Source organism: Pseudorasbora parva, chromosome 7, assembly GCF_024679245.1.
Source record: "Pseudorasbora parva isolate DD20220531a chromosome 7, ASM2467924v1, whole genome shotgun sequence".
NCBI classification, from domain to species: Eukaryota; Metazoa; Chordata; class Actinopteri; order Cypriniformes; family Gobionidae; genus Pseudorasbora; species Pseudorasbora parva.
Window position 1 is genome coordinate 17,085,334 of NC_090178.1, and position 70,146 is coordinate 17,155,479.

The window sequence follows — 70,146 nt, forward strand, 5'->3', positions numbered from 1 at the left end:
TATTTATACTGTGGTTCAGTTTGGAATCTAAAAAGAGATAGAGAAAGGATCTCTGGGGAAAAATATCTTTTTAGGAGAATAACACACCGTCTCTCGTTCTCTGCTCTCCCCACCCCCTCTCTCCCAGCCTGCCTCTCACTCGAGCTGAAGCTTTGCTGCTTGCAAAAGCAGCACAACTCTGCTTTGGTATCTCAGTATGGGGGATGGGCAGAGCAGCGCAGCGCAGCGCACAACCTTAATGCATTGCAGAGCCGCTAGCATTGCTGGGCCAACTCTAGTTGTGTCCTGTGAAGTAGGGAGATCCTCTCTGGCACTTTTTAATAGTATATTGAATCTGGGAAATTTATTTTTAAAGCAAAGAATATGGAAATAAGATGAATCATTTATGGGAAATGCTTCATACATTAGATTTGGAGATCTAAAATCTCTTTTCTAAATAACTTTGAAACCTTTGTCAGTGACAATGATGGCAAGGTTAAGTACATTTTTTTATTCAGTATAATTTAATCTATAAGTGTGTGTGTGTGTGTGTGTGTGTGTGTGTGTGTGTGTGTGTGTGTCAGTACCATCATATTATTTCTATACATTAGCAAATTATTTTCATGTTATAACTTTACCAGATGCTTTTATCAAAGTAAATATTTTAACAATGCATTCAAAGCTGTTATTTTAGTATCACTGATACTTGGGTTCGGACAATGAGACTGAAACACGGAACAATGTTTGGAGCCTATATGGTGGCCAATCTTCATTGATTTTACATTCTATCAATAAGAGCAGAGTGTGGAGGTTGAGTTATAGCAGAGCAATAAAATATTGTTATGCACACAATATAATGAAAGACATAGAGTTCAAAAGACAACAAATTGTTGTTGCACATCTCGCTGACTGATCTGTGAACAGGACAGCGTGTATTTGTGGTGGTGCATCGAGAACTATGATATCCAAGTAATGTTAGCATACCACCACGTAAAATGAACCAGATCCAAACGACATAATCCATACGACATAAAACCACAGCTACTCGCTGCAAAATTAAATGTGCACCTCGACTCTCCTGTTTCCACCAAAACTGTTCGGGAGCTCCACAGACTCAATGTTCATGGTCAGACAGCTATAGCCAAAACTTTGGTCACTCATGCCAATGCTAAACGTTGGTTTCAATGGAGCCAGCAGAGGAAATCTTGTTTTCTTGTTCTCTTATGCTCTCTCATTGTTCCGTCGGAGTAACAGTGTAAAGAAACCCAAAAGAGGCTTAAAACCCAGGCAGTTCCGCGCCTAGAGTGAAGCACGGGGTGGATTAGTGATGTTTGGCCTGCAATGTCATGGCATTCCCTGTGCTTGATGGGTGTGTCACTGCCAAGGACTACTGAACCACATTGGAGGACCATGTGCACCTAATGGTTCAAACATCGTACCCTTAAGGGGGTGCCGTGGACCAGCACGACAATGCACGAATACACACAGCAAGACTTTGACAGAATGCTTTGATGAACATGAAAGTGTAGCTGAACATTTCCCATGGCCTGCACAGTCACCAGATCTAAAAACATGTTGTGTCACTGTGGGGAGTTTTGGAGGAGCAAGTCAGAAAACTTTTTACTCCACCAAATTCAATAGTGACCTGCCCACTGTTCTGGAAGGGGAATGGCTCAAAATCCCTCTGGCCACTGTGAAAGACTTGTATCTGACATTCCCAAGAAAAATTGATGCTGCATTGGCCACAAAAGGCCACTTTAGCCATTTAGTGGCAAATTCTTATGATTTGTCATCTCATGTGTATGTTTTTTTTTTTTTTTTAACGATTTACATTGTACAAATTCATACAAAATCATTGACTTGATGTTACAAACATCAAGGTCTACCAGTTGAGCTACAAAACACACAAATCAGTTTTGAACTTTAATATTTTTTACTGTAAGTAAACATGTTAAAGAGAATTCCACATATTTAGAACATCACAACAAACAATTAAATCCAATAAATTGTGCTAAATAGTGAAATTTAATGGTTGCCGATTTCCCATCTTCCCTCTCTAAATAAACGTCATTTTAAACACGCTGCTCTTTGCCTGAAATGGTTGAGGGTGCATTAAATCTGGAAGATATAATGATTTTGCTGAGATTTGCAAGCGAAAAAGGAAAGCCAAACAAGTACGGCTTTCATCTGCCCTTGTTTGTCAACAGTTTTAATGAGGCGGAGTACAAAGTATGTCACATTTTCTTTGTAAACAAAACCATGTGTACTCGAACCCTTTCATGACCCTCGGTGCGCCAATAAGCCACATGTATACACTGTTGGTAAAGGGAGGAAACTGCTCAGCATAGCTTTTCATTCAATCAGAGTTTCATTCAATCCCTTGTTCTCAGACACACCCCCACATGGGAATCCATAAAGTAGCAAGAGCAGACACAAGGAAGTTGGTCCTCAGCCAGCAGGTTGCTGGGCAGCCGTCACACACACAAAATTACTCTCTGAAGTGTGCTAGGGAAGGAAGTACCACTCCAGAGAGCCATAGGAAACCATAACTGGGGCATAATCGTGTGCTCGGCACACACTCATGACATTCATAACACAACAAAAATATTTATGGGCAGTTGTTCATGGTGTCCTTATTTGCCTGAGAAAAGTAAATAAATAAATAAATTATATATATATATATATATATATATATATATATATATATATATATATATATATATATATATATATATATATATACACACACACACACATACATATATACATACATATATACATGCTTCCAAGGATTTCACTTGATTTGATTTTCAGACCATCAAAATACTTACTTTTTTTTATGTGTAAATTTATTTTGTTAACAGATCTCAAAGATCATGACATAATAGGCCTAAATGTGCAAAATTAAAAATTAAAACTGTTAAATGCATTTCCTATACGGCAAAAAAAATTCTTTCAGTTCAGCCACACAAAAAACTACTTCCAGCCCGACTGAAATATCTAAACTTCTTTTATCACCCTAAATGATGCCTAGAGCAAATACAGTTAAGCTTGAACATACTGAGAACCTGTAAAGCAGAAACAGATTTCACATTGCCAACTCCATTCCCTTTCTGTCTCCTGTTTTTACCCAGCGGATTCGTCTAAAATGTGGACTGGATCATAAACCGACATGGGTAACGCTTTGGCACATGAGATTCTAATGACGTATATATACAGTGTGCAATATAGTCCTGTGTGTGCACTAATTACAAGATTATCATCTGTACATTCTTTTTCAGTTATCTATAACAGTATATCGCAGCATACATATTAACATATATAGATAATACTAAGTTATCTGACTGACACAAGCGTTTTTAGACTGCAATGTTATTTTCAGATTCCATCCCGCGTTTTCCATGTTTCCCTAACCGAGTGCGCTAAGAGGCGAAGCACTTCTTTCTGGTTCCCGGAATACTTCCGTGGCTCGCACAAGTATGTTAAGGTGACTGTTGTGCAGATTTATTCGTGAGTGATGCTGTGGCACTTTCATACATAGGATTAAATTACTAGATCAGATTTTACTAGTATTATCAAGAAAAACCTGACCAAAAGACAAGTTCTACCAATACCGAGCACTATCTAACATAGTTGTCATGTCTCCTTCTCGTGTACAATGCATTCCTGTGTCCTTCCGCGAGTGAGAAGGCCTTTTCAAGGTCCAGACTACACATGATATGAAAGGTGTTCCGGCTCTGCCACAAGTTCGCAAAATACGCGCCCTGTATCATGAGAGCGAGTGAGAAAACCTGCGCAAATTATTAAACGAAACCAAAACCTTTTTATAAATGTTTTACGAGGGTGTAACAATAATCAAAAGCAGCAGCATTCATTGATTACCCAAACAAATTGTCGCTTATTTTACACATTTACGCAAGACACGACAAGTGTCTTAGGTTAATGTGTGCCATCTGAATGACACAGTTTTGAATACGATCACACAGTATTAAAAATAGGGCGCCTGCAGTTTCCTTAAATTCAATAATAAACGAGGAAAAGCTGACTACTATATTGTGTGAACAAGTAGCCGACTATGACCTCTAGTGGTGGTACTTTTCGTGCATTGACACGCTGATTCTAAGCTGCTCATAAAAGGAAGTCCACGAGTCTATTTATGCATCAAATATTTCAAGCCCAAACACTAACCCCCAGTTTCACAAACAAAGCTTAAGCTAGTCCCAGACGAAAATGCATTATTGAGCAGTTTTAACTGAAAGCAATTTGCACTGACATGTTATAAGATATGCAAGTGCCATTGTTTTGTCTCAAGATGCACACCAGACCCAATTGAACTAAGGTCTAATCCTGGCTTAAATCTAAACTCTGTCTAGTATTTACATGTATTTAATATACGCCTTTGTGGAATTCCAATATATCTACAGTGTTTGAATAAGTGAAATAAAACAGGACTGCTAGGTTTTTTTTTCTTCTTCTATTTTTTAATCAATATAAAAAAAGAGGTTACAAATCCATGATTTCATCCTCCACAGTTTTCCCAGCGGGCACCACATATTTCTCCTGTACACCAAGAGTTCTGAGATAGATTGTTAAGGATGATCTTTCAAGTTTGTGAATGCACAAAGAAATGGAAGTGTGTTATAACACCTTTAAAAAATACAGAAAAATAAACAGTATGATAAGGATACGTGCTAAACTGGAAGTCTGCTCCAACAGCAGCAGACATCATGGCCTGCATGTTCCTCTCCTCCAGGTCTCCAAAGCAGTAGCCATTGGCTTTGTCCACAGTTCTCAAAACTTGCATCATGCTTTCTTTGTCCTGTAGTGAAATAACAATAGTCAAAAGACATGCCACAAATTGCTAGATTTACATGCATGTATGAGGAAGGCACTTTTATCCAAAGCGATTAAGGAATGGCAGGTTTGGTTCGATTAAAATAAACTCTGGTGAGATCTGAATACGTGTGAACGCTGCCATCTGAACCTTGATGTGAGACAGAGACACCTTAAAAACGAATTCTATCTAAATGAACCAAAAACAGGACAGGAGATACGACCCTTTGCGGCAAAATGCTCAAGTATACCTTGTTCTTCTTGACATAAGACCCGCCGTCTCCTTGCAGCAGATCTTCGTTTGTGTGCAACAGAGGAATTTCTTTTGCTATTTTGACTCCTTTACATATTTTATAAGCTGTTTGTGAGTTCACAGCTGGTAAAAATAGCATCCTAAGTACACAAATACACTACTGGGCAACAAATACAGGCCAAGCCAAGCCAGATAGTAAAACTAATCCACATGAATTGAGCACTTTAGTCCAAATTTTCTGAAGAAACCCGATCACTGTTTATGACGTTTAGTTCACATACAAACATTGATCAGTGAACATAAGCAGAAGCTCAACTGAAACCGCTTGACAAGTGTGAACAAACCTCATGAGTTCTTGAGGAAGCTCAAACGTGCTATGTAACACACAAGAATTAACCACATTGGTTCTCCCATGTCAAGCAAACATGCTTGAGCTTCCATTTATGATGAAAAAATGGGCTTGGCCCATTGTTTTTTGCCCAGGAGTATACAACATGCATGTTTAGCCCAGCACACACCATTGTTTCTGGTTTTCGGTAAGTTCTGTTACAAAATATAAACCTTAGATCTTTAGGTTTGGTGTTAAAAATGACAGCGTGAATGCCAAGCAAACCAGGACTAAATGTACCATTTTCTTTTTTGGTCTGGATTAAAAAAAAAAAAAAACATAACCAAACAACAAGTGTGAATACATCCTTACAATGCATTCAAGGCACACATTTTATCAGTTCTAGCTTTCCCTAGGTATCGAACCCATGACCTTGGCGTTGCTAGCACCATACTCTACTGTTTGAGCTACAGGATGAAATTATAATTACAAAAATGTGCACTAACCTGGACATTAAGAGGTACAAAAGACACCAAGCTGTAGTCCTGGATCACTTCAGCTAACTTCACATTCAGGTGGTGAAACTTCTTGAAGAAAGGGTCCGAAGCGAGGTGCTCCACCAAATATGTCAGGTCAAGAACCTCAGTGTAGAAGTCCAGATTGAATGCTTGAAAATGAGAGGTTGTATTAAAGGAAAATTTCATCCACAAATGATTATAGACTTTCTGCATTAGTCTGTACTATATTATCTTACCAAGTTTGCCATATTGCTCAATGAGGTCCATTTTTGAGAGCACATTGACATGTGGCAATTCAACATGTAACATGGTGGACAGGGACGTACACAACACCGAGATGAACTTGGCCGGATCAGCACAGTAATGGGAATCCACCAGATGCACTGAGGTTAGCTGCCAATATCAGATGAAATTAGACCGGAAACACATCTTTATAAATAATCAATAAGTTTAGAAAAAGTACCCACCATGTACTTACCCTAAAATTCCACTTCGACAGCTGTGCAAATATATTCTTCACCGAATTATGATGAGTGTAGAGTTCTACCTGACCTGGGCAGTCAAATAGGAAGTAGCTGTCATGGTGGTGCTTCAGCTTGTTCTGTAACCAGTCCAAATTTGCCTCTAAATATTCCATAGAGTAGATGAGGCCGCCATTGGGGCCCAGTTTTAGACTGTCCATCACATCATCCAGAGTGATGAGCTCAGATATGTCCACGGCACATGGATAAGGCAACCCTTCATTGGCAGGATCCAGGTTTACAACAACCACCTTGCGCCCAAGGTGGCTCATGAACTCCTGCATGCCCCGGCAATAAGTGGTTTTACCTGAACCCGGTGGACCAATCACAACCTGGCCGAAATGTAGAGCTGGTTTTGAAGGATGTGATGATGACATGATGAAGACAGATTCCCCACTATGCAAACAAACAAACTAAGCTACATCTAAAAGAGAAAGACAACTTATTAGAAAATAATGCAAATTCTACAAGTTAAAAGATAACTGAATGTATTTACAAAATAAAGTCTCAGTCACCATTTACTTGCGTTGTAAGAAACGTGGCTGTCATTCAGGTTTGGAAACACATGAAGGTAAATAAAAGATGACAGAATATAATTTCCGTAAGAGAAACCGAAGATTTAAAACAAGCTACAACTAAATTCAAATAGACATTTATTTCGAATTACTGGAAATCGTTTGTTATCATTATACTTAACGTTACATGCAAATATTACTGACTGCATATTTGCTAGATCTGTGAATAAGTCTGTACTGGCACCCGTAAACAAAATATTTTAGATAAAACAAAACCAAGATGAAATAGGATTAACGTATATTGGAAATTAAATATGTATGTCGTAAGACAAACACACACAAAACACAAACCTTTGAAAATGTCGCTGCACCATGACGCTATAGACATGCTGTAAACCGGATGTGGATTATTCTAAAATAAAAGTCCCCAAAACTGACGATGCTTTTTCTGAGTTCATTCAGAAACGATACAAACCTTTATAAATGGAACGAAATAAGCTTGAAACAGAATTAGCTCGTCAGTTTATACGCAAAATGTGATCTTTTTACCAGTAAATATATCTGAGCACTGTATATTTTGTGAATGTGTCAGTCAAATAGTAACTTACTTATGTATACTGAACCATTACAATATCACGTTCTATAATCACTGCATATAGAATAATAAAAACATTTTTTTAACTCAATGTACAAAGAATTAATGTTTGTGTGATCAGAGGGACCATCAATTTCAGATTTCCTCATTTGCTCACACGTGTGCAGTCAAACAAAATGCAAACACACATTCATTATTACTCATATTTATTTTACAATACAAAACAGCTAAAAATCAAATATGAATGTACTGTGAGCGATTAGAAAATATCTAACGAAAGATGGCATTTTTTGTATAGCAATATTCAAATTAGTCCCAGTATTTTCAGAATAACCATGAGGATGATTAACTTGCTGACGCTAACTTACCAGAAAACAGTTTCTCTCTAATTACAGACTATAAAATAAAACACATGAAACAAGCACTCACATCAAATACATCCAGTATATTTACAGTAACCAAATCTGGACATTATATTCTATACTTCAAGAGTATCCAAAATATATGTTTTTTTTAAGATAGATTCATTAGTTCTGGCATTGAGCACTTGCTTTGTGGGACAACACTGTACACAGTTTGACGGGATACAAAAGCTATCAACCTGAGAATAGAGTCATACAGACAACTTGGGCAGGCATTATCGTTTCATTGTCCACAAGGAAATTATGAATTAATGAGCAACTCATGCTCGTCCTGTTCCTACAGAGGAAATTCTTTCGAAGAGACCAGCACAAAACAGGTAACTTTGGTAAACGTTGGGGCTAGGACTATTCATCCAGACCTTCATCCTCTTCTTCCTCCTTCTTTGCGTCTACCTCGGCTGTGTCGGAGAACTCATGAAGGAGCACGTACTCTCTGCTGCTAAAGCCAAACTTGAGCACATCCTTTTCTTTGAGTTCGTAGTAACGCTGAGATTCTATACGTTGATTGTTTAGGTAGGTGCCATTACCAGAACCCAGATCGATGATGTACGGCTTTACTCTCCTGCCTGTGGTGCCGTCCGCCCGTGTGAACTCCACTAATCTGAAGATGATAAAAGTCAAAGAGAAAAGGTCAATCATTATGGGAAGATATTACCACATACATTTAGTAATAATAATTATATATATATATATATATATATATATATATATATATATATATATATATATATATATATATATATATATATATATATATATATATATATATATATATATATATATATATATATATATATATATATATAAAATTTAAGTCACATTTAGGCCTGTGACAGTATTACATTTTCAAATAATAATTACACGGTATTGAATTAAGTTACCAAAAAGCGTTGTCCTAAAATATCCAGCTTTTTCATATAAAAAGAACATATAAATCAAATAAAACAATACACAAATGTATAAAGTAAACAATGTTTCAAACAATAGGTAATACATTACAGCGAGGCCCATTAGTTAACGTTAGTTAATCCATTAACTAACATTACCCAACAATGAGCAATATTTACATTTGTTACAGTAGTTATTATTCTTTGTTAATGTTAGTTAATAAAAATACAACTGTTCATTGTTAGTTCAGGTCCATTAAAGCCACTTATTCAAAGCAAAAGCGTAGCTTGATGACGCCTTGATTTCACAGAGCTTTTATTTTGCTGCGGAGTAGTTTTAGTAAATGTTAAAATTAACATTTATTAATCTTAGTTAATTATTTTGACCACTAAATTATCTAAAGAAACCTTATTATAAAGGCTTACCGAACAATACAAAACCAGAACATTTTCAATGAATGCTTAGATTAAAATGCAAAAATGTTTGTTTAAAAATAAATTGTCTATTAAAGGGTTAGTTCACCCAAAAAGGACATTTCTTTCATAATTGACCCTCCCCAATGTCAGAATTGTGTTCTCTTTGTTACTTTGATGATGTTTCCATTACCTTCTGGACGTGGACAGCGAGTGGGCATACACTTACATTCAAAGGACAGAAAGCCCTCGGACTAAATCTAAAATATCTTAAACTGTGTTCCGAGGATGAACGGAGGTCTTACGGGCGTGGAACGACATTGGAGTCATTAATTAAAGTCTTTAAGAATTTAAGTATTTGGTCCTGACTCTGAGATGAACACCACAGCGAATACAATCTGAATGCCTGTGTGAAACTTAAATACGGTTCAGAAACAGAAAGTAGCACAGGCCGATTTGTTTACTGGGTTACGGTCACATTTGGGTTGTCTTCTTCACTTGTTCCTCCATGTGCTTCTCATGCGTGTTGTTGTTTAAATCAGTGCGTGCACAAAATATTCCTAAAATATAAATTTCACTATGAAAAAAATAAAAATCGCTGTTTTTTGAAGTGTCCACACTAACAATATCATGCGTGTTCATTATCATATCTGCAAATGTCTAGTTGCAGTGTTGCGGAAGCAGGAACAGATCTTTTCTTCAGTATTGTGACTGTAAATTGGAGTGAAAGATGAAAAAAGTAAGGCAGGGATTTGGTTCCGTCCATATTGGTTGATTAGATGGAGGCAGATCTGAATGCAATCTCTGCAGTCAATCAGCCTTTTTAACATTTCTGGGGTATTCACATTTCAAGCAGAAGTCGTCATATATGGGTAACAGAAACTACAACATATATATTTTTGCATCCGCATTTCCTCAAATTTGTTCCAATATAAAATCCATAATAGCATTTCTAGATGAGTAAATGCTGTAGAAATATTGTTAGTTCATGTTAACTGGGGTAGTTAACTAACGTTAACAAATTAAGCCTCATTGTAAAGTGTTACCATAATATATTTGTTGCTCTGACCTGTACTGAAAAACAGCATGCTGTTTGGAACAAGAAGGGTGGTCGATAGGAATGTCTGCAATCTTCCTCTGTCGTCCAAGTAGGTACGCACTCTGTCTGTGGATGTACATGACTGGGAGCGGCTCATCGTTCTTAAAGGGGTACAAACGCCATCTTCTTTTGGGGATACGGGCCTCAGGAGGCTCGTTATACTTGATCACCACCCCCCTGAACGTATTGGTATCTTCCACCAAGGCACCTGATAGTTCAAAGTTGGGCTTTTCCTTCTCAGCTGCAGGAGCAGAATCACTATCCTGCTGACCACCAGACTCCTGTTCCCCGTCGTCACCACTGCCACTCTGAGCCTCCTGTCTGAGGCGATTCTCTCGCCGCCGCTCATTATGCTGTTCCCTCTCAGCCTGCTGTTGCTGTTGTATGTGGGCATCCCGTTCTCTTCCCCTATTTCTGTCCTGTTCTCTGTCTCGCTCTCTTTGTCGTGGACGCTCTGCCTCCCTTTTCACTCTGCGGTCATTTGAATCATCCCTTCTGTCACGATACCGATGACTTTCGGATCCTCTGTGATCATCTTGCTCCTGTCATAAAAACAAAATTTCCTTAAAACCTCCACTCAGTATGCCTTTTTGGTTGCTTTCAATAATAAATAAATAAATAAATACAATACAAAATAAATATATTAAAGAACATTTTGGTTTTAAAAAAAGCAAGCTTACAGAACTAAACCTATACAGTCTTGTTTTTTTTTTTTAACTTCTATTAAAGAAGATAATTTACTGCATATAAAAGGTGTCATTCCATTTTTTTCTCAGATGTCTCCACATAATGTTAGGTCTATAGTGCTGTAAAAATTGTAACAATAAAATCTTTTGTAAACAAAAATTACTTAAAATACTACAATAAACACAATGTAACTTATTTAAAACAACAACAACAACATTTTTGAAATTTCCTATTAAATAAAATGCATAGCTCACTATATTATTAAAACCATGTTGGTCTGTAATGCTTTAATATAAGTGTAAATAATAACATACTTTGTAAACAAAGAAAATTGCTCAAAAAACGCTAATGTACAAAAATATACAAAATAAAAAAAATAATTGAAAAATATCCAATAATAGTAATTTGTATGTTAAATTCCTATTTGAGAAAGTAATATAGCCTACAGTATTACAGATATATTAGGTATTTAAAGGCCTGAACGAAACACTATTTGATACTGATATTGTTCAGCAGCACACACCAAAAACAATAACAAAAAAGATAAATATAACAATAACTATATTAGCAGCCATCTGCCGCTTTAAATGTTCAAGAACTTTAAAGCAGAATTGATTGGTTGTCAATGTTTTTATCATTCATTACTGGAAAACAAAATCATGATTCCAATGATATTATCATTTATAATTATGGTTTGGACTCATTTTACATTTACAACAACATTTAGAACTATGTCATTATCGTTATCATTATAGTCACTGTCCTTGGTGTGAACAGGCCATGCTGTAATGTCCCTGTAGATAAAATCTTTTATAAAAAACAATGAATGTCAAAATGTTTGTAAATATTCCAAAATACCTACAATTGAACAAACAAAATGATATGATTATGACTCATTTGATTCTGTAATGTAACTGTAAATAACATTTTTGAATAATGAAAATGGTTTATTAAATATCCCAAAATAATAAAATAGCCACAATTTAACATATATTGATAATGTGTATTTTAAATTCCTATATATTAAAGGGTCAAACCATAATATACATTTTTTCCCCTCAATTCACAATATTACCACCATCAATTGTCAGCATTAAATTTTTTTAATAGCATTTTTATATTATATATATATATATATATATATATATATATATATATATATATATATATATATATATATATATATATATATATATAAAAAATACAGGCCAAAAGTTTGGACACATTTCTATTTGTAATGATTTTGAAATAAGTTTCTTCTGTTCATCAAGCCTGCATTTATTTGATCAAAAATACAGAATTTTTTTTATCACAAGTAATATTGTGATACATTATTACAATTTAAAATAATTGGTTTTCAATTTATTATACTTTAAATTATTATTTATTTCTGTGATGCGCAAAGCTGAATTTTCAGTATCATTCCTCCAGTCTTCAGTGTCACATGATCCTTCAGAAATCATTCTAATATGATGATTCATTTTCAAAGTTGGAAACAGTTCTGCTGCTTAATATTTTTTCGTAACCTGTGATACTTTTTTAATTTTATTTTTATTTCATTTTTATCTTTGATTAATGAATAAAAAAAAAAAAATTAAAAAGAAGCAAATGTTTTTAAAAAAAGAAATATTTTGTAACAACAATGTACACTACTGGTCAGTAATTTGGGGTCAGTATTTTTTTTTCTTTCTTTTTTTGAAATAAATCAATAATTTTATTCAGCAAGGATGTGTTAAATTGATAAAAAAAAATATAGTAAAGGAGACATTTTGAATAAATGCAGTTATTTTGAACCTTTTATTCATCAAATATATTAGGCAGCAGAACTGTTTCCGACACTCATAATAAATCAGAATATTAGAATGATTTCTGAAGGATCATGTGATAGACTGGATGTCACATGTGACACTGAAGACTGGAGTAACGATCCTGAAAACTCAGCTTTGCATCACAAAAATAAATGATAATTTAAAGTATAATAAATTGAAAACCAAATATATTAAATTGTAATAATATCACAATATTTGTTTTTTAAAATCTGTATTTTAATCAAATAAATTCAGGCTTGATGAGCAGAAGAAACTTCTTTCAAAAACTTTACAAATAGTAATGTGTCTTAACTTTTGGCCTGTACTGTATGTATTTATGTATAGTGTGCATGCATGTATGTATGCATATATTATAGACACACACACACACACACACACACACACACACACACACACACACACACACACACAATACAATTCTGAAAATGTCATAATAAATTTTAAAAATCTACAATAACCACAATGTAACATATTCAAAAGCATAACAACAACTTGTAATAGAAATTATTATTTAAGAAAATAATATAGACTGAAATATTATTATCACTATATTGAGTCTGTAATGTTTCTGTAAATAGCATTTTGGGTAAATAACAACAGAAATTGCATATTATATATATTCCAAAATACTAAAATATCTACAATTTAACATTTATGAACAGTGTATTTTAAATTCCTATTAAAGGTAAATAATATAGCCTACTATTTATTAAAGGGTCAAATTAAGTTATATCACATTTTTCCCAGGGAGGTCCCCAAAACCATCGCACCAAAAGCCTCTGTGGCCTTTAACAACTTCAAACGCAGCGTTCTCTTCTGTTCATGACAACTCGTACAGGTGGATCTGTGGCTCGCCCGAACTCACCCGCTTTAACCTGACGTCAGTGCTGCGATGCGGGCTTCTGCTCGTCCGGGGACGAGGTGACCTCTCCTGCTGTCTGCCCGATGAACGGTCTCGTCTCGCTGGCGATCTGTCCTTTCTTCTGACTGGTGATCTATAAACACAATTCAGGAAACATTCTGTATGAAACCACTGGCTACATGATATAAAATCACCTGTTGATCCTTCCCAGAAAATACAATATTTGAATGGAATGCTCTTATATTTGTATTTGGCCAATCTCTTTATTCAGTTTCGCTGTCACCTGCTGTCTCGTCGTCTCAGTGGAGGGCTTTTGCTGCCTCGGCTGGATCCTGAACTGGATCGACGAGCCCGCGGAGGCCGCGAGGGACTCACTTTTTCTTGCTTAATTTTTGTCTTCACAACCCTGGCAGGAGATTCTCGGTGTCGTCTCCTGTTATCCATTATCAAATGAGCTTACCTAATAGCTTCGTAAAAAGTTAAAGTCGTTCATACCAAAAGAGAGCATGAGGAGAGCATGAAAACAGATTCAAACCACACTTACGAAACTTCCATGTACACTTCCGGTTCGATGATTGTACGTTGAAGAAATCTGTCCCTCCTTCTCTGAAAAGCTATTTAGTTCCACTTTCCTCAGGGCATCAATCAATGCAGTTTTTAAAATAGAGATTACCGAGCGAAGAAATTAGAAAAATATTAATAATATACATTAAAAAAATATGTTGCCATTTTAACTTGTTAAATTACGCAAATATTACAATAAGACAACAGAACGTGTCAGAGCGTAATAAAAACAGAATAAAACAAAAACAAGTTAACAACGAGTTAAAGGATGCATATTCACTTATCTATCCGAAATTATATTTGACTGGCTGAAAATATATCACATTTATATCACCTTTTTGTTTTTACGTGGAGTGCCACCCAGTGGCGAGTTCTGTCATGGGCTTATATAGAAAAATAAAATACCACAATATAATTGTGCAATTTATTTTTTAAAGAATTCAAATTCATAAACATTTAATCGGTAATTATAGTAGTATAGTTTGTAAAGAATGTTTACTACTAATGCGGAGTAAAGAAGACCACTCCGAAGGGACAAGCGCGGTTGTTATAGCAACTTAAACGAAACAGCGCTACCGAGGAAATTTGTAGTCTTCCAAAGCTTCATACCAAAACGCAGACTTTTTAACATTACCGTACTCTTTCTTGGCACATTACAAGCATGATTACTCCGTCTGACTGCTTGTTGAAGTATGATTATCCGGTGTTAGTGAGCAAAAATGCAGAAAGGAAGTCTCCATGGGTAAGCAGTTATTGTATGTATTATGTAACTATGTAACGTTATAGGAATAAAAAAACACACTGTAAAATATAACGTTACATTGTTGCTGTAATAATGCTCTAACACTTGATTTTCTTCTCTGTCCTCACGTCACACAGAGTCGCCCTTTGAAAGTGAGTCCCCAACAGATGGCTGAAACCGGCCCGGTCCCACCTCCACCCAAACCCAAGAGTCCCTCATCGGATGCCATCAAACAGCAAACCGAAGAGATCCTTAATGCCATTCTACCACCGAAGTAAAATAGACCTCTTACAATGATTAGTTTTCTTCAACTCGGTGCTGATGCTGCCAAAATAACATCACACACTTTTAAAATGTTGGGTCCAGTCAGCTTTAGAGAAAGAATATTAAATTAATACTTTTACTCAGTAAGACATTACATTGATTAAAAGTGACAGTAAAGACACTTATAATTTTACAAAATATTTATATTTCAAATCAATTATGTTCCTTTGAACTTTCTATTCATCAAATAGTTCTGAAATAAATATACAATAATAAGAATACACTTTTCTTGAGCATCAAATGAACATAGAATGATTTCTGAAGTATCATGTGACAATGAAGACTGGCGGAAAATTCAGCTTTGCCATGACAGGACAAAATAACATTTTAAAATCTAAACTCTAATAATGTTTCAAATGCAGCCTCGGTGATCATAAGATAGGTCTTTGAATAACATTTATTGACCCCAAACTTTTAGATGGAACAGCATAAATCTTACAAATGGTTGTTGCAGGGAATGGATGGAGGACAACCAGTTATGGGTGCAGCCTGTGTCCAGCGCTCCATGCACACGAATGGATGTCATTCATTTGCAAGAACAGCTGGACAAAAGACTGCAGGAGAGGCAGGCCAGAGAGACGGGCATCTGCTCAGTCCGCAGGGAGCTCTACTCTCAGTGCTTCGGTAAAAATCAAATTTTCTAAACAAAGTGACATATTAATAGCACTTGACATTGATTTACAATGTACAATTTTTCAAATCTCTTAAGACGAGTTAATCAGACAAGTCACCATTAACTGTGTCGAGCGGGGCCTTCTACTGCTGCAAGTAAGAGATGAGATTCGCATGACCATCTCTGCCTATCAGACACTGTATGAGAGCAGTGTGGCCTTTGGCATGAGGAAAGCACTTCAGGGGGAGCAGGGAAAGTCTGATGCAGAGAACAAGGTCATTATTAGAATAGGTCAACCGAAATCCAAAACTTGCTTTCTTCTGTGGAACACAAAGGAAGATATTTCAACAGTTTTTGGTCTATAATGGAAGTCAATAGCATCCAAAGCATTTTTTCTTTTTTACTTTTGTGGGGAAAGAAACACGAGACATTTTGCAAAATACGGGTATCTTCTTTTTGTGTTCTGCAGTAGAAAAGTCATCATCTTTAAAGCAAGACCTGACAATTAAAATGTTTCTGTTTGGTGAGATAAAAAACTCTTGGTAGATTTCAGATTTGGAGAGCGAGAAGCGAGATTTGGAGAGGCTACTGAACGAGCAGAAAGCTAAATGCGAAGCCATCGAGAGACGGGAAGCAGAGCGGCGGGAAATTGAGGAAAAGAAGCATGCCGAAGAGGTCCAGTTCCTCAAACGAACCAACCAGCAACTCAAGGTAAAGCAGAGACCATCAGAAGATATTTATGACATTATTTATCAGAATCTAACGTTTCCGTTTATTTTTTAGGCACAACTGGAGGGCATAATTACCTTGAAGAATAAAGCCTAGATACTATTAGAATAATAATACACAAACTATTCAGTTTCAATAAATAAAACTATAAAGGCATCTGTTCGGAGTATTTATTCTTTCCCCCCCCCCCTCCAAACAAAAGAAAAAGAACAGACAGACACGCGGGTACATGATCCACATTTCAACACTGCAGAATCAGTACACTGTCTTAAGTTAAAAACTTTGAAAATGCACAGAGCTGAAATGAATTGTAGTCATAATGTTCATGAGGATGGGTGGTGCACAGTATGAATAAAGTGCATTGGAACGATTGCACCATCAATCAAACCTTCACCTTTACACAAATCACTGTGATTTCACTCCAGATGTTCTTAGCCACCGAGATGACGATGGAAACAGGGATTGATGTGACTGGGTATCTGACTAGGTCTTATCGCTTAGCTCGTTTGGCTTTCTTGCCATCCAAGGGCATTTTTCGGTTTTTATTCTTGTTCTTGACATTGTGCGTCTCATAATAGCGGACCCCCACTTTCTTCACTCTCTGGGCACGCTCCAGTCTTCTTTTCTGTTTGGGTGAAGTATTTCAACACAGAGAAAGAGATTAGTTTGGTCTCAAATTTATTTGAGCTGTCTGTACCAAGGAATTAGGGAGATAGGAGAACAGTGCATACCTCTTTAGATGTGAGTTTGGTAGGCTGTGCAGGCTCCTCGTCTTCCACAGCATTCCTCTTTTTGCCCACTGTAACAGCTACAACACAAAAAGAAGACAAATCTTTTCTAATCCCTGAAACATCTCTGAAAATATTCTGTGTATTCAATTAAACTGTAAAAAAATTAAATAAAAAATATTTAAATATTTACTTAAAAAAGTAAATAAGCTGGTGCCTTAATTTTGAGTGAATTGAAATAAAAAAAAATTGAGTTGATACAATGAAGGAAATTGGTTTAATAAATAGAAACTCAAAATATTATCTGAATAATAAACCACACAAAATTTTTGATAAATCATAAAAATAGCACAACTTGGAATGTTTCACCACATCTTCAAAAATAAAACACAATTAACCCATATTCTTACAAAATCTGTCAATATTTGACTCAAAATTTAACTCAAAATTTTAAGGAAACCATATTTTTTAAATACTTTTTTTACAGTGTAGGTTCGCAAGTCATACCTTGCATTATAGAAATTTTGATATACTGCTTATAGTACTGTCAATATCAATATTTAATAATTAATATTATTGTGAATATTAAAATAATGTTTAGGGTCAGTAATACTTTAACAGGGTATCTGCAGGTTTTACCAAGTCAAATTTAAGACTTTTTAAGACCTTTTTAAGACCATTATGAATAAAATTTAAGACCTATATCACGCAATAAAAAAAACATGCATAGGAAATGCAGAATAACTCAACTACGCTACTTAAACTTATATTATTTAATTTATTTAAATTGAACAAAGTATTAGTAAACTTATTATTCATAGCTCAATCCCACCAGGATTAGAATATATATATATATATATTATATAAATATATATTATAGAATATATATAAAAACTAATTTTGGTCAAATTTATAAATATATATTGTGGTGGTCACTTCCATAGATTTGCAAACATTTTTATTTTTTTTATATAATTAGGATGCAACATTAACCATATTATTATGTTAGATGCACAATAGTCACACATGGCAATAAAACTGACAAAATGCATGAATCTTGTTTGGTATTACAAAAAAAAGGCTGGTTCAGTTGTGTGCTATCTATCTTTAAAAACACGATCGCTTGAAATATGACCAACATCTTAAAAGTAAACCACAGCAATAATTGCTTAATATAAGTCAAAAGTTTTCAAGTAATTACGTAATCAAGTAATCGGTCAGTAATACAATTTATACTTATAAACAAATGACAATAGGACAAATAAATACAACATAAAGATGCATATCTACAAAGAGGAACACCCACCCGTTTTTAGAAATAGGGCTTATTCAACTTCTTTAGACATTTAGATATGTGGGCAAATGCATTTGTCTCAGTGCATGCATTGTTTTAGTGTGGCAGGGTCGCCGCTAGCTTAGCTTAATTAGTTTGCTTTCACTTTGAGAACTTACTAATGAACAGATCCAGTGCTTACTGACATGTCGCAAACTTTTTAACTCAAATCAGGATATAGACATATGCATAATGTGTATATTTGATCGTTCAAGAGTAACGTAAGGCTAATGAGCCTAGAACAGCAAACACACACAGCCTGACATCAGAGTTCGGAGTTTACATCACTGTTATTAACTCTTTTAGTGCAATCGGGTATATAATACTTTTATTCGGTCATTAAGCAAGATGGTGAGAAAGATTCGCCTTTGCGTTCACGATCGCGGAACTGCAAGAACCGTCAGACTCAGCTGAAGAATAAAATCCGTTTTATGCGTCTGTGGGGTACGATCAGAAAGAGGCTTGTGCCAATAACACGAAAACTGATTGGCTGCAATAGAAGTGGCATGCTTGTCTAATTTGTAGTTGTAATAGAGCGAACAATAGTTGGTCTAGCGAAAGAAAGAACTACAAACACCACGGAACAAACACACACACATACACACACATGCTCGCGTGCTGCGGGAGGCGAGAGCGTTTCAATGAGGTAGCGTTACATGGACGTAGGAAAATTAAGACCTGTTTAACATTATTTAAGACCTAGAACGCAATGCTTCCGCGAATTTAAGACTTTTTAAGGCCTTATATTTTGATTTTGAAATTTAATACTTTTAAGACTTTTTAAGACTCCGCGGGGACCCTGTTTTAAAAAAAGACATTTTAATTACTTTTATTCAGCAATAATGCATGAAATTGTCAAAAGTGACAGTAAAGACATTTAAAAAGTTAAAAAAGTTCAAATTGTATTTAAAATAGAAATCTTCTATTCACCAAAGAATCCTTAAAAATATTTTCCCACAAAAATATCCAACTGTTTTCAATGTTGATTAGAAATGTAGCAAGACATTTTTGGGCAGCAAATCAGAATATTTAAATGATTTCTGAAGGATCATGTGACATGCAATGAAATAAATGACATTTTAAAATATATTAAAACAGTAAATGGCTATTTTAAATTGTAATACGATTTCACAACATTACTGTTCTTACAGTATTAGGATTAAATCAAGGCAGCCTTGGTGAGCATTAGAAAATTCTACAAATTAAATTGAAAAAAAATCATACTACTACTAGTGACCATGTCTCTTATCAATACAAATATTTGGCATCAACTTGGGTTACTTGGGTGTACCTTTCCGTTGCAGATTATTTGCAGCATTCTGCTTTGCTATGGTTTCAGTGAACACCTTCTCAGAAAGGCCTTTAGGTATGCTGTAAAAACATCAAGACAACACATTACAATATCACTAGATAGGTGCTAAACATTGAACTAAAAATAAAAGAACCCTCTCATAATCTTATCAATATGAGTGTAAACAAACCGTATGGCTGAAAAGTGCTTTGATTTGGCACGATCAAGGAACTGTTTCAATTTGGCAATCTTCCCATCCATCTCTTTATTTACATCACGTGTGCTCTTTTTCTCTGCTGTGGTCGTGAGGCCGGAAACAGAGGATTCTTCTTCCTGTACTTCTCCACTCTGTTCTTTTTCCTCATCTTCCTCGTCTTCCTCATTTTCCTCATCTTGCTCATCTTCTGACCCTGAGGGTTCCAGTATGTCAGGCATCTCGACAGGCACAAGGTCCTCCTCAGTGAACTCCGGAGCAACGTTTATTTTGCCAAAGTTCTGCTTGACGTTACTGAAGAGTTTCTGCATCTCCTCTTGTTTCTGTCTCAGCAGCTTTTGCTCTTCCTGTTGGCTAGATGAAGCCCCCTCCACATCCTGAGCTTCAAGTCCGTTTTCCAACTCTTCCTTTTCGGTTTCCATCTCAGACATTTCCAGCATTGGTTGTGCTTTGTTCTGAGTGGAAAAATCAAGTGTCAATTTAAGACCATAAATGTTTAAAAGTGCATCAGAGTCTGCCAGTAAAGACTGGCAAAACTCAAGTAATTTTGTTGGCCACAGTGACTTAAAAAGGATTTGTACCAAGTAATTCAATATGCATTAGAGTTACATATAAACAATGTCTTCTGAGAAACACAAAGCTCTAATTTTAGCAAAAAATTGTCTTGGAAGCCATTTTTCAATAGAGCCTGAGATATCGTTTTACTAAAAGAATTGCAACTTTGTGGGAAATTAAGAACAAATGTCCATTTACCTCTTCATCCATCTCGCCCCCAGGGGGCTTCACGAAAAAGGGGATGCGACCTCTCTGCCAATCATTCAAAACCATTTTAGACACAGTAGACAGATCTGGCTCTCCACCCTGTATTGCAAGAACGACACAAAATACCAGATCTTACAGCACAGACACGTACAGTATTTGAACAAAGATAAAGACGTGAACCAACCAGAGTAACCAACCTGTAGGCCAAAACCCTTTTATAAAACTCTGATTTGAGAAAACCTTAGTGGTTTTGGCACGGGAGTATCGCAAATTTGGCCATTCGAACTTTAAATGAAATGTTTTCCAGCAGCTTAAAGTAAGCAAACTGTCACATCTCAATCGGACTCTAAAGGAACGAATAAACAAATGTGCCGCGAGGACCGAGCTGACAGTTCATTTTATCAGATACTCCACAATCAGGCCAGACCTTAAGCAGTTTTCCGGTGCGCGAGGCGAGCTTTTCCAGGAAATCCTCGGCGGAGCTCCAGGATGGAATGCGGTATGTCTTCTGGATGTACTCTGCCTTGGCCCTCTCCAGCACCGCTCCGATGTGATCCTCTGGAGTTCGGATCTTCTCCACTTGGACCTACAAGCAGCAGATATAAAGTAAGTGGATGAAGCCGCTGGGATTGGAAAATCTGAATGGTTAACTTTGAGTCAAGGTCATCGTACCACTCCCTTCAGCACAATGTCAGTTTCGCTGTCGTCGGAGGGGTAGACGACGCCAGGACAGTCGATGAGGAAAATGCGTCTCATTAGTGTGATATACTGCCAGACCTGTCAGACAGAAACAAAACAGTTGGTTGTGGCATAACGCTTGAGCTTGAACCAGTCCATAGATTCATCCATTGCCTCCATTTAAGAAACCACAAGACCTAAAACATTTCAATATAACGAACTGCATTTAAACAAATGCGATTTATAATAACTTGTTATAAGTTAACAAGCAGTCAAATAACTTTTGAGATAATAAAAATGAAACTAAACAGGCCTTAACAGTGATTTCATCATTAGGAATAACTATTTAAAGAGGCACAACAAAAAGTATTATAATAAATCAAACTTCCTATTTATTTCATAATTGAACTAGAAACACTGTTTTTAAAGAAAAGAAAATAGTGAAAAGAAAATGTCTAATAATTGAAGAATCACCCAAATCAGGGCACACAAGGGAAATTCTTAATTATGTAATTCATCATTTAAAACATAAACAGAAGAGCGTGGAAGTCCAGATTTGTTTAGAATTTGATTTCAATCTGGCCTCTTGTCAGTTATGCGTTTTTTTTCCTTCGCCTTGAACTTTCACTCGCTCTCTGAAAACCATTTCTCATTTCCATGTTTGTGAAATGAGAGGAAAATTTTGACTACATAAAAAAAGTAATTTCACACAAAAACAAGAATACACAAACGTAGCAGCCAAAACCAAACTGCTGGAAACTTAAGCCATCCAAAATGTTAACACATGTCAGGAGCTGGCAGGTAGTATTACACTCGCGAGTGGACTACAAATTAAATTCAGGATCGTTTCATGTCACGTATGAGAAGAGTCGCTCAATCGTCTGATCTTCATGATCGGTAGATAACTACAAGTGGATGTTACAGGAACAGCTCACCAAAAATGAAAATTCTTAAATAGAAGGCGACTTGAAAAGCTGAATCGGCGCTGAATGTATAATTGGCTGGTTGATAGCCTTTCCTCTTCATTCATAATTATTGCATGGAAAAAGCAGCTTGAACATTGTGCTAAATTTCTTCTTTTGTCATACAGGTTTGGAATGACAAAGTGAGTGAACTGATCACAGACTTCAAATTTTTTGGTAAATTAAGTCTTTTGGGCAATGTGATCAGCTAACACAAAAAAACCCTCTTCTTTTCCCATACAATATGACTACAACAAACAATTGTAATAATTACCATGATAATATATTATTCAACATATTTTTATTTTATTATTTAAATCCTAAAAATTAGCACAATCAAAGAAATATTTTAATATTGCAAAAACATGGACGGTAAAATATTAATAATCTTATTTTACAGAACAAGTAGTATTTTTTTCCATATTATGCAAGTCAATTGGGCCCATCAAATCTTACCCATATTCTTTCAAAGATCTTCTTTTGTATTCAACAGAAGAAAGAAATAGGTTTGGAACAACTTGGGATGAGTAACGTGATTTTTCATTTTTGGGTGAACTATCACTAACTTATAAACGATTATCATGACACATTTAAGATGGTTGGCGCACTGCATATTCAAACGCATGTTATAATCAACTGAAACTCTCAGCACATGCAGAGATGAAGTTTGTGTGGAGCAGCATTTACTGCAAACCAACCGGGCCACTCCAAGACACTGAAAACTTTGGCTCATGCGCTGCTCGCAAAGGAAAAAAGTATCTTAAAAGTATTTGAAAGTGCCAATGTATTTCCTCAGATTTATACAATGTGGGTCATACTTTTCATGTATAAAATCTGAAATCAGGGGGTGAAAAACATCCCGGAGACAAAAACAAAAAGAGCTTTGCGGTCTTACCTTGGTCTCACCAGCAAGGGGTGCCACATTACAGACTTTTTTGGAGCGCAGGGTATTGATAACAGAGCTCTTTCCAACATTGGGGTAACCAATGAAGCCAACACTGATCTGCTTTTTATCTGAGTGGAGCTGAACAAAAAAAAAACAATGGACATGTTAATAGTAGACAAATGTCATTTTGAAAAACAGCATTTAAATATAAGAAATACACACACACATTTTGTCGAGTGCTCCAATATAATGTCGGTTTCATAGTATTGACGTCAAGAAAACAAGACACTCTTGGATTAAACCTGCTCGCTTAATAAATAAACTGCATCTGGTCTAAAAAGCAGCAGCTAAAGTTCTTACTAGAACCAGGAAGTATGACCATATTAGCCCGGTTCTGTCAGCACCGCACTGGCTCCCTTTTAAACATTGTATACATTTTAAAATCTTGCTAATTACTTACAAAGCACTAAATGGTCTAGCTCCCCAGTACTTGAAAGAGCTCTTAAAACATTATACTCCATTATGTCTATTGTGGTCTGAAAATTCTGGCCAGTTGATAATACCTAGAATATCTGTAGGTGGTCAATCCTTTTGCTATTTAGCACCTAAATTCTGGAACACTCTTCCTAGCATTGTTGGGGAAGCAGGCACACTCTGTCAGTTTAAATCTAGATTAAAAATGCATCTCTTTACTATGGCATACACATTAAACATTTTTCATTTATATTATTCAAATCAGTTGAGCCAGAACCGGGAACACTTCCCATAACACCTGATGTACTTGTTACATCATAAAAATAATGGCATCTATGCTAATGTTAGTCTCTCTTTTTATCTCGAGGTTTATGTTGTCAGCTGGATCCGGGCCGTATCCAGACCAGATAGTGGACCTGCACCTAAACGCAACAAACGCTGCCCTGAAGTGTCAGCAGAAAACGTGTCAACTAGACTCTTCCTGTGATCAACAGAAACAAGCCCATCTCTTGCACGATGACGCCGATCTTCAACCGGATGGAAGTGGACAAATATTCTGATTGTTCGGATCTAATATGACTTCTGATTTGTAATGTTGCCTGAATCGTAATCATACACGGTTTGTTCTTTGGCCAGAGGAGAACTGGCACCCTGACGGAGCCTGGTTTCTCCCAAGTTTTTTTCTCTCCATTGTGTCGCCTGATGGAGTTTGGGTTCCTTGCCACCCTCGCCCTTGTTGCCTTAGGATTTGGCTTGCTCAGTTGGGGACACTAAATATTTAATTATATTACTTTCTATTAAATTGTTGCAATATTTTCCTGTTAACACTGTGAAGCTGCTTTGAAATAAACAATCTTAATTGTAAAAAGTGCTATATAAATAAAGGTGACTTGACTTAAAAAAAAAGAAGATTTGATACACAACCTACAAAAGGCCTCTTAAATGTCATTACACCTGCAGATTTATATTGCATGCATGGTAACCGGGATATTTTTGTGCCAGTGTTTTCCAACTCCTAAAAGAGTGTCTTGTCATATAAATCTCAACAAAATTTATGTTATGTAAGCCCACTCTCTTTTTAAGTATTTCCAAGTTTTTGTTTACAGCTGTGTTCCCAAAAATAGCTCAGAGGCAGATGTGAAGACAGGAAAGGAGCCCAATATTATGGCAGGGTGGGGTGCATCTGGTACCTGACCAAATCACTGCTTTCAACTTCTGTTGCCAGAAAACAGGCTGATCTTGTCCTAAAACTGCGGCTTGAGGAGATAAACAGTGCGGAGCAAAACTGCTGTGCATTTAAAACCTGCTGACCCTGGTAACCAAGGTATGATGATGTGTATGCACATAAAAATATGCTGTAAATGTTCAAGTTCTCACCTTGCCAAATTGTCGAAGGAGCTGGATAAGAGAGCCCTTGCCGAAGGAGTTGGTAAGGCTGGCATGAAAGGCCAAAGTGGGGTGTTCCTGAGAAAGAACTGCAACCCAGCGTTTCTACAACATACACATATGTATAAGCAAAAATCCGTACAATGATCCTAAGTGAACACATGACAATTTATGAACAATTTTTTTCTTCTTTATAAAATTGTAGTTCATCTTAAATTCAAGAGAATATTCATGTATAAAATGTGTATTAATATAATTATACTCGTTTGCTGCCAGCTACACCAGCTATATTAAAAAAGTGAAAGATATAAAAAGTCAAATCAATAAATAGACAAAATAAAAAGGTAAGTAAAATATATATATATATATATATATATATATATATATATATATATATATATATATATATATATATATACATATATATATATATATATATATATATATATATATATATATATATATATATATATATATATATATATATATATATATATATACATATACACATACATACAAATAAAAGGTTTAAACTTCTTAGATAAAAAATAAATAAAAAACATTCTAAAATGAAACCTGGTCCTCTTTCTTTCATATACATGTCCCTCTCAACAACAAAAATAATGTGTTTCCCAATCATTTTCCTGTTAGGTTTACAAAAGACCTCAGTCATAAATCTGAAGGAGGTGGGCAAATGCTTCTTTGGCTTGAATACAAAGGTCTGTGTCTTATAAACAGCTGGTAAAACTCCTTTGTTTCTTGTTGCTGCATTTCTGAATCACCAATAACAATTTTGAAACAACAAGAATTATAGATGTGAAAGACGGAAAAATATCTGTCAGGGCAGGAGCCTTTAACTGGTTAACTATTACAAAAGTTGGGCAAGCCAAGATAAACATGCCTGTCTGTCAATGAAACAAACTGCAGAGACGGGATAATTGAATGTATGACAGGACACATTGCTGACAGTGGGCTTGTTCCAAAAACCCAGTAAGCAGCCTTGCTGTCTACTGCCTATATAGGTGGATAGCTCTACACAGGCAGGTACGTGCTAAATTAACAATAACGATAGGCACACAAATACATAACACATAAATACCTGATAAAAGCGTTTTTTTTAAATTAGATTTAACTATTGTATTCATACATTTTGCTACTAAATGAACAAGTATATTTATCATTAAGACTTCTGACATTTCTACCACCAATTTAAATGGATATAAAAAGAGGCTAGTGTTATGATAATGCTAAGCTAATAGCACTAATACATAGCACACACAAATGATGGATAAAACTATGATATTTTTTTGCCATTGATCGAATAAGTAGATTTAGAATTGACATTTCTGGCATGATTTCTGGCGTTTGTTTTCCCAATTAGCTTACTGAAGTGCACTACACTAGCATTCTATGTTGGGTTTCCCCAAGTGAAGGTTTCTTAAAAAGCATCTGGAACATTATTCCAGCCTACATAGGCAACTTAACAGGTTTTTGGAACTAGTATTGAAGTATAATGCTCTCTTATCTTACCGTAACCCATGTGGGAATTAGGTCACACTTATTGAGCACAAAGATGAGGTGCTTCCAAGGTTTCTCTTTCTTTAGATAGGACTCAATGCTTTTGGAACGAGTGCCCATAGGATCCCGAGCATCCAGCACCTGGATAATGACGTCTGAAGAGTCGATAACCTGTGCAAAAAAAGCTTTAGTTTAAGGTGTGGCATCATTTGGCAGTACTGTGGTTGGCATTAAAACTTTCGATGATCAAGTTGTTGGGAGATGGTATTAGCTACCTTATACAGCTCGCCCCAGATCCTCTTTGACTGACCCTTCTTGAAGATTTCCTCCCGAGCCTCGTCCCTGCAGTGAAGGAGAAATCATGTGGCTTTAAGGAATTTATCCAGTTATATCATGATATATAAACCATACATGCTAGACAAACAGGGCATAGTCCCTGCAGTAGGGATGTACTGAACTTTAGAAGTCACCCCACTTACTTGACTCCGCTGTCCTCAAACACCAAATCACGGTCTTTCTCAGCACTGTAGCTCTGAGTCGAGACTTCTGCCTGTTCAGCAAAGTCCTTCAGCTCTCCCACAGTCAAGTTGGGCCTCTTTCTTTGCGCCTTTGGGCCAAACGTTGTCTCGAATGTTTCTGTGTCCAGAATGTGCACCTTGGAGTTCTACAAGAATCAACAGAAGATAAAATGACAAACAGATTTCATGAGAATTTTAATATCCTCCTACCATGATGTTCATTACTTTTTAAAGAATCTGATCTTACAGCACCTTTGACAGCTATCTGTGCCCCATTCCCAAGAGGAAAGAAGCCCCAATGATTTATGGGGGAGCAGAGTGACCTCAACACATTTCAGAGCTTACAAGAACGTGCACAAAATATTTTTATAGTAAAGATTTAAGCCTCAACACAATGATAAGTGACATAATACACTCAAAAAAAGTACATTTGTGTATTTGGCTTCAGCTCCAGAAAGCATTGCACACTTTATAACAACCCAGAAAAGAACACTTTAAATCCAATCTGACTGTTTAGACATTGCAAAAAAAAGATCAGATTGTAAACTAAATGCAGATGTGGTTTAAATCAGATTTGTAAACACCAGCTTTACATATTTAGAATTTTATATACACTACTGTTCTTAAGTTTTGTGCCAGTTTGTTTGTTTAAAAAAACTAATGCTTTTATTCAAGCAAGGAAGCATTTCATTGATCAAGACACATACATTGTTACAAAAAAAAAAAAAAAAAAAAAAAATCAATTTAACATGAATGCTGTTCTTTTGAACTTTCCATTCACCAAAGTATCCTTAATCTTTAAAGCTACACTGTGTAACTTTTTTAGTTTATTCTTAGGTAAAACACTTAGGTCTTTCAAAAAATATATGTGCTCATTAATGTATATTTACTTCTTTCAAGTAATAAAGTATTCTCGTAAGTTTATAATATGTCATTGAAAATACATACGGGTGAGGGGTTCGAATCATAGACAGTAAAAGAAATGGACTGAGCGATCCCATTGACGTCAACGGCGAAATAATGAAGTCAACCTAGGGGCACTCACTTCCTGATGGCTGAGCGAACTGCGCAGGCTCAGACTGAGCTTGATGACGTAGATGTGACGTGAGCCTCCTGTCTGACAGCTGTAGGTCTTCTAGTAGTTGTGGAAAGTGAAAGCTGAATCACGTTGTTTAAATATTTTCTCCCGTTGCTTTTGGCTCACTATGGGCTTCTCTCCATTCTTCCCCCTTGACTTTATCAGACTTTATGTCTCCACGTCCCCCCGACTGTCTCATAGACAGTAAAAGATTGCCTGCGAGCGTCTCCTCAGGTCTATACGGTAATTTCTCAACTGTGCGACAGAGTCGCGTTGGTTATGACGCAATCGTTAGCCTATTTTTACAAAAACAGCTTCTACGGGGCGATAGTGTAAGATACAAGGTAACGGAGCCTTTTATGCATTGTCGTGTTTCTTTAGAAATAAACAATGGACAAATGGAGTCTTTAAACGTCTCAGATGTAAAGTTATTCACTGTCAAAGTGACTCAAAAATGAATGGGAGTCAATGGGATGCTAAAAGCAGGTGATGGCTTGGTTAGCAATGGCAGCTCCTAGGGGTGGAACGCTTTCTGAGTGCTAGATTACCCCCTTGGTTCGAATGCTGGTCGCCATGTTGCCCCTCCATCTTGAAAGTACATTAGCCAAAGAGGGACATACCCGTAAATTCAAGCTTCGCTTTTCGCGTTTTAACACTCGATGGCACTCATGGAGGAGGTCGAACTGGAAGCCATGTTAATCTTGGACTAAATCGGCCACCGTAGGAGTTGGCCACCGAAATCGGAATTGAGAGGAACAGAAACTAATATTCACTGGATTGTCATATACCTTTACACCGCTAGATGGGGGAAAATATCACACAGTGTAGCTTTAACAAAATATATTAACGTATTTTCAAAATTGTTCAAATGCTTCTTGATCACCAAATCAGCATATTAGAATGATTTCTGAAGGATCATGTGACACTGAAGACTGGAATAATGATGTTAAAAAAATCCATCAAAGGAATTTATTTTTTAAAATATATTAAAATAGAAAACCATTATTTTAAATTGTAATCCCATTTCAGAATATTACTTATTTTACTGCAATTTGATCAAATCTGCAGCCTTGGTGAGCATTAAAGAGTTCTTGTAAAAACATCTTACCGACCCCAAACTTTTGAACGATAATGTTGCTAGAATATAGCTAACATTTGAACAAAAAGGCAGCTAATTTTAGTGTTGATAAAGACAAATATGCCTATATCAAGATCACACAAAATCCTAAGAATAACGAAACATCTTACACGTTGAACTGCACCAGGCCAAATTGCAATCTGTAATGACCTAAAAACAAAAGAAAAGGGAAGCCATACCACTGTTGCAACAGAGGATGGAATAAAACGACAAGCAATTACAGATCTTGTCAAAGCCAGTAACATTTCTCGTAAGAAATTGTACTTCTGGTAAGATTGCATTTCTTCGGAACAATTGACGCAGATGATAAAAAACAACCTGATTTGAGGCTAACCACCACATCACAACATGTTCAAAATATTTCTGAGAAAGAGCAAAAATGTGCGCAAACAATGGGCATTACGGCACATGCTGGAGGAGCTGCTTAAACACCACAAATCAAAAAGAGAGGATGAAAATCAATAACTGAGACACAGTATTGCCGATTCACTGCAACCAAGGTTGAATACAAGCACAAAAACATAGCGAATGTCACAGTTCTGAGAGATAGAACTAAAGTAGAGTGGGATGTTCATTACATGTCCTGAAAGGTTTTGCTCACACATGGAACAGTTTAGATCTTGAAGTAAAACAACAGTTGCAGGAGGAACATGGAAGGACTGAGCGAAACATTACATTTTATTCTGAGCACATGTTTATTGCTGTGTTCTTTACTACTGGCAAATGGGAGGTCCCTTGGTGCCAAAGAGTAAGTTCTTTCACAGGTCCTGACCTGTCAGCCGTGCCCTCACTACACTCCACTCAGACTAACAAAATCACATGTACCGTTAACATGGCACAACTTTTGTTTTTGTTGCGTTCTTGATCTAGTTACTACGTGTTACACAAGGTCAACAAGTTATGAGACGTTTAGCCAAGAGGTGTCCTGAAAAACATAAATATATGACTAAAAGCTAATTGTTTATGAAAATTTGCCAGAAATTGACAATGTGAATTGGCTCCTGGAGTGTACGGCCAGGGACATTGTTACTTTATTTTTTCTAATCTTACCAACACACAATATCATACTTTGATTGCTCTTCAAAATTTGAACCATGTACGTAGGCAGAGACTCTGAGTATTATAAAAACAGCACAAATAATGTCAGTGTTGTAACCTTTAACAAATTAGTATAAATCATGCTCAGTAATTGAAATAAAACTAAAATAAAATATAAATATTAGAGACTTAAATGTAAACGAGAAATTAGATGTTGCCTTGAGAAATACTAAAGTACTAGCCTGGATGCCAGCCGAACTTAGCCCCGCCCACAACATTTTTAGGTCGGGCAGTTCGCTCTGGCCTCAATCCATAGAGGAGTAATTATCTCCGAACAGAAACAGCTTGGACCAATGAAATCATCAGGGCGGGCTTTAGGCAATGATGGACAGATGATCAACAGTAACGTAATCATGCACATCATCAAATGGGCTTGGATTATATTTGTTTGAATCCTAAACGGAGAGCTTGTTTGTATATGCATTCACCTTCACAATTTCCCTCAAAAATGATGATCATGTTGGGTAAGTACTCTGTGTATCATTAAATTCTTTTATTTTTTTACAACACCGGCTAAGATCGTTTATTCCAGCGCGTGCAGACAGGGTTGCCAAGTTTTTACAACAAAACCCGCCAACTACTAGCCCTAAACAATAGCTTCTCAGGTGGGGGTTCTCCAGAAAAAAATGGTGTTAGGGGGGTAAAATGTGTGTTATTTTGGCATGGTTGCCTGCTAAAATTCGCATTCATGGGTCTATGTCACATAATAGTTGCTTCAACCCGCGGACATAAAAAACACGCGGAAAAAAATGCGGACTTGGCAACACAGTGCAGTGGAGATCTGTTGACATTTGACAATGCGTCGCTTTGTTGCTCTGATTGGTTGTAGGTCTGTCCAATTGAGGTCTTTCGGTTGAAACACGCCTCATAATCACAGCCCAATGGAGCAGTTTCAGACTCATATTCTGACTAGAATTGAGTATGACCACGTCAGGCTACTAAAGTACTGAAAGGGCTAAAACTTAAATAAATAGCTAAATAGAATTTCAAAAAATAATAAAAATGACCAGTGAATGGCACATATTACAAATTATAAATGATAATTCACACTATCATCATTATCAGGTCATTTGAAAATATATTAATAAATACTATAATAGTGCCTAAATCAAACTAAATGTAAAGCCCAGAGTTAGATGTTATATAGATACTCTAAAATATGTTAAATTTATTTCTGGTTTTAATTAAGTGAATTATGAATATATTTAGGATTCACAATGAATGATGGGATTGGGTGCTCTGCAAATCTCAAACCTTTTAAAAGGGGTTTGTGCCAACAATTTGCCCACCTGTCTCCTCTCAATAGCTTACATTAGGCCAACAGAATTTCTGCAGCAGATGCATACTCACGTGTGCTTTTATTCGGTCATGCAGCAAGGACATCGGTAGCTTGCTCTGTTTCATCACTACTCGGTACGGATCTTTCTTTATTGCGTTAATTTCTTCTTGGAATTTCTGCAAGGACGACTGCTTGATGACACGTGTATTGGCTGCACAGGGAGCAAACAGGAAAAGCAAAGAAATATTCAGATCCTAATCCTACTTGGAATAGGGGACAATAGTTCTCCTCAATAATACTCATTAAAACTGAAAATGAATCCCTCTTACCGAACCACTTGATGTTGGGCTCAACTCTGGCCACAGTTCCAGGAGCGACTGTGCTCTGGTACTGCAAGGGCTTGATCACCTTACCTCGGCTATTGCTGTGAAAAATATGCATGTCTTATCATAATTATCTTTACTTCTTGCCAAAACCTCATAACTCACTATAACAAGTGTTTGCTAGTAATCTAAATCTTTTATGTGTCACTTTGTAAATGACAGGGCGAACCGTTACCATCTCTGCTTCTGTCTGTACATATTCAATCGTCTGATGGTGGCACGGTCCCTCATGTTGTTCCCTCCAGCTCCCTTGACTCGGTCTGTAGGGTTGGGAATGTTAAAAAGACAAACATTGTTATAAACAGGGCCAGATAGTGCAATGTTTAGTAGATTTGGGTGAACTGCATAACTGTGATAGATTGTTAAATTGGAACAAGGGTCCCGATTAACAGAAGGGCTCCTTGTGTCAGTTCCAAAGTCTAACAACTGCTTTGTCAATGGATCATGCACAATTTCTGTTTTTAAATATTTTATTGCATTAATAATGTGCAAAATATCCCCGCTTACACCTCAATTGCCTTCCGCAATAAATTAATTTCTTTTGAACCTTTTATTCATCAAATATATTAGGCAGCAGAACTGTTTCCAACACTCATAATAAATCAGAATATTAGAATGATATCTGAAGGATCATGTGATAGACTAGATGTCACATATGACACTGAAGACTGGAGTAACGATCCTGAAAACTCAGCTTTGCGTCACAAAAATAAATGATAATTTAAAGTATAATAAATTGAAAAACAAATATTTTAAATTGTAATAATATATCGAAATATTTTTAAAAATCTGTATTTTTGATTAAATAAATGCAGGCTTGATGAGCAGAAGAAACTTCTTTCAAAAAAGTACAAATAGTAATGTGTCCAAACTTTTGGCCTGTACAGTACATATCAACAATGAACGTTCAAAAGTAAGGCTTTGAAAGAAGTCTCTTATGTTCACCATGAACATGTAGCATTTAAAAAAAAAAAAGATACAGTAAAAAAACAGTAATATAGCAAAATATTTGACATTTTAAAATAACTTTCCTACTTTAATATACTCTATAATGCCATTTATTTCTGTGATAGCAAAGCTGAATTTTCAGCATCATTACTCCAGTCTTTAGTGTCACATGATCCTCTAGAAATCATTATAATATATTGATTTGCTTTTCAAGAAACATTACTTATTATTATGAATGTTAAAAACTTTCAACTTTAAAAATAAATTGCTGCTTAATATTTTTGTACTCTATTGTCGATTAGGCCTATTCTTTGATGATAGAACAGCATTTATTTAAAATCAGCATTTTTAAAATTGTGATTGTCCTCACTCCCACTTTTTAAAAATTAATTTAATGCATCTTTGCTATTACATATTATATATATATATTTATGATCTTACAGACCCCAAACTTTTAAACTATAATATATAATTTGAAGAATTTGTCCTTAAACTAATTATTGGTTACATTTAATACCTATTTTATCATGTATACGCTAAATATTTTACACAAAGAAAGATCGCTTTTATTATACTGATTGTTAATTATGAGCAGTAGAATCAGGGTTCAGAGCAAAATGGCTCTGAAAGTAACAAATCTTTTGGATATTTAAAAATATGACAGCCATAATTGTTTAGACTGACAACATTCATTTTAAGCACTTGACACAGATGAATAACATGCAGTGTGTTGCAAAATAACATGCAAAATGTGTCCACAATGGAGTAAAAAATATATATCTGAAAATCAATTCTAGGGGCAAATTTCCCCTAAAAATAAAGATAATTTTTGTCACGGACCCTTGCACATTTTTTGAAAAACATTTAAACAAACGTTGAGCAAACTAGAACGATTTTTATTCAATGTTATAATTGTCATTGTAAAAACCAGGCACGTTTGGTACACTGACAGTCTTCACGATGTGCCAGCAGCATCTGAAGGGAAATTTAAACAGTACATTTACAGAAGTCGTGGTTACACACAATCAACGTTAACCCTGTACGAATAGAAGACCTTTGCTTTACAACATGAGACAATGAAAACATAACTATAGACTACTCGTATACTTCTCAACAAGAGTTGAGTTGGCTAATAGCTTAGCCTTGCTAGTAACGTTAGTTCATATCCATCGAGAGTGGTTCGTTTAATCTTACCGGGATTACTGCTGGAGGTTGAGGGATTTATGGTGCTTTTCCCCTTGAATTTTGGTTTAACCATTGTGATCGATTACTCTAGCACACGTTCAATACTGTAAATAAAGAAATAAAGCTGTATTTCAGTCCACTGTAGATTTCCACGTGTTACAATAAACTACACAACCAGGAAGTACGTCATCAATCAGGCGACAATTTTATTATTTATTTCCCCCTCAGACTCCAAGTTCAGAAAATTCCTACTGTCTATGGAAAATGCTGGAGCTCCTCGGACTGAAATCTAAGTTAGTAATAAATATCTAAAAAGCCTCATTACCCATAGGTATGTAACTGTACACAAACCAATTATTCGGTGTATGGGTCACCTCCATCAAATTGCATTTGAACATAACCTTTTTTATGGTTATGTGCATGCAGTTCTACCCATGGTTCTACCTAATGGCAAATGAGAGGCTACATGGAGTATTCGTATTTTTTTTTTTTTTAAATGCTTGTATAATACTGCAGGACTAATAAGCTAATGTAGAGAAAAATAGGATAAAAAACTTTAAAGAAATGATGTCGCAGAAGTAGCCTGTATAAACGTGTAGCCTACTTTAAATTAAATCTTGATGTTGTTTAAAAAAAATCATGCTCATGTCATGCACCAATTACTTTTTTATGTAAATGTCATGTTTTGTTTTTCCTTTTAGGCTATATTTGAGTCTGAAGCAACACAAAGCTGGTAAACCTGAACTATTTAACAATGTCTTCTTAGACTCACACAGCATCATTACAGTAATTGCTCCCATGCAGTTTAATTCACAGGAAACATAATTAATTCAGAAAACTGTTATTACATTTTAGAAGGACAATTGGTAATGCACGCATTACACTCATGCATGACTCCGTATACCCAGAAGAGGGCATTCCGGGATAGTTATTGCTTCAGTTGCATTATCCTGTTCCATGTCATTGAGTGTCTTTTTGCTACATTTAATTAAGACTTAATCTTCTCATTGAAGAGAGCGGTTTAAACTCCAACATTTAAAGTTTACCTGTTTTATTTCAGCACATGTTCAGCTACAATATTACATTCCACTCAAGGAAAAAAAAAGAAAAAGGAACAATAAACTTTGCATATTGTCAAAATGGTATTATAGGAGCACAGTTTTCAACTTGGCGAAATGATACATTTGTGTTGTGTTGCCAGCCGGTGTATCGTGTAAACTTAAAACCTGCACAGAGCCTGTGTGGAATGCGTGGATAATGGCTTCTGAGGCGGCCCACACAGTCAATGAGAACCAGGCATACCTTGTATAATACTAGTATTCTATATAGACTTAGGGCCAGATTTACTAACAGCTTGCGCCAGCACAAACCCTCTTTTGGCGTCATACTGTCAGAATTTACTAAAGACATGCAGTAAAAAAAAATAATGGTGAAAAGGTGTGAACAGTTCACCATTATCAGACGCAATATTTATGGGAGGAGAGTATTTCAATGAATCACGCATGTAATTTAGTAAGGTTTGTGCTAGTCAATTTACTGGTATTTGTGCCATTATTTAGTGCCCAAAAAGCACGTCTTAAACCAGATGCTAAACTGCGCTGCTCTTGGTAGCTAATTTTCCCTACTTAGTAAATATGGCCATAGCAATATCAGAGAACATCTCTAGCTGTTAGATTTTTCCTCTAAGCTCAAAATATTCCATATACATTTAATTTGTAAATAAAAACATGTTCTTTTATTGTGTTGTATTTTCTTTTATTTCAGCATAAGAAAGTAAACATAATGAGAAATTTCCTATATGTTTTGTTTTAGTTTTGAATATTTTTACACTGTTGTGGAATTAAATTCATTATAACTTTTTGAGTACAGATTTGCATTAATATTCTAGAAACAGTTCAGACCCTGTCATGTTTTTGTTTTGTTTTTTGTCGTGTTTTTCCTTAGTTGTTCGCTTTCGCTCAGTTAAAATCAAATGTGACAACATCAGAAATGCGCTGCATATAGAGGTCGACCAAGAAAGAAAACAAAAACAATGCATAAATTATTTTCAGATTTAATTCTCCCTTTCAAGACCCACATTACTCTGACGTCCAGCTTGTCTTAAACAAAAAGCTGACATCATAAAAGAGAATGAGAGGCAAATCATCATGATTTCCTGAGACATTTTCTCAGAGGACTGTCTCAGAAAGGCTATTAAATTGAATGGAGTTGCGGTTGCGTGAAATTCTATATTTTGTTTCCAGTCCTTTTATGAAAGCTCCAGACTTTTTGCTCATTTCTATGATTGCTTGGTATAAGCCACCATGAAAACAATTCTTTTCAAAATTGGATTGGATTCAGACAGTATATTATTGTCTATGAAAAATCAATCAGTCGGCTAATACTTGAAAATTGTTGATGGCATCTCGTATATACAGCAGTGTGTGATTTGGTTGCACTGAATATTGAAGCACTAACATTTATTTAAAGTATATCTGGAGAAGCATTTGTAAGTTTTTTTATTTTATTCCAGAAACTTTTAGAGCACGTTTGATGTGCAGAAATACAACATTTGCCACCTATTACCATATAAATAGTATGTAACTAAAACTAAATTGCATTGGAATGGTAAATTACTAAAAGTAAAATGAGGACATCATGTTTCATGCTAAGCACGAATAACAGCCCAGGTTAAAGAACTCTTTTCAAATAATAGAAGATATTGAGCAATGCCCTAAAATAAAAGATGTAGCATAGCATGTATTATGTTTTATTGAGCAATTCGACTTCAGTTGCAAACAGGTGTGCTGAAACAACTGATGCCAGAGTGAGAGGTATTTTTAAGATGGCTTGCTGATAGGTCCACTTTATTTTAGTCAGGGAGGGAGATTTTGCTTGTTTGATTTTTCCGTCAAGATTAGGTAAAGTTGCAGGGTCATGATATCGCTATAATTCACTTAATCTGTCCCCGGCACTGCCAGTAAACTGCCCGGCAGCCACGCAGGAGAAAGTAATGATGAATCAAGACCACAGCCTTTGCTGGATTTGAATGCTTTTGGTTCGTGGGAAATGCACTAAGCAGGCTATTTGTTCACGGCCTGCATCACCTTAATCACTCAGGTGAACACTTGACTGTGATCAATAACTCATAATTCTCATAAGAAAAAAATATTTGGGAAAGGGAAAGGAAAAGGGAAAAAACATCATAGCATCACAGCATATATTTGTACAAAGAACAATACTTCTTTGTTACAACCAAATCTGAATATATCCAAGTGGGAGAAGAGATGAAAAAAATCTGCAATATATATTTTTATAAGCATAAAATTTAAAATAATTGTAATGTTACAAAATAGAATATAATTAATTATAAAATTCAAGATTAATATTTACATTATAAAATAAAATATCAACATTTAAAAATAATATGTTAGCTCTTTACAATGTTTCATTTGTTAACATAAGTTAACTAAATTAGTTAACATGAACTATCATTCATTAATATTAATCTCAACATTTACTTATATCAAAAGTTGTATTTATTAACATTATTAACACTGAACTATCATGCATGAACATTTTTATTAAGTAACATTAACATAGGTTAATAAATGCTGTAAAAATATGTTGCTCATTGTTCATGCTAGTTAATGCATTATGGTTACATTTTACAAAAAGGTTTAATAAATTCACATTAGTTGGATTAATCAAAAATACTTAATACATGGATAAAGATTTCAAAATACTACAGCATTTACAGCATAAATACAATCAAGTTATATTTGTTAACATTAATAAAGATGAATATCCTAAATATAACAACTGTTTTGTTGTTAGTTCAACTAATGCTAACAATTGTAAAATGTTACTGACATATTTAGTGATGTCAAATATGTTTAATACATATGTGTAGAGTGTAGGTTGATGTGAAAACAAGTAATTTAGTTTAACATAAGGCAGCAACATAACAAAATGTGAAAATTGTGGGGTTTGAATACTTTGAAAGCTGAAAGATAAAAAGATGAAAGCTGAAGAACAACTACATGTGTCATATAATCATCTGTAGTGCAGAGACGGATCTCTAGCTCCAGAGTTACCTTTCAACAGTCACTCATAGCCTCATCACCCCTTGTGAGTCACTGGTAAATGATACAAGATTAAAGCTTAAAAAAAGAATTGAAAGCAGACAGTTTGTCCTTTTAAAAGACCAAATGTTATCAATTATTCTCATCAGCAAAGGGAAGTTCATGAAGCCATACTTAAAGCAGGATTTAGACTAAACTGGTCATTTAACCACCAAGTTAAATACCCTATTGGCAACACTTGACTACTGGCAAAACAGAGAGGCAAAACACTAACAGACTTAAGACACAAACAGTTGCTCGTTTATGTGAAAGCAAAAGGATAAAGGCACAAGTGCAGACAAACTAACACTCCTTGACCATATACATGTATTATTTTCATTGTATTGCTTTATTTTATTAACCTGCTTTGGGGATGAAAATGTCTGTTTGCACACTTTCGTGACTACATGAAGGCAGAAAAAAAGGTGTTTAAGATTTACAAGTTTTAATCATGTACATCGGTTCCACATGAATCAATTAAGTTAAACTAACATAATTTGTTCACATAACTTCAACATCCTGGAATGAAGTCATTTTTAAGTAACCCAATTGAGTAGTCCATAGATTTTAATAGATTTTAATATGGCTCCCTAACACCAGTGGTGTGCACCGGGGGCTTGAGACCCTGCCCCTTTAATCAAATCACAAGCTTATTTTGTTAGTGGTCATTTGACTGATTTATAAGACTGTACTAACTAGCTTTCATTCTGTTAGTAGCACATAATGAACATGTCAAGTGCTCTGAAATGCTCTTTAATGTCATGTGCTGTCTCAGTCCACAGCCTCAGCAGTAAATGGTTCTAATTATATCGACATAATTAAACATTATACAATATTAAACAACATAAAGATGCCCCCTTATCTAATTTTGCCCAAAAAACATAAAATAACACTTACGTAAGTTCAACAATTTTACTCTTCTCGTTTAGTCCCAAGCAAAGCATGCTGGGAACTACAGTTTTAGCAAAAATCATGTTGGAGTACTCGATTGGTTCACATTCAGCCCAAATAATGTAATTTAGTAGATTGCACATTTTAAAGAATTACATAAATCGAAAGCAAAGAAATCATGTTTAGAAGAGAAACACAAATTTGTTGCGTAGATTCCAAATAAAAAGCTTAAGTAAATTGGACAATGTGTTTTCCTTTTTTTTCAGTGCACTATCCAAAGTTCTCACACCAATGACAGGGCAGTGAATATTTTACATCATTACAAAAGCCAAAATCATTGTTTATTAGGGCCAGAGCACCGATGATGTAAGGAATTATTCGGTCTATTATTCTTCTCCGAAATTAATCGCATTTTTGAGGGCCTACACATGCTCAAAAACTCAAACTTTGCACACGCTTCAGAAGTGGTGAAAAATGTACGTCTGACATGGGTTTCAGAATTAGGCGTGGCAAAATTATTCGATAATGCCTCCTACAAAATGTATTAACTTAATTAATTAAGTGCTGTTTGCGCTACATTACACGTACAAGTATGAAATTCACATGTAACGGCCTAATACTTACAAAAATGCCCCTGGGAGCAAAATCTGAAAACCCAACAGGAAGTCATTTTCTCTGTTAAATGTTTGCAGCTTTTGCCATTTCCAGACTTTAACAAACTCGTCCTAGATTTCATCAGATAAACATCATATTTGGTCAGTCTATTCTAAAACCCTAGAAGTTAAATCTTTTTAGATCTTGAGTTTTATGGACTGACAAAATTCAATGTTTTGCCATGAAACAGTAAGTTGTTGTAACTACAATGTTCGATCTGTCCTAAACTTCACGTTTGATAATAGTCCTTGCCTGAAGACATCTACATGTCAATATTCAGTTATAGTCAAAGCACCGCCTTTTGGCAGCAGGAAGTGTGTCACATCGAAATGACTGCTATTTTTCTCCTATATTTACCCGCTTAAATGCATGCCCACATTCACTGTTTTCCTGAGGCCACTGGGTGGCGGTGGCCCCGGGCGCGAGGGCCATTCATCGTTTTTTCCAGCTTTAATTAAATGTGTTGTTTTACTGGCATTCAAAGACATTCAGCAGTTTGATTGAAACAGCTTTCGAAGGAAAAAGCACAGAGGGTGATTTTTTTGTTGTTGTAGAGTGGTGAATGTTATTGGCAAACATGTGGAAATGCAATATGACCATCATCTGTGTCTCAACAAATGACATCACAATTCATTCCTGACAATCATAGATGGTTTCTAGAGACTTCACGTTACTTGTAACATTGTCGGTTTAACAGAATTAGCCATACTAAACCTTTTAGGCGAGTAGTTATATTAACAGTTCCATTAGAAAACTTTATGTAAAAATGTTTCTGAATGTAAACACTAGGACGCAAACACATAAAAAACATATTGATACGAGACAGAACAGGAAGTGGATTCTTTTCTTCGGGTTATAAATGTAAACATGCTTCTGGTTAAACAAAATGTGTACCAAATTCACTTCGATCTTTTATAAACACCGTTCTTCGGTCAGACCATAATATGCTGTGGCAGAAATCATAAACATTTTTCTTTTTGGACTAAAACATTTGAGCTCCCTCTTTGTCACAAGACAAATTCCAGATACAGAAGATGCTAGTCTAAAAGGTACGTCTCTTTCAAATCGAAACCAAGCCGCTGGATAATCAAAACATGCCTCATGACAGGTATTCCATTACGCTGCGTCTTATGATTTGATATGTGTGTACAATATTTCTGCAGGACACGTTACTCATCTTTATCGGACAGCAATGTACAGCTTGCATGAAGCACTGCAGGCTTCAAATGAAATAAAATACTTTTTATGTTGTCAGCACAGCCATTTTTTAAAACAAATGCTGACCTTTTCCCCAGTTATACAAGAAAAGGAGAAAGGTGCTTGTTAATAAAAGTAAGAAGATATCACGGGCAAAACATGGATTGTAAGCAGTGATCACTGATCAGTCAGATTTTGGAGGAACCCTAAAAACTGTTCTGTGTTTTCTAAATCTAACTAACATTATCCTAACAGTGAGTAGAACAAAGATAATACAAAATAAATGGTTTCCAGATCATATTTAAATATAACGCCAATGATTATAAACTCACATGGAGATCATCATATTTGGGGTCTTTGTGGGCATTAAAAATGAAAACAATTTAAAGAGCAAGTGAAAACACACTGCTCAATGCAGATAGGCACATCTGAGCCAGCAGCCACGACGTTTTTTTTTTCTTCTCTTTTTTGTGTGTGTGGCGTTACATTAATCCTCTAATGTGTTTATCCTCTGTTAAGTTACTCCTTAAGCTTCCACTTGTTTAGCTCTCCGCTCCCTGGAGCCTCAGTATTCGCACCACATAAATCACAGGGCAGCATTATCTGCTGGCAGCAGTTGATGGAGATAGTGCCAGGAACATGCTCCCTAAACCACCAGTGTTTATGACGACCCCTCTCCTATGTAATTCACCATAGCTGTAGACAAGGAAATAATATGGTTAATATTTTGATCTTAAAATAGTGCGTGACGAACCCAATGAACTTTGCCGTACTCTTTTTTTGGCCCTCTCGTTGGGCCTCTTTATACTGTGTGTCAGCACTGTGTCTGTTTTAAGAAGATCAGCCAGAAGCTCTTCTACTTATTTCATAGCAAGAGACAGAAAAACAGCTATCTGTAAACCCGCTAGCCAGGAGCATAAGAAAAAGGCACCATCTGAAAAAGGCATGGGGCGGTGGGAATGCACATTATTAGAAGCTTATAGGAATTAAAGCTTGGCTTATGAATATTTTTATGGAGTTATTTTTACATAATTAAATGTAAATTTAACTGCTTACATGACTAAATAAAACAAAACTTTTTGCTGATATTTTACTTAACTCTTTCACCATCAGCGTTTCACGGCCAGCGTTTTTGGTCGTTTTCATGGCCACTAGAATATTTTGTTGCATGAATTTATCAACATCAAAAGAGAGATAAGACCCTCTGCTCTAAAACAAGTAAATATGTTTTATTCTAGCTCCATGCATTTTTGTAACACTTTCATAAAAAACAAAAAACAAACTGAAAAAAACAAACAAAATTGAGACAAAAAAAGACTACAGCTCTGTCCTAAAACGCGTACTGTCTGAGTAGGTACTACATTTAAATTTGGACTTTGGGACCGGAAAAAAGTATGTTCTGTATGAATGTAATCCGGACATACCACATCCGCCATGTTGTCATTGTCATGTGACCTACCAGCATCAAATATGTAACGTTACCGCCATTCATAAATCCTCTCCCTTGGCCTCATGGGGTAGTAAAGTGTCCATCGAATGCGGACTTCAGTATCTTGCCAGAAGCACTAGGTCATCCGGGGACTTTTCTCCTTCTGTTTTTCGAATACTCGGACATACTATGTTGGCGTACTGTTTTTTTTTTAGAAACTATGGAAGTATTGGCCCCACTTTATGTTGGTCTTAACTACTATGTACTTACATTAAAAAATATTTTTTTTGCAGATATTGAGGTATGATATGGGTGAAGTTAGGAACCGGTGTGGTGATTAAGAGTAAGTTTAAGGTGTAAGCCAAGTGTAATTATAAATGTAACTACAGAAATGAATTACAGATGTAATTACAGCTAATTTAAAAAGTTTAAGTACAATGTAAAAGCATGTATGTACAAAACAAAATAAGTGCATCGTATCAAATGATTAATTAAACCGTTATTAAATAGTAGCATCATGCATCACGCAGCATGCATCTGGATCACATTCAGTATGATGAGCAAAACATAGATGGAGCAGATTGTGTCCATCAACACCCCCAAAGCTTACAGAGTCCTAACCAATTCTTGGGTTACATCAGGCCATTTTGATTTATATGCTGTTTATTTTTGATAATCGCATTATTCCCTCGATTGGCTCATACCAATCATGGCCTCCTAATCATCCCCATCCACTGAATTGGCTTCATCACCCTCTCTCCTCTCCACCTATCGCTGGTGTGTGGTGAGCGCCGTTGTACTGTGGCTGGCATCACATCATCCAAGTGGATGCTGCACACTGGTGGTGGTTAAGGAGAGACATGACAGGAGTGTAAAGCTCTTTGGGTGTACAGTAGTATATATGAAAGCACTATATAAATGCCTCATTCATTCATTCATCCATTCATTCATTCGTTCATTCATCTTCTTACATACTTGATTGCTTGTTTCAGCAATATTGCTACATACCATGGCAGATCAAAACAGGTGGAGCTGGGGAAGGTGGAGGGTTTCTGAAAAGTGCACTTTACAGCAGGAACCAATCAGCTGTGCCTTATAGAGATGTGATTGCAAGTTAGGGAATGATCACCCTGCGATATCTAGAGTTTCATGACAGAACTTTGTATTTTATCACATTCAATTTGTAAAATGGAAGTTAAAGTTTCATGGAACGGAAATTGCAGGAAGTTTTCTGCCCTTTTGTGATGTATATGAGGACAGGACTTGAGTTGTCTGTTGGGAACTGATTGGATAATTGTTGTTTGCTATTGCTTTGAGCTCATGTGAGTGTGAGGTTAAATATGGATGGAGGTGTTTGGCGTGTGTGTATTTGTGTCGGTGGTGTGGAGATGTAGCCTAATTTTACCTACTTTCTCAGTAAATTACTTGAAGGCAAGTAAATAAGCTATTCCATGCTTTTTCAACATAGAGTACCATTTTCTGTTCATATAAAAAGTGACTTTATAGTCTTCTGTTGAGAAAAATATCCATACGATGGTTTTCTTCAAGACCTGTGTAATGCAAAAATGGCTCTCCACCCACAATCTTGGTTTCTCGAACTTCGAGTGCAGCCAGATCAAGTCTGTTTTAAGTCTAGCCAAAACAAACAAGCTCTTCCATCTAGAAAAGTCAGACAAGCTGTCATGAAGCTCTAGTCTCTCTTTGCATCACTTTAGTTCATCTGGTTTGCCGATCTTGCTCAGGTATTTGACGGGGGATTGGGTGTGCTGATTGCCAGGAATCAAATCTGGATTGTTAAATTATTAGTTATTATCTTAAAAAATAGCTAATTAATTAAGGCTACCTTAACTGAAGAAGAAAAAATCAATATGATAAGCAATTTATGAGATTTTGAATAATCATATACATTTTTATTCAATGAGGAATCATAAGCTGTGGAATGAGTGAATTTATCTCCTTAAATATCTTTTTTTTTGTACTCATAAAAAGCTCACATCACAGGGCAGCCCCGGAGCCTCTGACTCCAGTGGTTATCTTTTGCCCTTTAACATAGATAGGGACAACAGTGCATGCTATTTAGCTCTCGGTCATGTTCTTTCTGACTTAAGCTTCTGTTCTTTGTTTCCATAGACTGTAAAGACGCAGACACATCTCTCCTGAGGAAGTTACTCAATAAAGATCAAAAGAGGGCACACTCCTATAATCCATTCTATCTCATGAAAAAACATTCAGTTTCCACCCTTGCACTTAGGTTAGATGGAAAAAAATCAGCTCACATAAGAGGTTGAGTGCATAATGTTCAAATGTCTGAACTTCGTGAATTATAAACCAATATTCAAAGGTTTCCAAAGGAATAAATCTGTGGTCATTTCTGATCCATTGGCTCTGCCTTTCTGGCCAAGGAAGAGCAGGTTGAAAAGGACCACTAAATTATATGGAAAAGTATAATCTCATTACATTTTAAGAAGGAAATGTTAGCTGCGTAATTGTTACAAAAGTGCCACAGAATATAACATCTCGAAATTGAATTGGTCATGGAAGAAACGTTGGATGTGCTATATGAAGATATTCTGAGAAGCTTAACCAAAATCACACTGTAAACACTTATGCTCAAAATACTTAATTGGTTTGAGTAGGACATATTTAAATTAAACAAATGAACTGTTATTAACTGTTAACTGTTATGAGTATTTAGAACTTTCTTTTTCTTTTTAGTTTACACCAGTGGAAATGTTTAATTGCTTTGAGTTGAACTAATTTTCTTTAAACTAATTTAGAATGATTTAAGTATAACTAAAACTGAGTTGGGATTGTTTATTTCCCAGCGTGCTTTGCCCATGCTAAAATCGTGTGTATAATATATATATATATATATATATATATATATATATATATATATATATATATATATATATATATATATATATATATTTTTTTTTTGCCATTTTTGTTGGCATTTTCTGAATTAGTTTGTTATAGCTAGCAAGTATTTATTTTGAGATAACCTGATCGTTTTTGATCAAGTTAAATGTATAAATTAGTGTACTTAAATATTTAAAGTTAAGAACAATACAAATGTACCAGAACAAAATAAAAAATGTTACTAAAACTTTAAGTTTCTTAACTTAAAAAAAAAATTCTCATTCAACTTTTTTTTGAGCTCTTGCAAGGTTTTACAGTGAATTAGTGTTAACAAATACTTGGATTTTTGACTCGCCAACAGGTTTTGCGAAATCACAGACAAATGCCCGAGATCATAGGCAAATTGGTGCTCGTGCACACGAGTGACAATCACGCAGTGTGAATTATCAAAGACGCGATCAGAGAGAATCACAGACCAATCGCCGACACCCACGAGATATTTGGCATGCTAAATATCTGGACCTGTCAGCAATTCAAACTGTTGACACCTGCTGTGTATAATGTGTTTTGACTGAAAATTACATCGGCGATGACCGACAGCCAATGAGAGAGCGAGATACAGGGCAGCAGGAGGTTCAGAGAGGAGTTATGAGAGATATGAGACAAAAACCGTGAGTACCTGAGAGATGCCAAACAGTTGAGCCTTCGTCAAGCTCGGTGGGTGCTCATCTTCACGAGGTTCAATTTCCCAATCTCCTACCGCCCAGGTTCCAAGAATGTCAAAGCGGATGCTCTGTCTCGTCTCCATGCCCCAGAAGAAGCTCCAGAGAGGTCTGAACCCATCCTACCTGAGAAGCTCTTCCTCAATCCTATCACCTTGACAGAAGAGACCTTACCCTCCTCCAATGTCTCCACCAACACTACGACGGGTCACTCATTGTCCGGTCTCGTTTATGCAAGTTACTATTCCACTGCAGCAAAACAACGGACTCCAGCAAAGCTACTTACCTGTCTCCAGTGTCTTCTCTGAGCCTCCTTTGTTCTCCATCGTCTAGTGTGTCTGTGTTTCTCATTTTCCGGCATCTCTCTCCATCGAAGTCTCCAACGTGTCTCCGCATTTCCAACCTGCTACCTTCACCATAGACCTCACCTCAGCACACCTGCACTGCCATCTCATCTGCTCACTTTACTGGTTAAGCTCAATAAACATTATACTCACCAACATTGTCTTCGTAGATCTGTACCGTAACATAAAATTCTGACTACTTCATTTTTTTTAAAATTCGGGTTTACAGTGCATTAAATTCCCATCCCAATATGATTCCCATTCACCTAACTCCAACTTCCTTTTGGTTGGACATTACAAAGGGTTTTTACAGCTTTGCACAATCTAGTAGAAAATATATTTAATGTATCTTGTCAAAGGCTGCACTTTGTCAGAGGCCAGGAGTGTTGTTGGCACTTCTCTTTTCCCTACATACACATACACAAATGAGTTTAATCGAAACAGGCCAAAAAGCATGCTCATTTAGATATTGATAGTGTCAGCAAACTGTTGTTTTTACAGGACAACAGGGAAATGTGTTCGGAAAAAGTTATTTCTTTGAATTTCAGAGCAGTCAGCCAACTGTCCTCGGATTCCTTGCCTCCTTTGACCGTGAAATCAAATAACTTTTCTCTTCTCTGCTCTTTACTCAGGCCCATGTCTGTTTGACATCAACCTGACCAGAGATGATTAGTGTTTGGGTCTGATGATGTTTATTCAGAAAATGTCCTTGACTATTCAGCAGCTGTGTCCAAGAGAATCATATGTGGTTTCAGTAAAAAAGGGTTTATGACTTGTCACGTCAGCCTCAATCCCACCTTTAAATGCTTTTTTGGCTTCTATATAGCCATTGTCGATTTGTTTAGAACCAGGCTGTGGCATTTGCTATGTGAAAATATCACTACATACTCATTATGGGTCAGTGTTACAGGGTGGGCATATTGTTTGTGTTCCCCTCAACTTCAATGAAATGTATTCCTAATGGAATTAGCCTTGTTGTATGATGTTTGGATGCTTCTGTTGGACCTATAGGGCATGGTTCATCAATCCATCACACTCAATGTTCTCCTGGGATGTAAATTTACTTGAGTTATGGATGCACTTTAGATACAGTATGTTGATCCCCATGTTTACCAGGCATGGGCACTTCGTATCCACAATCCAGTAATATAACAGACCATCTCCAAGGTGCTTCTGCTGCCTTCTAAGGTTACACATTCACTCCCTGTTGTGTGTTTTCAGGCTACTCGGGTCATAATGTCTAACCATCAACCACAGTGAAAACAAGAGGCCAGAGATTTGTTTTAAAGTTTAACACACATGACATGTTTACCCAGCCAGTCCTACAAAACAGAGTTCGGCCCGACTTTATATTAGGTGGCCTTAAGTACTATGTACTTACATCAAAAAATAAGTACAATGTACTTACTGTGTTCAAATTGTATCGCAAAACACCTTTGCTGATATTGAGATGAGATACGGGTAGAGTCAGGGACAGGTGTGATGGTGTGGGTCAGTTTAAGGGTAGGGTTAGGTGTGAAGAAAGTGCAAACTGTGTAATTACAAATGTAACTACAGTCATTAATTACAGACGTAATTACATGCAGGTATTTTTTTTTTAAATGTAAGTACAATGTAAAAACATGTATGTACATTAATTACAATGTTAGTACATAGTAGTTAAGGCCACCTAATATAAAGTGGGTCCCAATGTTCTGTACCAAGGTGGTGCTGCCAAGGTTGTCATAAAAAGATAATTTAACTGGCTTGTAATGTGAATCTTATTCATTATTCATTACAATGTTTCTGTGTTTAAAATGTTGCTGAACCTTGAAACTTTCAGTTTTGTTTCGGCTTGAAATTTGATTTAAAATCTGTGATTTTCAAATTTTTCAAATGTTTTATTTTACCAATGATTTATGGGATCTCATTATCAGCACTAATGTTCAAAGTTAAACGCAATTTTTTTTTAAATAATGGAATAAATAAATAAATTGTATCAAAGGGGTGGTAACCTCTTGCAATCAGGTAGCTTTCAAAGGCCTGATTGTGTTTGTGGGTGCACTGTAACTCATGTGTCCATGCTTCGTTTAAAAAAAATTGCATTATTTTTCATATATTTTACTTTTATTTTATTAGGTTTGAATTTTTTTTATTTTATTAGGTTTTTTATATTATTAGGTTTGAAAACAAACGCGGAAGAGAAGACAATGCTGAATAAAGTCGTATTTCTTGTTATTTTTGGACCAAAATGTATTGTCGACTCTCCAAAAGAGTCTAACTAACCAACTGATGTCACATATGGACTACTTTGATGATGTTTTCATTACCTTCTGGACATGGACAGTAAGTGTGCATACACTTACATTCAAAGGACAGAAAGCCCTCGGACTAAATCTAAAATATCTTAAACTGTGTTCCGAGGATGAATGGAGGTCTTACGGGTGTGAAATGACATTGGAGTGAGTCATTAATGAAAGAAATTTCATTTTTAGGTGAACTAACCCTTTAAGTTAGAACATTTAATGGTATATAATGTTGATGTCAAACATATACCTAAAACAAAAGTTACAAAAATGTATAAATTACAAGAAATGCTTTATGTGATAAATATTTTTTTCCAGAATATTTAAAGGGATAGTTCTCCCAAAATATACAAATATTATTTGTATTATTTGTATATTTACTTGTTGGTTCCAAACCCGTATTACTGTTTTTTTCATTTGTTGAACATAAAAAGGGTGTTTTGATGCCAACTCATGCTGCTTTTACAGTAAATGGGGGGCAATGATGAAACAATCACCATAAAACTAGTCCAAATAAAACTATATTCTACAATATATATCTTCTGAAGCCTTTTGATTTATAAAGAACAAACTAAAATTTTAATTTTTTTTTCCACTGAATATATTCACATTTCTGATTTTTAAATTAGCATCTGTTCCCCACACAACATTTCCCTTTTATATTTCACAGAAGGAAAAAAGTGACGAACATATAGATGATGACAGATTTTACATCTTTGGGTGAACAATCCCTTTCAGATGGATTAAGATGACCTCCTGTATTAATGGAGGGTTACCAGACATCCAGCAGTATGAGAAAATGTTCTTAATTCGCAGCCAGCTCTCTGTAGAGATGACGTTTTCGGCCAAATATAACATTCAATCCGATGCATGCTCCAGGACCTGTAAATTAGAGTAAGGTCTCCCATGCTCCTCTGATGAATGAGCCTTGCCAGATAATGGTATTCTCTAGCCGGGAAGGCATCTGCGCAGGCACTCGCACTGCCAAAACTGTCTTATTACACTTCCTTCCATAAATTTGTTGAAACCGAGGTCACTCCATTTCTGTGTGTCCAGGCTTCATGTCAAGTGAAAGAAAATAAGGTAAAGCTAACGTAAAGGCAAAAATGGGAAGATGAGTTGCATCACTGTGTAAAGGTCAGTCCTGAATAATGTGTGTCCTTGTTCTTTATCTTAACACTTTTGTAAACTTCCAACAAAGTGATATTAAAGTTAACAACTGAGTTCTGACAGAAAGTCATGTCTTGCACCTCATTATTGAGTCCATACTCTTTTGTGTGTTGAGTGAATGGGGCTTTTACCAGCACATCACCAACAGCCTAAGGATATCATTTGAAACGCAGCTCCAAATGTTCTCTGGTATGAATTATTGTCTCTTGTCTGTACTTCCCTGTGATTTGTCTTTATTCAGAATGCATGCCAATATTTGTACCAACAATTACCATAGTCGACTGAAGTCAACTGCATATTTTAAAACTTTTTTTCCCATCAAGTTTATCCTCAAATCTCTACAAAATTGTAGAGAAAACATATGACATCAACAAAGTGATCTGCCCATCATAAAGCCACATCTTCATTATATTTTTCCTTACTCATATTCCAACTAATTGTTTTCCTTTCTTTTTAACTCTGCACTTCTAATGCCCTGTTTACACCCGGTATTAAAACTAGTTTTGGTCGATTGGATCATAACTAGATGAGGGAGACCCATTCCTGTTTACACCTGGTGTTTTAATCTGTCTCTTTTGTCCAGTTTCGACCACTTTTGTCCTGATTGCTTAAAGAGAAGGTCAATGGGCTTTTTCAGATCTTTCGATCTAATGGACAAAATAACATAGAGAGCGCAGCAGCTTAAGTTTCTGCTCCGATGGCCACAAGACGACGCTGTGAGTGCGAGTAAAAAATCAGGAATTATAAGAGAACATTCTGCTTGGTATGTTTTTTGTCTTCAAACCAAACTTGGGTCTTCAGCTGACAAAGTTTAAATCCTGTCTGGCGTGGTTTCCATAATGTTAACTTATTGGGTCAATTGGCGGAGAGTAAGCGATCTTTTGTGGCTGTTCTAACACATTTGACCACTTGAGTGTCTACACTGCAAAATCAATCCGGTTGAATGCGTTTTCGACTAATGGTCAAAAGTGGACAAGCTAAAAACACTTTAGACCCTATTGCACCTGTATACCGTTGTCCACTTGTGATCTGACCGACCAAAACACATCTAGGGGTATACAGGGCCTAAATGTCCATTCAGAAGAAAGCTAAACAAAAAGAAAAGTGGCACAGAAACAGCCCTTGACTGAGAGACAGCACTCATGATTTTAAAATGCTTGTTAAATCCATTCGAACATTGTACCATTTGGGCAAAAAAGCACTTCAGATCTTCCTATGCAGTGTAGAGTGGCCATCCATAGTCAATTTGTTGCCCATATATTTCTTAATGCAAAACAAGATTCTGTTGATTATAAAGCCTTTTGTTATAGCCTGCCTTGTTTTGTTGTCTAGGCTTAAAATAAAAATATCTGCATTTTATGTATTTTTTTAATGATGCCTATAAAGCTTCAGAAAGTTTGCAAATTCAAAACATCTATAATAAAAGTATCCTGGCATGTGTAGTATTTAAAAAAAAAAATAATTGAAAAGTGAGCTGCTGATTGCTGTCAAAAAAATATCTGAAAATATCTGACTCAAAAGATATGGGAACGGGAATGGCTTCTTCATGATTCATAAACTAAAATAAATTTAGCGTATAAATGAGATATTTTATCGAATGAGCTCATTCACACAGTACTCTTTCAGCATCTTTAAGCGCATTTTTTTAAGACATGGTGTAAATTTAAAAGAATGGTGCGTTCAAGTCATGTCGGAAATATTGTATTTATGAGTTGAACGTGCATGAACGCCACCACAAAGTCAGAAATACGACGGGGAAACTTTAAAATTATGTGCAACAAGCTCATGTATTCTGTAAAACAGGTTGTATCGATTCTGGTTTATTTTGTATGTTTTGTAAGCTTTTTTTACTCAAGATACTTTCAAAGGAGACACCAAAGATGTGCATAACCGATGTCCATCACATATGCAAAATGATATCTAAAAGTTTTTAGTTTTTTGGCAACAATAAAAATAACTAGCTTTGTTAGCTGATGACCTTAAAAGTCAAAAGGTATCACCATCTATTAATACTGCTGAACACTTTCTCCAATAAGTGGATGCGATGAGACCAGTTTTCCTGCTTGTTCATGTGATGTTTGACATAAAGCTTATACCCTAATACTTAATAAATCCTCTATTTTATGTGAGAATAATTTTCAGCTCTGCCTTCAATACTATCATCCCAGGACTCCTCTAGACTAAGTTAACCCAGCTCTTTGTTCCTACAGTATAGCTCTATTTGTCAGCACCAGCTTTTTGAGGAAATTCACATCCAACACCTGCGCACGATCAGCACTGGGATGTGTGCTCTTCTCCCTCCACACGAACGACTGCACTGCCAAAGACCCTTCTGTCAGACAACACTACCATCATCTGCCTCATACACAATGGTGACGTGTCTATAGAAAGGAGGTCGAACAGCTGGCTGTCTGGTGCAGTCAGAAGTGGAGATGGTTTTGGACTTTAGATGGTGGGGACTCACATCATGGACAGCACTCTGGCATCAGTAGAGTCCTTCGATTTCCTGGTCACTACTATCTTTCAGGAACTGAAGTGGGACAATCATATTTGCTCTTTTGAAAAAAAGTCCCAGCAGATGTTGTACTTCCTTTGCCAGCTGAAGAACTTCAACCTGCCACAGGTGCTGCTGATGCAATTCTACTCTGCAGTCAATGAGTCTATCCCCTGTAATTGTCTAGTTTGGCTCAGCTACAGAATACAACATCAGAAGACTACAGAGGTTGATTCAGACTGCTGAGAGGACCAACTTTCTATTAGTGCTTTTCTGCCCACCCTCCAATAATTGTATACAACCAGAGTGAGGAGAAAGGCTCAGAAAATCATTTTGGATCCCTCACATTCAGGTCACTTTCTCTTTGAACTGTTGCCATCCGGCTGGTGCCAGGCAACAGCCAGGCACAAGAACATTTTATAGCCTAAGGAAATCTACCTCATGAACAGTTAGCCTAATGGGGTCGCACACCGGACGCGAAGCTCAGCGCCGTGCAGCATCTCATGTATCTCACACCGGACGTGCACATTATATATGCGCAAGCTCAATTTTGATTCGACTTCTGACAGAAGAGCTGCACGTTGGGTGCATCTTGTAGCACAAGGTGAAATCAGTATGTACATTGACGATTTGAGGGAAATATAATATAAATTTAAAATAAAACCTTGAAATAGTGCTCTGTGGCGGGGCAGGATTTTCAACTTCCTGAGTCACCGTGGACAGGCGCCGAATGCTGCCACCGGTGTACACTCATTAAAAACAATGTGTTCAAATTTTAAAGACGTGGCATGGCGCTGTGCGGTGCTGAGCTTCGCGTCTGGTGTGCGACCCCCTTAAAGGGTTACTTCAGCGATTAGCATAGGGCTTTGTATCAGTAACCCTGGAGTATTTTCGAATGATTGTGCTCCCCCCTCATGTCCCCCTGAGACATGAGATTTTATTTCTGGAAAAAATCCTCCGATGATGCAAATATCGTCAATTTGCATCATGGAGGAATTTTTGGCCAGAGGCTAAAGACTACAGCCAGTAGAGGGAGCTATTTCCACATGTTTTCAACCCGCGCATGGGGGATGGGAAATCGCACTCATAGCTCAGCTCAGCTGCAGCCTCAGGCATTCATGTAAACGGAACGATGCGGAGCAAAGTAAGTGTTTCAACTTCTCAAATTAATTTCTATGAAAGTTAAGCTTCCAAAAGCATGAAATGAAAATGAGCCAGACTGAACACGTGCTGTGAATGTATGCCGCGAGCGTGGTTGCGATTACCTAAGCTCTCATCAGGAGAGCTCATTCAGCTCATTCATCATAGTATATATATATATATATATACTGTGGCATAATGTGAGGTGAAGACCACATGTCCCAAGATTCTGCGCTCAACCCTGGCGTCATCAAACCACGCCTTTGTTTTAAAAAAGTGACCTCTAGCGAATATATAATATAATAATAATAATATAACAATATCATATGTAACACTAAAGTTTACAGTGGCTTCATACATTAATTAACATTAAAAAGCAAAACACACCTGATGGAAATTCTTTGTTTTTCCATTTTCTAGGAGTTTAAAAACCTTGCTGCACACCACCATCTACCTTTGACAAACGTGATTTGAAGCCACTTGACGGCGACTTCCCAACTCAGTGTAACAGGGGCCAGCTAGTTGTTGCTGTGCGAGTAAACCTCACTCCTCTGACCTAAAGAGATGCTCTAGCGACTGACACAAGAGGTTGCAGCCTTTAGCCTGCTTGTTAGAGATCCGACTCTCATGCTGGTGGACCCGGTTTCGAGTCCCGCTTGGAGCGTGCAGTTTGAATAGGATGGGTTACATCAGGACTGCTGCCTTCACATGCTGTCGGATATATCGTAAATACAAGTTCACTAATTTTCATAGTGAAACTTCTCTAATTTTTAAACACGCATTCACAGGACACTGAAAATCCCTAAGACGGGATGCAACTGTCAAATATGTCCGTCGGTTTCAACTTGCAATATACTGCACGAGTCGTGCACAACTTTTCCAGTACCTTAATGGAATTTAGCTTGTTCCAAACCAGAAGAAAGAGCAAACACCTTCATTCTTCAACACACATCATTATGTTCATCTACCAAGTAAACAGGGTTTGGAATAACATGAGGGGGTGTAAATGATGACGGAATGTGCATTTTACGGTGAACTACGCCTTCAAGGATGAGGGGAATTTTGAGGTTCTTCCATGTTTCTGTCTCTCGGGGTGGGGTGGAACAAAATAAGAGGTGTCGGTGCCATAACTTCATGAGCTTGTTTTTCAGTACCTGTGTTGAATATCACGTACACTGTTTGACGTCTGGTATAGTTGGGAGGGCAGAGCCCATCTGTTACTGCAATATTATGACTTCTTCATAGAACAAGATGTATTTGTCATATGATAAATTACTATTGTGTTGATTTACTGTACTGTGTGCTCACACACACAGCCGGTGTGTGATGAGAACATAAGTGTGCAATTTACTGCCACCTCACTTAGCCTGTGGCTCGCACATCTGGAATGGATCAGGTGAGAAGGTTGAAGAAAAATTAAGAAGCAGTTTAAACACAGCAAAATATTTAAATTGAGCCAGCTGATAGGATGTGTGAACGCACACTCCTGCTGCAGGAATGCAGGTTGTGAGAGCATCTGGTGCAGAGCCTTGATTTCAAGCAGACATAAGAGGGATGCACTCACACAGGTCATTCGATCCTCATTTTATAAAGCTCTTTCACCAAGAGGCCTCTTCATCAATCATCATATAAACTGTTTGTCATCGCAGTGTTTTTAATTTTGCGTCTATTTGCTCATTTTGACGCACACATTTGTGCACAAGGGCTTTGGTGTATTTTAGTAGAATAATTAGGAGAACAAAAACATACAGTTCAGTTAGTTTATAGGTTCACAAGAGAAGTGTTTTTGATGTATTAATGAGACGGGAGGCCCATATGGTTGCCTGCAAACTTCACCTTGTCACTTCATCACACTGCATGAAAATAGAAAGCGTAGGAAAATTAAGCCCAGTTAATTAAATGACATGTCCAGACACGTGCCGCTTGGAAGGCTTGTGGCTTATGGTACATGCCTGTTAGCTTTGAGTCCATATCTATCCATCATAGAGAATGAGAAAGTGTGCCCTGACTTTTGACTTTTTGACTTTCTCAAAAAAACTCCTCATAAGTTACCCTCTTCTGTAATACCCATGTTATACGTCATTATACACATTTGTGTCCTGATATGTCACAAAAACACGCACACACACACACACACACACACACACACACACACACACACACACACACACACACACACACACACACACACACACACACACACACACACACACACACACACACACACACACACACACACACACACACACACACACACACACACACACACACACGGTTCACTATCTTTGTGGGGACTCTCTATAGACGTAATGGCTTTTATACCATACAAACTGTACATTCTATCCCCATACACTGCCCCTGCCGCTAAACCTACCCATCAGAGGAAACGTGCATTTTTACATTTTCAAAAAACATCCTGTATGATTTATAAGCCTTTAAAAAAGTGGGGACCGCTTGCTCATAGATACCATTTCTTTCTAAAAACGAACATAAAAAGACACTGCCTTTTCTAGTATTTTTGACAGAAACGGTAGATTTGAGATTGGCCTGAAATTAATTAAATCTTTAGGATCAAGTTGCGTTTTTTTTAAACGCAACGCAACTAAAGTTTAATTATAGCCAACTTAAAAGTTTTAAAAGATGAACTAATGATATTAAGAAAATGATATATGACCTTTGAAAGCAAATCTTTTAATAGCTTTTTAATGTATCTAAATGCCAGTCCCAATGTGTATTTTTCAATGTCTATGGATATTAAAATCACCAACAATTAGTACTTTATCTGCAGTACTAACTCTGATAGAAAACCAGCAAATTCATCTGTATTATATCTGTTGTTTATTTGTTGGACATCAATTACATTTTTACTGTGGAATGGTTTTGATGTTTTTTTTGTATTTACAAAAATTCGGGGAATAGATACAGTCTCTATGTGATAATATCTAAGTGAACGAGTCTCTATGTGCTGGGATTAAGCTGAGCTGGTGACGTGAGACAGCTAACAGGACGTTTGGTTAAGCCAGTCTGTCTGCTTCCTGACCTGGGCCCCAGTGAGTCGGTTTAGCTCTAAGACTATGTGCCATAATACTAGAAAGAAGAGCAGCACCATCCCAGGAGGGATGAATGCCATCTATCTTCATCAGGTCAGGTCTGCCCCAAAAACTTTTCCAATTGTCTATGAACCCTATGTTATTTTGCAGACTCCACTTAGACAACCAGCCATTGAGTGATGATAATCTGCTAACTATCTCATCACTCCTTTTAACAGGGAGAGGTCCAGAGCAATAGACTGAAAATTTTAATGTTTTTGTGCAAACCGTAATACATCATTTTGTTAAAAGTCTTTACTGTCACTTTTGATCAATTTAATGTGTCCTTGCTCAATAAAAGTCGTAATTTTTTTCCAAATCAAAAAATCTTAGGCCATGTTCAGACTGCCAGCAAAATCAGATTTTTTTGCATATCCAGATGGGTTTTTGAAAGTCTGGACAGCAAAAAAAGTCCGGCACACCGGTCTCGAATCCTCTCATGAGGGAGCTTGGAGGCATATAAGGATGAGAGACACCATTGAAGGACGAGAGAGGACCAGGCCTGGACTTTATGTTGTTTTGTGTTTTGTTTATGGTTTATTGTGTGTGCGTGGCAGCCATCCATGAGGAGCTGCCCGCCTTACTTCTGTTTATTTACTTATTAAAGTCTTTTAAATGCTTGCCAGTTCCTGCCTCATTCTTCCTTATTCTACGAACTTCATTACATTAATGCTTCTCAGTCTGGAGACTCTGGCTGCTCAAATCAGATTTCAAACTCTTAAAGGGTTACTTCAGCGATTACCATTAAGCTTTGTATCAGTAGAAATCCGGTAGTACATTCGAATGATCGTGCTCCCCCCATATCCCCCTGAGAATAGAGATTTATGCATTTTATTTCTGGAAATAAGCCTCGGATGACGCAAATAAGGTTATTTTGCATCATCGGAGGATTTTTTGGCCAGAGGCTAGAGACTATACAGCCAATAGTAGGAGCCAGTTCTGCATGTTTTCAACCCATCCATGGGGAATAGGATCGCATTCACATCGCTGAAGTACTCCTTTAACACAACGATAACGTCAAAACTGGTGATGGAAATACCAGAAGTCATATCGTGTTCAAATGGTGTGTCCAAACATTTCTGCATTTTAGTATGCAATTAGAGTAATGCGACGGGACACTTTAAAGAGCAAGATGATACCTCCATTTTTCCTGCATCTGTTTTTTGCATCTGTTCTCAGAACGTGTGGGTCGCCTATGTCTTTACCAAAGCAACTCATGGAGATAGGTTATGTATGGACACACAAATCATATTTGACCACTTGCAATTTAAACTGCGGACATTCTGCCTGAAAAGATCTGATTTGAGACCCAAAACTTTTGAACGGTAGTGTCTTTATAACATTAAACCAAATATTAAGCTAACTTCAACAATAGCTAAAGTGTGCAATGTATAATCAAGACAACCCACTGATTAAGTAGCTCCTTTCCAGATTAATGTCATCAATCAAAGCCACTGTGACGATATTCCAATATATTTTTTTTAGTCAAGCAAATGACATAATTTGTGTTAAGAGAGAATTACAGTGGGCCAATCAGTGGTGAACTCAGTGTTTAGACTGCGAGCTACTTGCCAAGCGATGAGCTCATCTATACTCCCAAAGATTACAGCTATGTGAATGTAAGTGTGAGCGTGTGTATCTTCCCAGAAAAATTTATTTGCTTGATTTCAAGCAAATAAAACCACCTTTAAAACAATCTTAAAACACTAAAGATTTACTTTAGACAAGGAAATTTGGCAATAATTAAGATGGAAAAACAGGCTAAATTAATGTGTCATAGGAAACGTTTTAAATTATGACCTGAATTTTACTATTTCTCCATAATAAGGGATCTTATTTCTTGGCTGGGTTTTCTGATAATGATAAAACTGTTTAACTAACTTCATCAACATTATTTTATGATGTAGTACTGCTGTTTCACTCTCCATGGGACACAGGAATAGACTTTTATCCATAGTGGACATCCTATTTTAGTACATTTCTCTGACACTATGTCACAGTTTTAAGTCTGGGTGTCCTGTAAAGACTGAAAAGCACGTTCAGGGCTTTTCAGAGATACCAAATGTTTGGAGGTTTCCCCATGACTTGTCCTTGGACTTTAAAAATGACTGACATCAAAAATATTATAATGGAGTATTTCATTATGCATTTAAATCTGACTAATTTTCAAATTGTTTGCTATAAATCAACATGTCAGGAAAGTGTTATGGGGTTTCTAATCAAAATACAACTTTCTGTTACAAAACAGGGCATTGATTTAATACATTTCCACTTTAGAGGACAGGACTTCATGTTTATCAGACATTTTGGGAGACACAACAAGTGAACAGGCAAAGAAATGATATATAAACATTCATATGAATTGTTAGATTTTATTATGAAAATGTTGGCAATTATTATTAATAATTACATAATTACATTTCTTTTTTCATTACGTTGCCCCAAGGACACATTAATATGCTAACAAGTGTTTGCAATACAGTAACTAAACAGTGTATACATAGTAAAAAAATATTTAGAAAAAAAGTTACCTGGTTGCCTTAAAATTATGAGTTCATTGAAATTAAAATTTTAAAGTTAATACAATGAACATTTTTTGAGATTTGACAACCTTTATTAAAATATTATTAAAAGATTTTGTAAGCATATTGGGTAATTGTGTGTGTTTTATTTCTGATGACGCAGTGAAACATGCAACCAGGTTACTTAATTTTTTAAGTTAAACCAACAAAAAACAACAATAATTTTTTTACAGTGTAGATACATTAGAATGTGAATACCAATTTATGCACTGTAAAACATTTTTGTTGGTTTAACTTAAAAAAGTAAGTAACATGGTTGCCTTAAAATTTTGAGTTTATTGAAGTTAAAAATTTAAGTTAATACAATGAAGGAAATTGGTTAAATAAATAGAAACTCAAAATATTATTGTATCTGAACCACATAAAAAATTTGATAAATCATAAAAATAGCACTATTTGGCATGTTTTACTGCATCATCAAAAATAAAATTACCCAATATGCTTACATATTTTAATAAAATTTAAATAAAGGTTGTCGATTCTCAAAAATGTTCATTTCAATGAACTCAAAATTTTAAGGCAACCAGGTAACTTATTTTTTAAATATTTTTTTACGGTGTGGCAATTTTACCCACACATTGCATGAAGTAAATCAATCAATTATATCTTTTATAAGATTGCTGAGATTCATCTTTATACAAAATTTGGTTTAGAAAATCCTGAAACCTAAAAATTATTGGATGAATGAAAAAAAAAAAATCAAATTGTTTTTGCATATACATGCCATTTAATGTCTTTTTATTTTTTAAACAATCGAGTCCTGGTGTCCACTAAAGTGGACATAGCGTAACATATGAATAAAAATAATAGTTTTTTTCCCCTCATGTTTAATGCTCAGTCTAAACAATGCAATGAATGTAAATACTAAATTCAAAAAACATTTTTTCTTCTTCTGGGTCTCAGGAGAATATGAGACATTATTTTTTCAGCATCATGTTAACAAGAATTCGCCGTCAGTGTGATTGATGATTGCACACAATGTAGATCATTTTTAGGGGCTGCTTTCTCATTTTTCTGGAAACTTAACAGATGCATGCAAAAAAGCATTACAATGAGTAGTGGACTATATGATCTATATATCTTGATAAAGAGAGACACTTTGTGCATTCATAGATCATGTGTTTTGAGGGCTGTGCATTTGGATCTACCATTATGCAACATGCAATATCTTACTGCCTTGCTGCTCGAAAGAGAGTGAGAAGCACTCATCAAAACAACTCATCATTTTTTCGTGCTATTACAATGCTTTTCGGAAATGTGGCATGAAGATTAAGTACTACTACATGCTTCTAATATTTTACCAGCTTTGTCTCATCTGACAAGAAATTAGACTCTTGATTGATGGTGTTTACTGCAAATGACGGTCTAATTACTAGCATATTGACATTTCCAGTACACAGGGTGTGTTTAAGTTCACAGATGTACACAGCTCACAGCTCTGGTTTCTATTAAATGACTCCACCATTTTGATATTAGCAGGTTCAAAGGCTTTGTGCAAAGTAGAGACATCACCTCTGCATATTTACACTTACTTTTAGAGATCCGACACAAAAAGTGACTGACATTTGTAATGAGGTGATAAAAGAAAAGGCTAAAAATAATCTCGTAAATCATTTCTCTTGGAGCAAATCAATTATTAAAGTGGCACAAATAAAATACACAAAATTAAACAAGATCTCTATACACTATTTATCAGCATTGGCTGCAACATAGAGACTCCAACATAGTTCACCAAAAATGCAAATTCTGTCATCATTTACTCACCCTCAAGTTGTTCCAATCTGGTGTAAATTGCTTTGTCCTGCTGAACACAAAGGTAGATATTTGAAAGAATGTTTGTAACCAAGCAGATCTCGGACGCCATTGACTACCATAGTGGGGAAAAAATACTGTGATAGTCAATGGCTGCCAAGATTGGTTACAAACTTTTGTAACCAATGTGTTCAGCATAAGAAAGAAATACACACAGGCTTGGAACAAGTTGAGGGTGAGTAAACAATGCAGTGAAAAAAGATTTTGAAGTCTGAAATCACTGGTGTTCCTTGTCACAAACTACCTTGCAACCAATCACGTCAATGTGCGGGCGGGCTTTAGCATATCATTAACTATAGCGAAAAAGTGGAGTCTAAAAGAAGCCAGGTTATCCCGGTACATATAGCAGGGATTGTGTATATGATGTATATTACAATGTTACACTGTAAAAAAAAATGTCTCCCATTGAAAATGTTCTGTGACTGATCACATCTAAAAAAATTTGTTTACAGTGTATGATGAATTATATTCCTTTCTCTATTGAACAGAAGACTTAATTTTTCAAAGCAATTCCATGGATACTGATTTTAAGAAGGCAGCTGCTCTGAGATGGCGAACAGGAAAATGGTTTGTGTAACATTAGCGACACATTATTTGCTGTTTGGTAATGTAGTCAAGCAAAAGGTTAATCAAATGAATTACCATTATGTATCCAACGTTGTAGAGAACGATATGTGAATCTGATTCCACTTCTGAGTCAGTTTCTGATTCAAACAGATATGGCTGAATTAAACCCGCATTTCCTCTTGCTATTGTGCAGCGTAAAGTTGACGGAGTGGATCAGGTTTTCTGAGCTCATGAGAGTGAGTGGAGGTGGGGATTAATTTGCATATTCATGGTTCCACATATACTAAATGAACCCAGGGTCTAGAGATACAGTCAAGCTATTTTAAGGAATTAATATTTTCTATATTCATGCCTTACATATTTTTTTGAAGGTTTAAATGTGTAATTTTTGTGAACAAAGATCAATTTTAAGGGATACAATTATTGACTGCAGGGGGAATTTAAGTCTGAAAGAATACAGGCATTTTGGGGCAGCTATATTTTATTGAACTTAACAGAACTGAGCTCTGGAGAATTTACTATTTTGAAAGAATTTTGTTATACTTAATTGACCTAAGTGACCTGAATCTTCTATTTTTATTTTTTCATTTGGCAAAAGTAAATGAAACCATGGAAGTGTTTATTTTTAAGTGTTGAAAGTGTTTGTTTAAAAAACGTGAAAGTATTTATTTGAAAGTCTGAGACGGTTTATTTGAACATATTTGAACATTATGTTGAACTTTTCCTTTCCATTTCTAAATTGTATAATCGGCTGTATTTTATTTGTTCTCTCTTTTTGCTAATGCAATGTTAATTTCATTTATTGAACTTTGGGGATTACTGTCTTTACCAACTGTACCCTGTTTGATGAATTTCACCCGCTAGTATCAATCCATCTTAGATAAAATTGTTCCGCTTTTAGTATAATGATTCCATAATTTAGTATATGTATCTTCTGCTCCAGAGTATTGTGGTCATAAACAATATGATTGTATATTAAATTGCTTTGAAGAAAAAGTAAGAGCTGAACGGCCAATGTTTCCAAAAACAGAAACTTAGGACCCACTTTATATTAGGTGGTACTACTAACATTTCAATTACACATTTGATACAATGAACTTACATGTTTTTACATTGTACTTATAAAAAAACCCCGCATGTAATTACATCTGTAATGAATTTCTGTAGTTACATTTATTACACTTTCCTTACTCCCTACCCTTAAACTTATCCATCCCACCACACCTGTCCCTAACTTTACCCATATCACACCTCAATATAAGCAAAAGTGTTTTGCATTACAATAGGAACACAATAAGTACATTGTACTTATATTTTGACGTACATAGTGGTTAAGGCCACCTAATATGAACTGGAACCGAAATACTTTAAACTTTATTTACATTCTAGCACTTGCAAAATTTCTTTAAAAAAAAAAAAAACACTATTAGAAGTTACATCTGATACCATGACCTAGAGGGTTTAGAATAAAACACATTTTAATTCTGTCAAATTAAAGTTAAATCATGCAATCATTCAAATGTTTTTGTCTATACATACTTTAAAACGCATAAGAAAGTATTTATTTATACAATAAATAAACAAAAGTGGTATAATTAGACTGTCAGGTGCAGCACCTCCTCACCATGAAATGGCAAAACCATCAGACAAGGCTGGCAAGCATGTTGCTTCTTCTCCTTATTATTATCTTTTTTTTCTTTTTTTATTGATATCACACTGAATGTTGAAAGGTATATTTATGGAGCAAGATTGTAAGAGTTGTTTCAGATGGTTTCAATTCATCAGCTGAATCATGCATCTGTTCCTGCTTCAGACAGTAAAAAATAAAAAAATAAAAAATGCTTAACATACAAAAAAATGTTTATTTTGGATTACGTTTGCATCAGCCTCTCCAGTCCTAACAAGTTGTCAAATATGTCCAGATGTATTTGTGTATTTGCAGATGTTGAAATCTTCAGTGCGAGCAAAGGACTTGATCTGCAGTTGACTGGCACAAATCAACATTGATCAGCGAGAGCTTGTGCCTTCTTTTCATTATTTCATTTTTTAAACATCAAAATGACAAAATCTCCATTGTGATAATTACACAAATAATTGTTTTAATGTATCTTTAAGAAATAATGAAATAATGGTTTAACATGCTCTATCACTAAGAAATATTCATGGTTCCAAGCCATATTATTTTCTAGTAAAACAGCAAGCTTTGAAAAATGCAAATCACCTGAAGTAACACTGAGAAGATAATGCAGAAAGCATGAAATGATGGCAAATAAAGATCTATCTACAGGTATTTCTATGAGTATTTGTTCAGCATTGCTGGCACACAATGAAACGTTGTCTGAATATTCTTTCTGTATCATCTGTATCGGATTTGATCTATATTTTATACAAACCAAGAGCTCCAAAAACAACCAGAGTCGTCTAAAACATCTAAAAAAACAACAGCAGATGAAAGATTTGCCTAGTCAAAGGTCAGGATGTTAATGAAATTTGAGTTCAAATTCTTAGAGCAGCTTTGTTATTACATTTTCTATTGAATTCGAGTTTACGGTACTGAATTTTTGACTCAAAGTGAAGACAAAATAAGCTGAGTAAAACTACACAAATGTATGCAACCAAATGCTTAAAGAGAACGTTTTTTGCAATCACTTCCATTTGATGTCAAAGAACTCATTACTCTTGTAATGTAAAAAACTTAAGAGTTAATACTGGCAGGACAGAGACGGGATAGAGTGAAAAAGAGGACATTTCTATTGATTAACACTGTTTCCAAACATCTGTGGAGAGGTATTAAGTAAAAATAATAATACATTTACAATAATATTTAAAAAAAATTATATGATTAGTCAGATTTTTATTGTGTAATACAATGCTGGGCAGGGAAACTTTGCACTACTTGTGAGATTTAACATTAAATACATCTCCTTGGGCCCATAAATAATGCTTTGGAAAGCAGGTATTGCACGATAATCTTTTAGAAGAACAGTGACAAAAAATAATTTGAGAATGAGAACAATTGGCCATGTTGACACAAGAAGCCTCAATGGTTTATAATATACTCTAGTGACCAATCAGGAAAAAAAAGCTAGATGGCAACAAAGAACTAACACAGCATGCCGTCCTAAAATCTATTAAAAGTGACCACAAAATACTGAATCTTTCATTTCCTTTGCACAGAAAGTCCTCCTCCACCGTTCCACCAGACGCCAGGACATTTGATGTACTACTCAGCAAGATAAGATGTCCAGTTTTTCCTTTGCAATATCGCTTATATCATTTTAAATGATCAAAGCCTTGTACGTTGTTCCACTTTTCAAAGGGCTTGAGAAGGGAGATTTTATTCTGTTAATAACTACACATTTGGAAGCATTAAATATAACTCAGAGATTGCAGTGCAGTCCGTTCCAAGCAAAACACATTTAGGAAATATTAGCCTGGTTTCTTTGATTTTGTCCAAAGCAGTGGAAACATGATATACAGTACAAAGTACACAATTAGGGAGCATTAGAGAAGTGCTTATTTGGTGAAATTTACGGTTTTTAATGTTGTCTATATATCACTAAAATAAAATGCACATAAAAAAGCAACAAAAGGAAAGATGAACCTAAAGATAATAGTGGTATTACAATGCATGTAAGAGCTTTCCTACATTTTGGCTTTACTCTCATTACTCTATTGGCGCTTTTCCACTGCATGTGGTACGACTTGGCTCGGCATGGCTCGACGTGACACAAATTCGCGACAAAAATTCTCGGCATGTGGATGTTTTTCACTGCAAGATGAAGTAGTTTGTTTCTAGTGGGTTCGGTGTTGGAAATCCAATGACACTCTGAGTGACAATTCTTTCTGACCAATCAGTAATCTTCAGTGTTTACATGTCATATTTTAGTATCCGTACATCTCGCTTGGAGTGGAACTATTTAATGGCTAGTTTCCACCGAGCGGTTCAGTTCATTAAAGTTCAGTATGATTCGGGATGCTAAACCTTGATCTGGCTTGCATTTCCACCGACCGTACTTGATAGGCGTGGCCGTGGTATACTATCAACGTCATTCTCATGTGAAGAAGAAAGTGTCACAGTTAACAACAGAGGACATATGGCAGATCTTGTTTCTTGCTTCTCGGTTGTTTGTCACAAGAAGGCGACACACTTTGTTTGAGCCAAGTCTACAGGCTGCAAAGAAAAACACAGCTGAAAAGCATGCGCACGTGACGATTCTTTGTCAACCAATCAACGTTTTGAGTCTAGCTCCACCCTTTAGTACTAGACTACTGTGCTAGGTACCCCAACGGAAGGGTGCCAAAAAAGTGATACGACTTGGTTTGTAATTAGGATACATTTCACAACTTCTGCCATTGGCAGCGGCAAAAATTGCGTACAGTACCGAACAGATAACTTAATAATTTTGTATTATTGTTGCTTAAACTCTACAACACTTGAACATGGCTCAGCTGGTACCAAAGACCAAAATCTTAAATCTGTCTGGTAAGTAAAACCCATTTAAAGCAGGTGTTGGAGAGCCAAGAAGGTATGACCATGAATCACTTCAGTTCCCATTTAGTTGCTAGCGAGAGGCAATCTACTTTGAGAGTAACTAAACGAGCCAATGGACATTGGCATGCAATGATTGCAACAGCTGCTCATGCCACACAGCACGGGTATAAATGAGGCACAGTTGCTTGCATCACAACAGCTTTTTGCTTCGGAGTTAAGTGATGGGTGATTCATCCTGAAATCACTCCATTCAAAGCAGTGGAACTGACTGAGCCTGCCTTTTGAAAGCAGATCTCTTCAGTTGGTGTTGGAGTGACGGCGACCCAGAGATGGGGAGGACTGCTCTACAGGAGATGGGGACACCACCACTCCTTCCCCTGGAGTGTTTGTGTTCCACCGCTGGGCTAAGTCCCAGACCCAAATTCTCATCAAATTCGTACATCAACCGACAAGGTGGACTACGCTCCTGTCGCATGTCGCAACTCACCCGCCATCTCCTCTACTGGAGTCATAAGTGTCTTAGGTCGCTTTGGGCCATTCATGTCCCCGTTGTGCTCAACCGTGCCAACGAGCTGCAACAAGACGTGCTCCGGAGAGAATGGAAACTCCACTCCAAGGTGGTCCATCTGATCTGGAGACAGTTCGGGGAAGTTCAGTAACCTGTTTACCTGTTTTCCTCTCCAGAAATGTCCTGCTGCTGATGGTTTTATTCAGTGACCGATGGTTCACTTGACATGAATGCACTTCTGTCAGGAACACTTTCATCAAATATGATTGATGGACTATTTGCATACATTTTGGATTGGTGGTATGGTTCCGTTCTGGGCAAGAACTCCCTGCGCATCCAAGCAGCCTAGCATGATTAAGAGCAGGGAGAGCAGCAATAACCCCCATAGCTTACACAGAACAGAACCGACATAAGTATTGTAGATATCATAAATGTTCATATTAAATGAACAAAATAATTCAGAATTTTAGTCTGATTCAAGGGGAATTATAATACCAAATCCTGACTGGACGAGAGGAGGAGCTGTGGTAGAGAAGGGTCTAGAGAAACACGATAGCAGCTGATAGTACTGAAGGAGCTTTTATGTATTCTGTGATAGACATCGTATCTTAAAGGTTGACGTGATCAGCTGATGCTAGTTTGACTAACATGATCTGCCAGAACTGACACTATGCTTGATTCCCGCACAGCTGGCCCCGGGGCGAAATATGCATTTCCCCCAGTGAGCTTACTTGCACAAAACCTGTGCAAAGTCAGGGAGGACGAGGAGCAGGTCCTGTTGGTGGCACCATACTGTCCCAACTGGACTTGGTTCCTTGAGCTAATGCTCCTTGTGACAGCCCCTCCCTAGCAGATTCCTCTGAGGTAGGACCTTCTGACTTAGAGACGGGGCACCCTGTGGCACCTATGTCCAGACCTCTGAAAACTTCATGTCTGGTTCTAGGTGACTTACCCCAAGAGGTAGTTAACACCATCACTTCAGCACAAGCATCGTCTTTAAAACTGCTTTGGGGTACGAAGCAAACCAGTTCAATATTGAAGTCCTGGTAAGACTTGGGCATTTCACCTGGTTGAAATTTCCTTTTTAAATGTATTATATTGTTTTCAACAGATTTATTTTTACCTTGGAAGGATGACATGGTTGAACATGTGGTAAGATAAATAAACCCATAAAAGATGACCTTGGAAAACTGCTTTTTTCTCCTCCTTCAGATTTTTTTTTTTTGACCTGGAGAAACAAAGAATTTCTGCGTTGTCCAACTTGTTAGTTCACCACCCCTTTGCATGTCTCTGTTTATGATCAATGGAGTCTCGCTGATACTGGATTGTTGTCTACGCCTACATCAGGTTGGCAAACATTAACCTTAGCTATTGTTTTATGCTCCACCAACCAGTATAGATCATCCTTTTGCACAAAAGCCAGGCAGTTCCTCAGCTTTATGGCTTCGATATTCAAGGCCTTACCTCAGGCTGCCTTTGCCTCCCGGGGATGAGTAGTGCTGGTCAAATAAGGGCACAGACTTTAAGTTCAAGCCCAAAGAGCTCATACCATAGGACATAAATTGTTCTGCTTGTTAGGGCTCTGTAGAAAACGTGAATTTTGACTGAAGGCAAGAACAGAGAGAGCAGAAGCTAATGATTGAACCATCAGTCTCTGAGAGAGATGACCTGACCTGGAGTTTTTCTTTTATTTTTTATTTTTATCTTCATAGAAGTGTATGGATAAACTGCTTTCTGTACTAAGTAGTCTAAATATGATCCAATTGTTCTAGTTCTAGTCTATTTTTGTGCTTTACATGTACACTGCCATTCAAAGTTTTGGGGTTAGTGATATTTTCTTTTAACTTGAAAAAGAAAGAAGTCTCTTATGCTCACCAAGAGTGCATTTATTTTCTATTTTAATATAATTAATCAATGTAATTTATTCCTGTGATGACAAAGCTGAAGTTTTAGCATCATTACGCCAGTCTTCAGTGTCACATAATATCAATTTAAAGAGTTAGCTCGCCCCCCCCCAAAAAAAAATTCTCACTCATTATTTACTCACCCGCATGTCATTCCAAACCTGTAAGACTTTCGTTCATCTTTAGAACACGAATGAAGATATGTAATTAAAAGCCTAAATTCTGTCTGTTCATCATATAAAGCGCAACCTCTTCATGAACTGTTTGAAGCATCAAATTTTCAGTTGCATGGTTGTCAATGGAGGGACAGAAAGCTCTCCGATTTCATCAAAAAGATCTTCATTTGTGTTTTTAAGATGAACCACAGTCTTACAGATTTGGAATGACATGAGTGTGAGCAAATGATGATAGCATTTTTGGGGTGAATATATCTGATCCATTAAAATGATGCCATTAGGATTGTCACGACCTAGTAGAGAGTCAGACTGGTAACCCGAAGGTTGTGGGTTCGATTCTCAACATCTTCACTAGTGTAATCAGCTTACGCCATAAATTTCTCTCTGCAAAAAGTATTTAATTACAAATTACTTTCTAAAGCTTATATCACCCTCGGCTAATAAAGAGATTCAAGGAAAATACATTAGACTGCTCTTTTAATTAATTAAAATAAATAATATAAAACTACATACAATTTAATTACAGTCACTAATTAATTCGTAAATTACAACCAACACTGGTGTGCCCAAACTTGGATGGGTTAAATGGAGAGGACAAATTCTGTGGCCATACTTGGCCTTTTCACTTTTTTCACAATGTGCTGATTTGGTGCTCAAGAAACTGTTTTTATAATGTTTAATTTTGAAAACCACACTTCTAAGTAAAACAAAGTTAACTTGGACTGACTATTTCATGTAGAAATTACATTTGTGTTTTCTAGTATTTACTTTAATATTATAAAATTATTTTTAAAAAATGTATCAGTGCATACCGTTTTTTTTTCTAGATGAAAAGATATTTAGTCAGGTCATAGTACATGACAAGACATAAACTGGCAAATATGGGTGCAAAATCAAAATAGTGTTTGTTAAATCTACATTATGTAACTTTTCTGAACAGAGGGCGCCTATTCAAAACAAAGGTGTAGTTTGATGACGCCAAGTTTGAGCTCAGAATCTTGGGACATGTGGTCTACACCTCAGTTAAGAAATCAAGTTTATGGATGCGATTATTAGGCTGAGCAAGGCCGCTGGAGCGATTGAATGCAACAAATGGCTCGCGAGCAGCAGGACTTTTATTATTCTAGTGTTCCTTCTGGTGTAGTGTGA

General features: G+C 36.3%; 4 protein-coding genes across 9 annotated transcripts; 1 reads left to right on the forward strand and 3 right to left on the reverse strand.

The window, feature by feature from the left end:
• Positions 1–4,420: 4,420 nt before the first annotated feature.
• gpn2 (GPN-loop GTPase 2) lies at positions 4,421–7,385 on the reverse strand. 3 transcript variants are annotated; one of them, XM_067449589.1, is made up of 7 exons: positions 7,299–7,347; positions 6,948–6,974; positions 6,390–6,856; positions 6,148–6,304; positions 5,900–6,060; positions 4,668–4,798; positions 4,421–4,555 (listed from the first exon to the last, which is right to left on the reverse strand). In XM_067449589.1, the coding sequence occupies exons 3-7, from the start codon at positions 6,807–6,809 to the stop codon at positions 4,483–4,485; spliced, it is 942 nt and encodes a 313-aa protein (XP_067305690.1). In that variant the 5' UTR covers positions 6,810–6,856; positions 6,948–6,974; positions 7,299–7,347; the 3' UTR covers positions 4,421–4,482. The 3 variants fall into 3 exon arrangements, with proteins under 3 accessions (XP_067305690.1, XP_067305691.1, XP_067305692.1); XM_067449590.1 differs by lacking the exon at positions 6,948–6,974 and having other exon boundaries at positions 7,299–7,385; XM_067449591.1 differs by lacking the exon at positions 7,299–7,347 and having other exon boundaries at positions 6,955–7,289.
• Positions 7,386–7,731: 346 nt separating this feature from the next.
• Positions 7,732–14,367, reverse strand: snip1 (Smad nuclear interacting protein). 2 transcript variants are annotated; one of them, XM_067448366.1, is made up of 5 exons: positions 14,287–14,367; positions 14,026–14,175; positions 13,746–13,875; positions 10,335–10,906; positions 7,732–8,565 (listed from the first exon to the last, which is right to left on the reverse strand). In XM_067448366.1, the coding sequence occupies exons 1-5, from the start codon at positions 14,295–14,297 to the stop codon at positions 8,310–8,312; spliced, it is 1,119 nt and encodes a 372-aa protein (XP_067304467.1). In that variant the 5' UTR covers positions 14,298–14,367; the 3' UTR covers positions 7,732–8,309. The 2 variants fall into 2 exon arrangements, with proteins under 2 accessions (XP_067304467.1, XP_067304466.1); XM_067448365.1 differs by having other exon boundaries at positions 14,026–14,209; positions 14,287–14,360.
• A 298-nt stretch (positions 14,368–14,665) lies between these two features.
• Positions 14,666–16,870, forward strand: dnali1 (dynein, axonemal, light intermediate chain 1). Of its 3 annotated transcripts, XM_067448368.1 has the most exons (6): positions 14,668–15,048; positions 15,186–15,322; positions 15,827–15,996; positions 16,082–16,260; positions 16,532–16,696; positions 16,769–16,870. In XM_067448368.1, exons 1-6 carry the CDS (start codon positions 14,968–14,970, stop codon positions 16,808–16,810), a joined length of 774 nt encoding a protein of 257 aa, XP_067304469.1. In that variant the 5' UTR covers positions 14,668–14,967; the 3' UTR covers positions 16,811–16,870. The 3 variants fall into 3 exon arrangements, with proteins under 3 accessions (XP_067304470.1, XP_067304469.1, XP_067304468.1); XM_067448369.1 differs by having other exon boundaries at positions 14,666–15,061; positions 16,532–16,827; XM_067448367.1 differs by having other exon boundaries at positions 16,532–16,827.
• A 46-nt stretch (positions 16,871–16,916) lies between these two features.
• gnl2 (G protein nucleolar 2) lies at positions 16,917–34,749 on the reverse strand. Its single transcript, XM_067448364.1, has 16 exons — positions 34,583–34,749; positions 32,616–32,700; positions 32,387–32,481; positions 32,129–32,268; positions 27,426–27,610; positions 27,222–27,288; positions 26,959–27,117; positions 25,420–25,533; positions 23,578–23,706; positions 21,715–21,819; positions 21,470–21,628; positions 21,034–21,141; positions 20,257–20,735; positions 20,067–20,146; positions 17,446–17,522; positions 16,917–17,339 (listed from the first exon to the last, which is right to left on the reverse strand). Exons 1-16 carry the CDS (start codon positions 34,644–34,646, stop codon positions 17,205–17,207), a joined length of 2,181 nt encoding a protein of 726 aa, XP_067304465.1. The 5' UTR covers positions 34,647–34,749; the 3' UTR covers positions 16,917–17,204.
• Between the last annotated feature and the right edge of the window lie 35,397 nt (positions 34,750–70,146).

Excerpts from the sequence above, each read along its gene's own strand:
- dnali1 (XM_067448367.1), top strand. The coding sequence starts at position 14,968 with ATGATTACTCCGTCTGACTGCTTGTTGAAGTATGATTATCCGGTGTTA. Across the intron at positions 15,323-15,826 it reads AATGCCATTCTACCACCGAA|GGAATGGATGGAGGACAACC; the intron begins GTAAAATAGACC and ends TGGTTGTTGCAG. Across the intron at positions 15,997-16,081 it reads GCTCTACTCTCAGTGCTTCG|ACGAGTTAATCAGACAAGTC; the intron begins GTAAAAATCAAA and ends AAATCTCTTAAG.
- gnl2 (XM_067448364.1), bottom strand. The coding sequence starts at position 34,646 with ATGGTTAAACCAAAATTCAAGGGGAAAAGCACCATAAATCCCTCAACC. Across the intron at positions 32,701-34,582 it reads AACCTCCAGCAGTAATCCCG|ACCGAGTCAAGGGAGCTGGA; the intron begins GTAAGATTAAAC and ends CCAACCCTACAG. Across the intron at positions 25,534-26,958 it reads TAATTCCCACATGGGTTACG|AAACGCTGGGTTGCAGTTCT; the intron begins GTAAGATAAGAG and ends TGTATGTTGTAG.
- gpn2 (XM_067449590.1), bottom strand. The coding sequence starts at position 6,809 with ATGTCATCATCACATCCTTCAAAACCAGCTCTACATTTCGGCCAGGTT. Across the intron at positions 6,305-6,389 it reads TGTCGAAGTGGAATTTTAGG|CTAACCTCAGTGCATCTGGT; the intron begins GTAAGTACATGG and ends TGATATTGGCAG. Across the intron at positions 4,799-5,899 it reads TTGTACCTCTTAATGTCCAG|GACAAAGAAAGCATGATGCA; the intron begins GTTAGTGCACAT and ends ATTTCACTACAG.
- snip1 (XM_067448366.1), bottom strand. Across the intron at positions 13,876-14,025 it reads CTGAGACGACGAGACAGCAG|ATCACCAGTCAGAAGAAAGG; the intron begins GTGACAGCGAAA and ends TTGTGTTTATAG. Across the intron at positions 8,566-10,334 it reads CATGCTGTTTTTCAGTACAG|ATTAGTGGAGTTCACACGGG; the intron begins GTCAGAGCAACA and ends TATCATCTTCAG.